Raw genomic sequence first — 72089 nt, 5'->3', positions numbered from 1 at the left:
TGATTAAGTCAGCCCCCTGCACCTCTCTGTTTCAAAGGGGTTGGGTTAAATGCGGATGATGCATTCAGTTGTATGAAATGGTGAAGTGGCTAATTCACTTATCTATTGACCATTTAAACTGTCTCAGCTGAAACACGTCTGTGTGTGGATGACACCTGGGTTCCTTGCAATGATTATGATCCCTGTAAAAACATTTGTTTGAATCAGCAGAACAACATAAACAAATAGTTAACAACAATCACACTTTGATATTGATGAGAAATGTGTATGATAGTTTGGGTAGTGTGTATGATAGTTTGGGTAGTGTGTATGATAGTTTGGGTAGTGTGTATGATAGTTTGGGTAGTGTGTACGATAGTTTGGGTAGTGTGTACGATAGTTTGGGTAGTGTGTACGATAGTTTGGGTAGTGTGTACGATAGTTTGGGTAGTGTGTATTTTTATTTTTATTTTTTATTTATTTCACCTTTAATTAACCAGGTAGGCTAGTTGAGAACAAGTTCTCATTTGCAACTGCGACCTGGCCAAGATAAAGCATAGCGGTGTAAACAGACAACACAGAGTTACACATGGAGTAAACAATTAACAAGTCAATAACACAGTAGAAAAAAAGGGAGTCTATATACATTGTGTGCAAAAGGCATGAGGAGGTAGGCGTATAATTACAATTTTGCAGATTAACACTGGAGTGATAAATGATCAGATGGTCATGTACAGGTAGAGATATTGGTGTGCAAAAGAGCAGAAAATTAAATAAAAACAGTATGGGGATGAGGTAGGTAAAATTGGGTGGGCTATTTACTGATAGGCTATGTACAGCTGCAGCGATCGGTTAGCTGCTCAGACAGCAGATGTTTGAAGTTGGTGAGGGAGATAAAAGTCTCCAACTTCAGCGATTTTTGCAATTCGTTCCAGTCACAGGCAGCAGAGAACTGGAACGAAAGGCGGCCAAATGAGGTGTTGGCTTTAGGGATGATCAGTGAGATACACCTGCTGGAGCGCGTGCTACGGGTGGGTGTTGCCATCGTGACCAATGAACTGAGATAAGGCTGAGCTCTACCTAGCATGGACTTGTAGATGACCTGGAGCCAGTGGGTCTGGCGACGAATATGTAGCGAGGGCCAGCCGACTAGAGCATACAGGTCGCAGTGGTGGGTGGTATAAGGTGCTTTAGTGACAAAACGGATGGAGCTGTGATAAACTGCATCCAGTTTGCTGAGTAGAGTGTTGGAAGCAATTTTGTAGATGACATCGCCGAAGTCGAGGATCGGTAGGATAGTCAGTTTTACTAGGGTAAGTTTGGCGGCGTGAGTGAAGGAGGCTTTGTTGCGGAATAGAAAGCCGACTCTAGATTTGATTTTCGATTGGAGATGTTTGATATGAGTCTGGAAGGAGAGTTTACAGTCTAGCCAGACACCTAGGTACTTATAGATGTCCACATATTCAAGGTCGGAACCATCCAAGGTGGTGATGCTAGTCAGGCGTGCGGGTGCAGGCAGCGAATGGTTGAAAAGCATGCATTTGGTTTTACTAGCGTTTAAGAGCAGTTGGAGGCCACGGAAGGAGTGTTGTATGGCATTGAAGCTTGTTTGGAGGTTAGATAGCACAGTGTCCAAGGACGGGCCGGAAGTATATAGAATGGTGTCATCTGCATAGAGGTGGATCAGGGAATCGCCCGCAGCAAGAGCAACATCATTGATATATACAGAGAAAAGAGTCGGCCCGAGAATTGAACCCTGTGGCACCCCCATAGAGACTGCCAGAGGACCGGACAGCATGCCCTCCAATTTGACACACTGAACTCTGTCTGCAAAGTAGTTGGTGAACCAGGCAAGGCAGTCATCAGAAAAACCGAGGCTACTGAGTCTACCGATAAGAATATGGTGATTGACAGAGTCGAAAGCCTTGGCCAGGTCGATGAAGACGGCTGCACAGTACTATCTTTTATCGATGGCGGTTATGACATCGTTTAGTACCTTGAGCGTGGCTGAGGTGCACCCGTGACCGGCTCGGAAACCAGATTGCACAGCGGAGAAGGTACGGTGGAATTCGAGATGGTCAGTGACCTGTTTGTTGACTTGGCTTTCAAAGACCTTAGATAGGCAGGGCAGGATGGATATAGGTCTGTAGCAGTTTGGGTCCAGGGTGTCTCCCCCTTTGAAGAGGGGGATGACTGCGGCAGCTTTCCAATCCTTGGGGATCTCAGACGATATGAAAGAGAGGTTGAACAGGCTGGTAATAGGGGTTGCGACAATGGCGGCGGATAGTTTCAGAAATAGAGGGTCCAGATTGTCAAGCCCAGCTGATTTGTACGGGTCCAGGTTTTGCAGCTCTTTCAGAACATCTGCTATCTGGATTTGGGTAAAGGAGAACCTGGAGAGGCTTGGGCGAGTAGCTGCGGGGGGGGGGGCGGAGCTGTTGGCCGAGGTTGGAGTAGCCAGGCGGAAGGCATGACCAGCCGTTGAGAAATGCTTGTTGAAGTTTTCGATAATCATGGATTTATCGGTGGTGACCGTGTTACCTAGCCTCAGTGCAGTGGGCAGCTGGGAGGAGGTGCTCTTGTTCTCCATGGACTTCACAGTGTCCCAGAACTTTTTGGAGTTGGAGCTACAGGATGCAAATTTCTGCCTGAAGAAGCTGGCCTTAGCTTTCCTGACTGACTGCGTGTATTGGTTCCTGACTTCCCTGAACAGTTGCATATCGCGGGGACTATTCGATGCTATGGCAGTCCGCCACAGGATGTTTTTGTGCTGGTCGAGGGCAGTCAGGTCTGGAGTGAACCAAGGGCTATATCTGTTCTTAGTTCTGCATTTTTTGAACAGAGCATGCTTATCTAAAATGGTGAGGAAGTTACTTTTAAAGAATGACCAGGCATCCTCAACTGACGGGATGAGGTCAATGTCCTTCCAGGATACCCGGGCCAGGTCGATTAGAAAGGCCTGCTCACAGAAGGGTTTTAGGGAGCGTTTGACAGTGATGAGGGGTGGTCGTTTGACTGCGGCTCTGTAGCGGATACAGGCAATGAGGCAGTGATTGCTGAGATCCTGGTTGAAGACAGCGGAGGTGTATTTGGATGGCCAGTTGGTCAGGATGACGTCTATGAGGGTGCCCTTGTTTACAGATTTAGGGTTGTACCTGGGGGGTTCCTTGATGATTTGTGTGAGATTGAGGGCATCTAGCTTAGATTGTAGGACTGCCGGGGTGTTAAGCATATCCCAGTTTAGGTCACCTAACAGAACAAACTCTGAAGCTAGATGGGGGGCGATCAATTCACAAATGGTGTCCAAGGCACAGCTGGGAGCTGAGGGGGGTCGGTAGCAGGCGGCAACAGTGAGACACTTATTTCTGGAGAGAGTAATTTTCAAGATTAGTAGTTTGAACTGTTTGGGTATGGACCTGGAAAGTATGACATTACTTTGCAGGCTATCTCTGCAGTAGACTGCAACTCCTCCCCCTTTGGCAGTTCTATCTTGACGGAAAATGTTATAGTTGGGTATGGAAATCTCCGAATATTTGGTGGCCTTCCTGAGCCAGGATTCAGACACGGCAAGGACATCAGGGTTAGCAGAGTGTGCTAAAGCAGTGAGTAAAACAAACTTGGGGAGGAGGCTTCTGATGTTGACATGCATGAAACCAAGGCTTTTTCGATCACAGAAGTCAACAAATGAGGGTGCCTGGGGACAATCAGGGCCTGGGTTTACCTCCACATCACCCGCGGAACAGAGGAGTAGTATTATGATAGTTTGTGTTGTGTGTACGATAGTTTGGGTAATGTGTATGATAGTTTGGGTAGTGTGTATGATAGTTTGGGTAGTGTGTATGATAGTTTGGGTAGTGTGTATGATAGTTTGGGTAGTGTGTATGATAGTTTGTGTTGTGTGTACGATAGTTTGGGTAGTGTGTATGATAGTTTGGGTAGTGTGTATGATAGTTTGTGTTGTGTGTGAGTATGTTACGTTAGGATTCAGAACAAAGAGGATATGAAACCCAGACTGTATCTGTCATGTTAGACCATAGTAAATGGACAGGTGGGTAAACAGCAAGGCCAAGGTCTTTAGTGATCTCAGCGCTTGCTGACTAACTGTCTGTCAACGACCCTGAGATTTACACAGAACACTGATTTAGTTCCACTTCACCAGCTGTATATCGCTCATTGATAGCCTACCTACCTGTCTCTATCTCACCTGTGTTCAATACTCACCTACCTGTCTCTATGTTACCTGTGTTCAATACTCACCTACCTGTCTCTATGTTACCTGTGTTCAATACTCACCTACCTGTCTCTATCTCACCTGTGTTCAATACTCACCTACATGTCTCTTTATTACCTGTGTACAACAGTAATGGTGTTCATAGACTCTGTATGACAAAGACCCCCTAATTACACTGAAGGTTCTGTCAGAAAAATGCCTATTTGGATGGGAAATGTGCGTGTGCGTGTTTTTGTGTGTGTGTGTGTGTGTTTATCGCGTGAGAGCATACTACCTACAGTACTGGTGTACGTTTCAGTGCGTGATGTTGTGTGACTGGTTATTCCAACGCTGCCACAGCCACAGAAGGAAGCTGGTGTAGAATACGATCTTGTTTATTTGTACACGTTATCACTCAACCACACGTTGGTATCACTCGGACAGGCCACTCCACCATGGACAGGCTAATCATGAATTAGCCGCGATAAGATAACATTATTAAATCAAAACTTTCAATCGCACAATCAGTTAAAGCACACCTGATTGCTCATATTATCAAATAAAGTGTTTGTTCAGTCAAATAGGAAAATAGTTTAGACCAAGGCTTGTCAATAGACTTCTGAAGAGTAGAAGACTTGTATTAGAGGCTGTTACAGTGTATGAACTGGTTTCCCAGACCAAAAGCTTTGTCCTGGACTGAAAAGATATTTCAATGGAGATTCTCGTTAGTCCAATGACTAGGCTTAATCTGTGTGCAGGAAACAGGCCCTGTAAATGATTGTTTTACTTTGAATCAATAGTAAAGTGAATTGCTGTTACCTTTGACTAGGCTTATGCATGAATAACAGAATTCTACAACCCAAACAATTTACTAGATGTGCAATGCAGGCTTTTGTTCCTGCCAAGCACCAACACACCTGATTTAATTATTATGTTATATTATATGAATATATTATAATTAAGGTCCATATAGAGGACCATGATTTGTTGGTTATCTGGTACAAAGTGCATACCAAGAAATTTTTTCTATGCTTCTTCCCATAGAAGGACTGTACCAAAGAAAGCAAAGGGAACTGAATTAGATGACTATTGCCCTGTAGCACTCACCTCTGTCATCAAGTGCTTTGAGAGACTAGTCAAGGATGATGTCACCTCCACCTTACCTGCCACCCTAGACTCTCTTCAATTGGTGCCATCGCCACCACACTGCACACTGCCATGTCCAATTTGGACAAGAGGCATACCTATGTAAGAATGCTGTTCATTGACTACAGCTCAGCATTCAACACCATAGTTCTCTCCATGCTCGTCATCAATCTTGAGGCCCTGGGTCTGAACCCCGACCTGTGCAATTTCGTCCTGGACTTCCTGACGGGTTTCCCCCAGGTGGTGAAGGTAGGTAACAACACCTCCTCTTTGCTGGTCCTCAACACTGGGGCCCCACAAGGGTGGGTGCTCAGCCCTCTCCTGTACTCCCTGTTCACCCATGACTGCGTGGCCATGCACACCTCCAACTCAATCATCAAGTTTGCAGACGACACAATAGTAGTAGGCCCGATTACCAACAACCATGAGACAGCCTACAGCGAGGAGGTGGGGGCTCTGGGAGTGTGGTGCCAGGAAAATAACCTCTGGCTCAACGTCAGCAAAACTAAAGAATGATCGTGGACTTCAGGAAACAGCAGAGGGAGCACCCCCCCCCTATCCCCTATCCACATCGATGGGACCGCAGTGGAGAAGGTGGAAAGCTTCAAGTGCCTTGGCATACACATCACTGACAAACTGAAAAGGACCACACAGCGCATATTCAACCCTAAGGAGGCTAAAGACATTTGGCTTAACACCTAAAACCCTCACAAATTTGTACAGATGCACAATTGAGAGCATCCTGTCGGGCTGTATTACCACCTGGTACGGCAACTGCGCCGCCCACAACCGCAAAGCTCTCTAGAGGGTGGTGCGGTCTGCCCATTACCGTGGGTAAACTTTCCGCCCTCCTGGAAACCTACAGCACCCGATGCTGTAGGAAGGCCAAAAAGATCATCAAGGACATTTTTATTTATTTTACTAGGCAAGTCAGTTAAAACAAACTCTTATTTTCAATGACAGCCTAGGAACAGTGGGTTGACTGCCTTGTTCAGGTGCAGAACAACAGATTTTTACCTTATTAGCTCAGGGATTCGATCTAGCAACCTTTCAGTTACTCGTCCAACAGTCTAACCACTAGGGTACCCTGCTGCCCCATCAACTACCTGAGCCACTGCCTGTTTACCCTGCTATCATCCAGAAGTTGAGGTCAGTACAGGTGCATCAAAGCTGGGACCGAGAGACTGAAAAACAGCTTCTATCTCAAGGCCCTCAGACTGTTCAACAGCCATCACTAGCACATCCAGGGCGGCTGCCTATAGAAATAGATGAGGAATCTCTGGCCACTTTTAGAAATGAAACAGTAGCCACTAATAATGTCTCTGTATCTTGCATTACTCATCTCATATGTATATACTGTACTCTATACTATTATACAGTATCTTAGTCACTTTAATTATATGTAAATATTGCATCACCCATCTCATATGTAAATACTGTACTCTGTACTATTATACAGTATCTTAGTCACTTTAATTATATGTAAATATTGCAACACCCATCTCATGTGTACACTGTACTCTATACTATTATACAGTATCTTAGTCACTTTAATTATATGTAAATATTGCATCACCCATCTAATATGTAAATACTGTACTCTGTACTATGCCACCGTGTCTCAGTCCAATGCCGAATTGACATTTAATATATGTATATATATATTCTTAATCCATTCCTTAGTTAGATTTACATGTATTCTGGGTTATGTTGTGAAACTGTTAGATATTACTTGTTAGATATTACTGTACTGTTGGAGCTAGAAGCACAAGCATTTCTCTACATTCGCAATAACATCTGCTAAACACGCGTATGCGACCGATTTGATTTGATTTGAATTAAATTGTGAAGGTAATGACCCATTCCTCCTAATAGGGGTGGCAGGGAGCCTAGGGGTTCGAGCGTTGGGCCAGTGAACCGAAAGGTTGCTAGATTGAATCCCTGTCCTGACAAGGTAAACATGTGTTGTTCTGTCCCTGAACAAGCACTCCATCATTGTAAATATGAATTTGTTCTTAACTGACTTGCCTAGTTAAATAAAGATAAATAAAATACCCAGTAACGATCTGTGTTAGGAGACATGGGATCTGTTTGAAAGCTGACACTAATGAAACACAGTCAACCTGTCTGAAGGTTGACACTATTGAAACACAGCCAAACTGTCTGAAAGTTGACACTAATGAAACACAGTCAACCTGTCTGAAGGTTGACACAGCCAAACTGTCTGAAAGCTGACACTATTGAAGCACAGCCAACTGTGTCATGCTACTACTGCCCTCCCCTTCCCGAGGAGACATTACAGGGAGTTTCAGTTAGCCACAGATTTCTCTCGCTATGCTACTACTGCCCTCCCCTTCCCGAGGAGACATTACAGGGAGTTTCAGTTAGCCACAGATTTCTCTCGCTATGCTACTACTGCCCTCCCCTTCCCGAGGAGACATTACAGGGAGTTTCAGTTAGCCACAGATTTCTCTCGCTCTCCCTCTCTCACACACAGAAGAGTTTCAGTTGGCAGAGGGATAATCATGACTCTGTCTGTGTTCTGCTTGTTTGCTCGTGAGCTTCCCCAGACCTGAGAGAGAGTAAAGGTCATCCTTTGTTCAGGCGGGAGTGAGCAGGCAAATAGGAAGCTAATTCCAGCTAACCAAACTGTGTGGTTCTACTCCCACAGGCATGCACTATGACATGATTTCAAACTGTGACTACTTGTTAGAGGCAGCACTCCTTTTCAAAATACCCTCTCTCCACATCTCATTGTTGTGTGTGTGAGAGAGAGTGTAGCTGTGTGTGTCTGTTTGTGTGTGTGTGTGTGTGTGAGAGTGTAGCTGTGTGTGTCTGTGAGCACGTGTGCATGTTTGTGTTTGTGTATGTGTGTGCATGTGTGTACATACTGTCATGTATACTAGCAGGTTGCTAGTCCATAACTGTAGTCTCTACATCAGGTCACTAGTCCATGACTGTAGTCTCTACATCAGGTCACTAGTCCATGACAGTAGTCTCTACATCAAGTCACTAGTCCATGACAGTAGTCTCTACAGAGAGAGAGAGAGAGAGAGAGAGAGAGAGAGAGAGAGAGAGAGAGAGAGAGAGAGAGAGAATGAGGGCAAGGTTGAGAGAAAGAGAGAGACTGAGGGAGAAGTAGAGGGAGAGAGAGACCTAGAGACTGAGGGAGAGGTAGATAGAGAGAGATTGAGGGAGAGGTAAAGGGAGAGAGAGACCTAGAGACTGAGGGAGAGGTAGATAGAGAGAGAAACTGATGGAGAGGTAGAGAGAGATAGTTGGCCTGAGGCCAAACCACACGACCAACAACATTGGACACTTTATCGAACACAAAGCCTTCACCATCTCATCCTGGAATATCCAAGGCCTGAGTTCATCTGCCTATGGCCTAAAGAAAACGAGACTTAGACATCAAAGAAATCAGAAATACAGACATTGTCATCCTACAAGAAACCTGGTAAAGAGGAGATGGACTCACTGGTTGCCCTCTAGGTTACAGAGAGCTGGTAATCCCATCCACCAAACTACCTGGTGTAAAACAGGAAAGGGACTCAGGAGGTATGCTAATTTGGTATAGAGCAGACCTAACTCACTCCTTTAATTAATCAAAATGGGATCATTTTATATTTGGCTAGAAATTCAAAAGGAAATTATCTTAACAGAGAAAAATGCCCGCCTGTGTGCTACTTATATCCCCCACACTAGAATCCCCATACTTTAATGAAGACAGCTTCTCCTTCCTGGAGGAGGAAATCAATCATTTCCGGGCCCAGGGAACATGTAGTAGTCTGTGGCGGTCTAAATGCCAGAACCGGACAAGAACCTGACACCTTCAGCACACAAGGGGACAAACACCTGCCTGGAGGTGACAGCATTCCCTCCCACATATGCCCCCCTAGGCACAACTATGACAACATAACCAACAAAAACGGGTCACAACTCCTGCAGCTCTGTCGCACGCTGAGTATGTACATAGTCAATGGTATGCTTCGAGGGGACTCCTATGGTAAGCACACCTATAGCTCATCTCTTGGCAGTAGTAGTGCAGACTACTTTATCACTGACCTCAACCCAGAGTCTCTCAGAGCGTTCACAGTCAGCCCACTGACACCCCTATCAGACCACAGCAAAATCACAGTCTACTTGAACAGAGCAATAGTCAATCATGAGGCATCAAAGTCAAAGGTTCTGAGTAATATTAAGAAATGCTATAGATGGAAGGAATGTAGTTTGGAAACCTACCAAAAAACAATTAGGCAACAAGAAATTCAATCCCTTTTAGACAATTTCCTGGATAAAATGTTTCACAACTCATAGTGAAGGTGTAAACTTGGCAGTAGAAAATCTTAAGAGTATATAACAGTATATTTGACCGATTTGATAGCTTCCCTATCAAACCTAAATATCTCAAATAGAAAACCGAAGAAATTTAACAACAATGACAAATGGTTTGATGAAGAATGAAAAAATCTAAGAAAGAAATTGAGAAACCTGTCCAACCAAAAACATAGAGACCCGGACAACCTGAGTCGACTCCTTCACTATGGTGAATCACTAAAACAATACAGAAACACACTACGGAAAAAGAAGGAGCAGCACGTCAGAAATCAGCTCAATGTAATTGAAGAATCCATAGACTCTCACCACTTCTGGGAAAATTGGAAAACACTAAACAAACAACAATACGAAGAATTATCTTTCCGAAACAGAGATGTCTGGGTAAACCACTTCTCCAATCTTTATGTCCCTATAACAAAGAACAAACAGCAAAAACATATACATGATCAAATACAAATCTTAGAATCAACTATTAAAGACTACCAGAACCCACTGGATTCTCCAACTATCTTGAATGAGCTACAGGACAAAATAAAAACCATCCAACCAAAAAAGGCCTGTGGTGTTGATGGCATCCTCAATGAAATGATCAAATATACAGACAACAAATTCCAATTGGCTATACTAAAACTCTTTAACATCATCCTTAGCTCTGAAATCTTCCCCAATATTTGGAACCAAGGACTGATCACCCCAATCCACAAAAGTGGAGACAAATTTGACCCCAATGACTACCGTGGGATATGTGTCAGCAGCAACCTTGGGAAAAATCCTCTGCATTATCCTTAACAGCAGACTCGTACATTTCCTCAGTGAAAACAATGTACTGAGCAAATATCAAATTGGCTTTTTACCAAATTAACGTACAACAGACCACATATTCACCCTGCACACCCTAATTTACAAACAAACAAACCCAAACAAAGGCAAAGTCTTCTCATGCTTCGTTGATTTCAAAAAAGTCTCCGACTCAATTTGGCATAAGGGTCTGCTGTACAAATAGATGGAAAGTGGTGTTGGAGGAAAAACATACGACATTATAAAGTCCATGTACACAAACAACAATTGTGCGGTTAAAATATGCAAAACAACACACACATTTCTACCCACAGAGCCGTAAGGTTAGACAGGGATGCAGCTTAAGCCCCAACCTCTTCAACATATATATCAATGAATTGGCGCGGGCACTAGAACAGTCTGCAGCACCCGGCCTCACCCTACTAGAATCTGATTTTAAATGTCTACTGTTTGCTGATGATCTGGTGCTTCTGTCACCAACCAAGGAGGGCCTACAGCAGCACCTAGATATTCTGCACAGATTCTGCCAGACCTCGGCCCTGACAGTAAATCTCAGTAAGACCAAAATAATGGTGTTCCAAAAAAGGTCCAGTCGCCAGGACCACAAATACAAATTCCATCTAGATACTGTTGCCCTAGATCACACAAAAAACTATACATATCTTGGCATAAACATCAGTGCCACAGGTAACTTCACAGGTAACTTCCACAAAGCTGTGAACAATCTGAGAGACAATGTAAGAAGGGCATTCTATGCCATCAAAAGGAATGTAAAATTCAACATACCAATTAGGATCTGGCTAGAAATATTTGAATCAGTTATAGAACCCATTGCCCTTTATGGTTGTGAGGTCTGGGGTCCGCTAACCAACCAAGACTTCACAAAATGGGACAAACACCAAATTGAGACTCTGCATGCAGAATTCTGCAAACATATCCTCAGTGTACAAATAATGCATGCAGAGCAGAATTAGGCTGATAAAAAATACAGAGAGATGGACTTGGAGAAGATGTAGAGACTACTGTCATGGTTGGGTCTAATTGTGTTGCTGTCCTGGGGCTCTGTGGGGTGTGTTCGTGTTTGTAAACAGAGTCCCACTACCAGCTTGCTTAGAGACCTCTTCTCCAAGTCCATCTCTCTGTAGATTAGGGTTAGCCTTGTGGTTAGAGTAGATAGATAATTACTAACCCATTGGAAGGAATTAACAAAAAACAGAGCAAACTATAATGCTATTTGTCCCTAAACAGAGAGTACACAGTGGCAAAATACCTGAGCACTGTGACTGACCCAAACTTAAGGAAAGCTTTGATTATGTACAGACTCAGTGAGCATAGCCTTGTTATTGAGAAAAGCCGCCGTAGATAGACCTGGCACTCAAGAGAAGACAGGCTATGTGCACACTGCCCACAAAATGAGGTGGAAACTGAGCTGTACTTCCTAACTTCCTGCCCAATGTATGACCATATTAGAGACACATATTTCACTCTGATTACACAGATCCACAAAGAATTTGAAAACAAACCTTATTTTGATAAACTCCCATATCTACTGGGTGAAATACCAAAGTGTGCTATCACATCAGATAGATTTGTGACCTGTTGCCACAAGGTCAACCAGGGAAGAACAATAAACATTGTAAATACAATCCATATTTATGCTTATTTATCTCCCCTTTTGTACTTTAAGCACTTGTATATCGTTACAACACTGTATATACTGTATACATATATATATACATAGTATGACATTTGTAATGTCTTTACTCTTTTGGAACTTCTGTGAGTGTAATGTTTACTGTTCACTTTTGTTGTTTATTTCACGTTTGTTTATTATCTACCACACTTGCTTTGGCAATGTTAAATCCTTTTATATCTAGGGGGCAGTATTTTCATTTTTGGATAAAAAACGTTCCCGTTTTGAACGAGATATTTTGTCATGACAAGATGCTCGACTATGCATATAAAAAAATATATATATACAGGGTGCCGGTACAGAGTCAATGTGTGGGGGCATGGGTTAGTTGAGGTAGTATGACATTTAGGTAGAGTTATTAAAGTGACTATGCATAGATGACAACGGAGAGTGGCAGTGGTGTGGAGAGGGCAATGCAAATAGTCTGGGTAGCCATTTGACTAGATGTTCAGGAGTCTTATGGCTTGAGGTAGAAGCTGTTTAGAAGCCTCTTGGACCTAGACTTGGCGCTCCGGTACCTCTACTACCGCTTGCCGTGCGGTAGCTGAGAGAACAGTCTTTTGACACCTATGACTAGGGTGGCTGGAGTCTTTGACAATTTTTAGGGCCTTCCTCTGACACTGCCTAGTATCGAGGTCCTGGATGGCAGGAAGCTTGGCCCAGTGATGCACTCTGCCTTTTGCACTACCCTCTGTAGTGCCTTGTGGTCTGAGTCTGAGCAGTTGCCATACCAGGCAGTGATGCAACCAGTCTGAATGCTCCTGATGGTGCAGCTGTAGAACCTTTTGTGGATCTGAGGACTCATGCCAAATCTTTTCAGTTTCCTGAGGTGGAATAGGTTGTCGGGCCTGCTTCACAACTGTCTTAGTGAGCTTAGACCATGCTAGTTTGTTGATGATGTGGACACCAAGGAACTTGAAGCTTCAGCCTGCTTCACTGAAGCCACGTGATTAGAATGGGGCCGTGCTCTGTAGCCACGTCGATGAGAATGGGGCCGTGCTCTGTAGCCACGTCGATGAGAATGGGGCCGTGCTCTGTAGCCACGTCGATGAGAATGGGGCCGTGCTCTGTAGCCACGTCGATGAGAATGGGGCCGTGCTCTGTAGCCACGTCGATGAGAATGGGGCCGTGCTCTGTAGCCACGTCGATGAGAATGGGGCCGTGCTCTGTCCTCTTTTTCAGGAAGTCCACAATCATCTCCTTTGTCTTGATCATGTTGAGGGAGAGATGTTGTCCTGGCACTACATGACCAGATCTCTGACCTCCTCCCTATAGGCTGTCTCGTTGTTGTAGGTGATCAGGCCTACCACTGTTGTGTCATCGGCCAACTTAATGATGGTTTTGGAGTCGTGAGTGAACAGGGAGTACAGGAGGTGGCTGAGCACGCACCCCTGAGGTGCCCCTGTGTTGAGGATCAGCGTGGCAGATGTGCTGTTACCTGCTCTTACCACCTGGGGCCGGCTCGTCAGGAAGACCAGGTTCCAGTTGCAGAGGGAGGTGTTTAGTCCCAGGGTCCTTAGCTTATTGATGAGATTTGAAGGCATTATGGTGTTGAACACTGAGCTGTAGTCAATAAATCACATTCTCACATTGGTGTTCCATTTTTCCAGGTGGGAAAGGGCAGTGCGGAGAGCAATAGAGATTGCATCATCTGTGGATCTGTTGGGGTGGTATGCAAATTGGAGTGGGTCAACGGTTTCTGGGATGATAGTGTTGATGTGAGCCATGACAAGCCTTTCAAAGCACTTCATGGCTACGTGCTCCGGGTCGGTAGTCATTTAGGCAGGTTACGTTAGTGACATCGTTCAGCGTTGGATTGGCTTTTTCTTCACTGTATTTGTGTCTTTATACATCTCACAAGACTGTTGAGAGGAAAGACATTGTCTGTGTCCCAAAGAGCACCAAATTCCATACATACAGTAGCGCGCGGCTTTTGACAAGAGACCTAGTAGTACATTTAGGACTTATCCATCCAATCTGCTGGTATTTACCAAGCAGCTCTCTGACTATGAGTTCTGAAGTCTACTCTCACAGAGAAGCAGTGCCACCTAGTGACCTGCTGTAGAGACTACTGTCATGGACTGTTAACTCACCTGCTGTAGAGACAACTGTCATGGACCAATGACCTGTAGAGACTACAGTCATGGACTACTGACCTGACGTAGAGACTACAGTCATGGACTAGTGATCTGATGTAGAGACTACTGTCATGGACCAATGACCTGTAGAGACTACAGTCATGGACTACTGACCTGACGAAGAGACTACTGTCATGGACCAATGACCTGTAGAGAATACAGTCATGGACTAATGACCTGATGTAGAGAATACTGTCATGGACTAGTGACCCGCTGTAGAGACTACTGTCATGAACTAATGACCTGATGTATAGACTACAGTCATGGACTAATGACCTGTAGAGATGACAGTCATGGACTAATGATCTGCTGTAGAGACTACTGTCATGGACTAATGACCTGCATAGAGACTACAGTCATGGACAAGTGATCTGATGTTTAGACTACTGTCATGGACTAGTGACCTGATGTTTAGACTACTGTCATGGACTAGTGACCTGCTGTAGAGACTACTGTCATGGACTAATGACCTGATGTCGAGACTACAGTCCTGGACTAATGACCTGCTGTAGAGACTACTGTCATGGACTAATGACCTGATGTAGCGACTATTGTCATGTACTAGTGACCTGATGTAGAGACTACAGTCATGGACTAATGACCTGATGTAGAGACAACAGTCATGGACTAATGACCTGATGTAGAGACTCAAGTCATGGACTAATGACCTGATGTAGAGACTACAGTCATGGACTAATGACCTGATGTAGAGACTACTGTCATGGACTAATGACCTGATGTAGAGACTACTGTCATGTACTAATGACCTGATGTAGAGACTACAGTCATGGACTAATGGCCTGATGTAGAGACTACAGTCATGGACTAATGACCTGATGTAGAGACTACTGTCATGTACTAGTGACCTGATGTAGAGACTACAGTCATGGACTAATGACCTGATGTAGAGACTACTGTCATGGACTAATGACCTGATGTAGAGACTACTGTCATGGCCTAGTGACCTGATGTAGAGACTACAGTCATGGACTAGTGACCTGATGTAGAGACTACTGTCATGGACTAATGACCTGATGTAGAGACTACAGTCATGGACTAATGACCTGATGTAGAGACTACAGTCATGGACTAATGACCTGATGTAGAGACAACTGTCATGGACTAGTGACCTGATGTAGAGACTACAGTCATGGACTAGTGACCTGATGTAGAGACAACTGTCATGGACCAATGACCTGTAGACTACAGTCATGGACTAGTGATCTGATGTTTAGACTACAGTCATGGACTAGTGACCTGATGTAGAGACTACTGTCATGGACTAATGACCTGATGTAGAGACTACAGTCATGGACTAATGACCTGATGTAGAGACTACAGTCATGGACTAGTGACCTGATGTAGAGACTACTGTCATGTACTAGTGACCTGATGTAGCGACTACAGTCATGGACTAATGACCTGATGTAGAGACTACAGTCATGGACTAGTGATCTGATGGTTAGACTACTGTCATGGACTAATGACCTGATGTAGAGACTACAGTCATGGACAAGTGACCTGATGTAGAGACTACTGTCATGGACTAGTGACCTGATGTAGAGACAACTGTCATGGACCAATGACCTGTAGAGACTACAGTCATGGACTAGTGACCTGATGTAGAGACAACTGTCATGGACTAGTGACCTGATGTAGAGACAACTGTCATGGACCAATGACCTGTACATTTACATTTAAGCTGTACCTGTAGAGACTACTGTCATGTACTAGTGACCTGATGTAGCGACTACAGTCATGGACTAGTGATATGATGTTTAGACTACAGTCATGGACTAATGACCTGATGTAGAGACTACAGTCATGGACTAGTGATATGATGTTTAGACTACAGTCATGGACTAGTGACCTGATGTAGCGACTACAGTCATGGACTAGTGACTTGATGTAGAGACAACTGTCATGGACTAGTGACCTGATGTAGAGACTACAGTCATGGACTAGTGACCTGATGTAGAGACTACAGTCATGGACTAATGACCTGATGTAGAGACTACAGTCATGGACTAATGACCTGATGTATTGACTACAGTCATGGACTAGTGACCTGATGTAGCGACTACAGTCATGGACTAGTGACCTGCTGTAGAGACTACAGTCATGGACTAGTGACCTGATGTAGAGAATACAGTCATGGACTAATGACCTGATGTATAGACTACAGTCATGGACTAGTGATCTGATGTTTAGACTACTGTCATGGACTAATGACCTGATGTAGAGAATACAGTCATGGACTAATGACCTGCTGTAGAGACTACTGTCATGGACCAATGACCTGTAGAGACTACAGTCATGGACTAGTGACCTGATGTAGAGACAACTGTCATGGACTAGTGACCTGATGTAGAGACAACTGTCATGGACCAATGACCTGATGTAGAGACTACAGTCATGGACTAATGACCTGATGTATAGACTACTGTCATGGACTAGTGACCTGATGTAGAGACTACTGTCATGGACTAGTGACCTGATGTAGCGACTACAGTCATGGACTAATGACCTGATGTAGAGACTACAGTCATGGACTAATGACCTGATGTAGAGACTACAGTCATGGACTAATGACCTGATGTAGAGACTACAGTCATGGACTAATGACCTGATGTAGAGACAACAGTCATGGACTAATGACCTGATGTAGAGACTACTGTCATGGACTAATGACCTGATGTAGAGACTACAGTCATGGACTAATGACCTGATGTAGAGACTACAGTCATGGACTAATGACCTGATGTAGAGACTACAGTCATGGACTAATGACCTGATGTAGAGACTACAGTCATGGACTAATGACCTGATGTAGAGACTACAGTCATGGACTAATGACCTGATGTAGAGACTACAGTCATATACTAATGACCTGATGTAGAGACTACAGTCATGGACTAGTGATCTGATGTAGAGACTACAGCCATGGACTAATGACCTGATGTAGAGACTACTGTCATGGCCTGCTGACCTGATGTAGAGACTACAGTCATGGACTAGTGACCTGATGTAGAGACTACTGTCATGGACTAATGACCTGATGTAGAGACTACAGTCATGGACTAATGACCTGATGTAGAGACTACAGTCATGGACTAATGACCTGATGTAGCAGAACTACAGTCATGGACTAATGACCTGATGTAGAGAACCACACTTTGTCATGGCCTAGTGCAGTGACCTGATGTAGAGACCACACAGTGACCATGTCAGAGCATGCCTGTGGACTAATGACCTGATGTGAAATACAGTCATGGACAATGACCTGATGTAGAGCAGACAACTTTGTCATGGACTAGTGACCTGATGTAGAGACTACAGTCATGGACTAGTGACCTGATGTAGAGACAACAGTCATGGAAATGACCTGTCAGAGTACATGTCATGGACTAGTGATCTGATGTTTGAAATCATGTCATGGACATGACCTGATGTAGAGACTACTTTGTCATGTCTAATGACCTGATGTAGAGACTACAGTCATGGACTATAGTGACCTGATGTAGAGAACCACACAGTTTGAAATCATGTCATAGTGACCTGATGTAGAGACTACACAGTTTGAAATCATGTCATAGTGATGCCTGATGGGAGCAGAACCACACAGTTTGAAATCATGGACTAATGACCTGATGTAGAGACTACAGTCATGGACTAGTGATCTGATGGTTAGACACAGTTTGAAATCATGTCTAATGACCTGTGTAGAGACTACAGTCATGGACTAGTGACCTGATGTAGAGACTACTGTCATGGACTAGTGACCTGATGTAGAGACAACTTTGTCATGGACCAATGACCTGTAGAGACTACAGTCATGGACTAGTGACCTGATGTAGAGACAACTGTCATGGACATAGTGACCTGATGTAGAGACAACTGTCATGGACCAATGACCTGTACATTTACATTTAAGCTGTACCTGTAGAGACTACTGTCATGTCATAGTGACCTGATGTAGCAGAACCACACAGTTTGGAATCATGTCATATGATGTTGTGGGAGAGAACTACAGTCATGGACTAATGACCTGATGTAGCAGAACCACAGTCATGGACTAGTGACCTGATGTAGCAGACTACACATTTGACCAATGACCTGTCAGACTACAGTCATGGACTAGTGATCTGATGTTTAGACTACAGTCATGGACTAATGACCTGATGTAGAGACTACAGTCATGGACTAATGACCTGATGTAGAGACTACAGTCATGGACTAGTGACCTGATGTAGAGACTACAGTCATGGACTAATGACCTGATGTAGAGACAACTGTCATGGACCAATGACCTGATGTAGAGACTACAGTTATGGACTAATGACCTGATGTAGAGACTACAGTCATGGACTAGTGACCTGATGTAGAGAACTACTGTCATGTACTAGTGACCTGATGTAGCGACCACAGTTTGGAATCATGTCATATGTAGATGCCTGTCATGGACAGAATCTGATGGTTTGAAACTGTCATGGACTAATGACCTGATGTAGAGACCACAGTCATGGACTCAGTGACCTGATGTAGATGCCTGTCATGGACTAGTGACCTGATGTTTGAAATCATGTCATGGACCAATGACCTGTAGAGACCACAGTCATGGACTAGTGCATGCCTGATGTAGCAGAACCACACAGTTTGAAATCATGTCATGATGTGAGACAACTGTGCATGGACCAATGACCACACATTTACATTTATAGCTGTACCTGTAGAGAACCACACAGTTTGAAATCATGTCATAGTGATGCCTGTGGGAGAGACTACAGTCATGGACTCAGTGATATGATGTTTAGACTACAGTCATGGACTAGTGACCTGTGGGAGCAGAACCACAGTCATGGACTAGTGACTTGATGTAGAGACAACTGTCATGGACATAGTGACCTGATGTAGAGACTACAGTCATGGACTAGTGATGCCTGATGTAGAGCAGAACCACACAGTCATGGACTAATGACCTGATCATAGAGACCAGTCATGGACTAATGACCTGATGTTTGAAACATGTCATGGACTATGACCTGATGTAGCAGAACCAGTTTGAAATCATGGACTAGTGACCTGCTGTAGAGACTACAGTCATGTCATAGTGACCTGATGTAGAGAACCACAGTCATGGACTAATGACCTGATGTATAGACTACATGCCATGGACTAGTGATCTGATGTTTAGACTACTGTCATGGACAATGACCTGATGTAGAGAATACAGTCATGGAAATGACCTGCTGTAGAGACTACTGTCATGGACCAATGACCTGTAGAATCAGTCATGGACTATGACCTGATGTAGAGACTACTGTCATGGACTAATGACCTGATGTAGCAGAACCACAGTCATGGACTAATGACCTGATGTAGCAGACCACAGTCATGGACTAATGACCTGATGTAGAGACTAGTTTGAAATCAGTCATGGACTAATGACCTGATGTAGAGAACTACAGTCATGGAATCATGTCATAGTGACCTGATGTAGAGACCACAGTCATGGACATGTGATGCCTGATGGGAGCAGACTACAGTCATGGACTGTCAATGACCTGATGTAGAGACTACAGTTTGGACATGTCAATGACCTGATGTAGAGACTACAGTCATGGACTAAACCATGTCATAGACTACAGTCATGGACTAGTGACCTGATGTTTGCGAATCAGTCATGGACATGCCTGATGTAGAGACTACAGTCATGGACTAATGACCTGTGTAGAGAATCACAGTCATGGACTGTCAGTGACCTGATGGGAGAGAACCACAGTCATGGACTTTGATCATGTCATAGTGCATGCCTGGACTAATGACCTGATGTTTGAGATCTGTCATGGCATGCCTGTACATACACACACAAATCAATGAGAAGTGGAGAGCAGAACCACACATTTTGAAATCATGTCAACAGTTGACTTTCCCAGGTAGCCACAGTTTGAAATCATGTCATAGTGCATGCATGTGGGAGCATAACCACACAGTTTGAAATCATGTCATAGTGCATGCCTGTGGGAGCAGAACCACACAGTTTGAAATCATGTCATAGTGCATGCCTGTATGAGCAGAACCACACAGTTTGAAATCATGTCATAGTGCATGCCTGTGGGAGCAGAACCACACAGTTTGAAATCATGTCATAGTGCATGCCTGTGGGAGCAGAACCACACAGTTTGAAATCATGTCATAGTGCATGCCTGTGGGAGCAGAACCACACAGTTTGAAATCATGTCATAGTGCATGCCTGTGGGAGCAGAACCACACAGTTTGAAATCATGTCATAGTGCATGCCTGTATGAGCAGAACCACACAGTTTGAAATCATGTCATAGTGCATGCCTGTGGGAGCAGAACCACACAGTTTGAAATCATGTCATAGTGCATGCCTGTGGGAGCAGAACCACACAGTTTGAAATCATGTCATAGTGCATGCCTGTGGGAGCAGAACCACACAGTTTTGTTAGCTGGAATTAGCTTCCTATTTGCCAGCAAACAAGCGGAACACAGGCAGAGAGTCTGCCAAGTGATACTCTTTATCAACCTCCTGTGTGTGAGAGAGGGAGAGAGATGTAGAGAGAGAGAGAGGAAAAGAGAAAGAGAGAGATATGTGTGGTTAACTGAAACTCCCTATAATGACTTCTGAGGAAAGGGATGGGTGGGGGGGGGGGTGGGAGTGGGAGAAGGAGTGTACTGCCTCTCATCTGCCAGACTCACTAAACACAAATGCTTTGTTTGTTCATTGTTGGAGTGTGCCCCTGGCTATCGGTCAATTTAAAATAATTATAAGTGTGACATCTGGTTTGCTTAATATAAGGAATCTGAAATGGTTTATACTTTTACTTTGACTTTTGATACTTAAGTACATTGCAGCAATTCTATTTACTTTTCATACCTAACTATATTTTATTTACTATATAAATAATTTTAGACTTTTGCTCAAGCAGGATTTTACTGGGTAACTCACCTGTAAGTTATCTTTACTCTTCTTTACTTTTACTCCAGGATGACAATTGAATACGTTTTACACAGCCAACCTCTCTGAACGTTGACACTATTGAAACACAGCCAACCTCTCTGAAAGTTGACACTATTGAATCACAGCCAACCTGTCTGAACGTTGTCACTATTGAATCACAGCCAACCTGTCTGAACGTTGTCACTATTGAATCACAGCCAACCGGTCTGAAAGTTGACACGAATAAAACACAGCCAACCGGTCTGAACGTTGACACTATTGAATCACAGCCAACCTGTCTGAACGTTGTCACTATTGAATCACAGCCAACCTGTCTGAAAGTTGACACTATTGAATCACAGCCAACCGGTCTGAAAGTTGACACGAATAAAACACAGCCAACCGGTCTGAAAGTTGTCATTATTGAATCACAGCCAACCGGTCTGAAAGTTGACACGAATAAAACACAGCCAACCGGTCTGAACGTTGACACTATTGAATCACAGCCAACCTGTCTGAACGTTGTCATTATTGAATCACAGCCAACCTGTCTGAACGTTGTCACTATTGAATCACAGCCAACCTGTCTGAACGTTGACACGATTGAATCACAGCCAACCTGTCTGAACGTTGTCACTATTGAATCACAGCCAACCTGTCTGAAAGTTGACACTATTTGAATCACAGCCAACCTGTCTGAAATGGTTTACTATTGAATCACAGCCAACCTGTCTGAAAGTTGACACTATTGAATCACAGCCAACTATATTTTATCTGAAAGTTGACTTTTAAAACACAGCCAACCTGTCTGAAAGTTGACACGAATAAAACACAGCCAACCGGTCTGAAAGTTGTCACTAATAAAACACAGCCAACCTGTCTGAACGTTGTCACTATTGAATCACAGCCAACCTGTCTGAACGTTGTCACTATTGAATCACAGCCAACCTGTCTGAACGTTGTCATTATTGAATCACAGCCAACCTGTCTGAACGTTGTCACTATTGAATCACAGCCAACCTGTCTGAACGTTGTCACTATTGAATCACAGCCAACCTGTCTGAACGTTGTCACTATTGAATCACAGCCAACCTGTCTGAACGTTGTCACTATTGAATCACAGCCAACCTGTCTGAACGTTGACACTATTGAATCACAGCCAACCTGTCTGAACGTTGTCATTATTGAATCACAGCCAACCTGTCTGAACGTTGTCACTATTGAATCACAGCCAACCTGTCTGAAAGTTGACACTATTGAATCACAGCCAACCTGTCTGAACGTTGTCACTATTGAATCACAGCCAACCTGTCTGAAAGTTGACACTATTGAATCACAGCCAACCTGTCTGAAAGTTGTCACTATTGAATCACAGCCAACCGGTCTGAAAGTTGACACGAATAAAACACAGCCAACCTGTCTGAACGTTGACACTATTGAATCACAGCCAACCTGTCTGAAAGTTGTCATTATTGAATCACAGCCAACCGGTCTGAACGTTGACACGAATAAAACACAGTCAACCTGTCTGAACGTTGACACTATTGAATCACAGCCAACCTGTCTGAACGTTGTCATTATTGAATCACAGCCAACCGGTCTGAACGTTGACACGAATAAAACACAGTCAACCTGTCTGAACGTTGACACTATTGAATCACAGCCAACCTGTCTGAACGTTGTCATTATTGAATCACAGCCAACCTGTCTGAACGTTGTCATTATTGAATCACAGCCAACCGGTCTGAAAGTTGACACTATTGAATCACAGCCAACCTGTCTGAACGTTCTCATTATTGAATCACAGCCAACCTGTCTGAACGTTGACACTACTGAATCACAGCCAACCGGTCTGAACGTTGACACGAATAAAACACAGTCAACCTGTCTGAACGTTGACACTATTGAATCACAGCCAACCGGTCTGAAAGTTGACACCATTGAATCACAGCCAACCGGTCTGAACGTTGACACTACTGAAACACAGCAACTGTTTCATGCTACTACTCCAAGTACTTTTGCCTGTCAGGGAAAATGTGTGGTGTCAATAATAAATTGTTTTCTTGAGGAATGTAGTGAAAATAAAGTAAAACTTGTCAAAAATACTTAAGTAGGACTTTAAAGAAGTACATTACACCACTGGAGATAATCAACTAACCATGGTCCTCTATATGGACCTTGATTCAATAATTCAATCAGGTGTGTTGGTGCTTGGCAGGAACAAAAGCTGCACTGCACATCTAGTACATTTTTTGGGTTGTAGAATTCTGTTATTCATGCATAAGCCTAGTCCAGGGTAACAGCAATTCACTTTACTATTGATTCAAAGTAAAACAATAATTTACAGGGCCGGTTTCCTGCACACAGATTAAGCCTAGTCATTGGACTAACGGGAATCTCCATTGAAATATATTTTCAGTCCAGGAGAAGGCTTTTGGTCTGGGAAACCAGTTCATACACTGTAACAGCCTCTAATACAAGTCTTCTACTCTTCAGAAGTCTATTGACAAGCATTGGTCTAAACTATTTTCCTATTTGACTGAACAAACACTTTATTTGATAATATTAGCAATCAGGTGTGCTTTAACTGATTGTGCGATTGAATCCTTCCTCAGACACAGATAAAATGTTGATTTAATAATGTTATCTTATCGCGGCTAATTCATGATTAGCCTGTCCATGGTGGAGTGGCCTGTCCGAGTGATACCAACGTGTGGTTGAGTGATAACGTGTACAAATAAACAAGATCGTATTCTACACCAGCTTCCTTCTGTGGCTGTGGCAGCATTGGAATAACCAGTCACACAACATCACGCACTGAAACGTACACCAGTACTGTAGGTAGTATGCTCGCACGCGATAACATGCACACACACACGTACACGCACGTTTCACTTCCAATTAGGTCTTTATCTGAAAGATAAAACGGAAGTGTCCTTGTTTTTGAAAGGCACCTTTTCTGTCCGTTAAAATAACATCAAATGATCAGTAATACAGTGTAGACATTGTTAATGTTGTAAATGACTGTTGTAGCTGGAAACGGCAGATTTTTAATGAAATATTCACATATGCCCATTATCAGCCACCATCACTCCTGTGTTCCAATGGCTCTAAGATCTTTCTTCTAAACTCGTCAGTCTATTCTTGTTCTGAGAAATGAAGGCAATTTCAGTTGAGAAATCCATTTTTCATTTTCCATTGGTTTTGTCTTGTCTTCCTTCACACCTGGTTCCAATACCATCAATTACATGTGTATTTAACCCTCTGTTTCCACTCATGTCCTTGTCGGAGATTGTTTGATTGTTTTATCGTATGTATTATGTGTTGGTGCGCGACGGGTTTTGTTCCCACTTTTTATCATTTTTGTAATTTTGGTTTTGAAGTTTTGTGAAGCACTGATTTTAAACAACTCCGTTTATACCATGTTCGATTCTCCTGCGCCTGACTTCCCTGCCTCCAACACGCACCCATTACACACTATGAAAGCTTAACCAAGTTAATTATTCCCAGATGGTCAACACATTAGACAAAATATGTTTCCACCAACACAAGTATATATACTCCAATTTCAATGCACTCCTCCTTCTCTCCAACACTTACATCTTTAATGGTTCGACAGGAAGACGGTATGATGGGGTAATAAATCGTTGCTGCTCCCTTAAGGTGACCTGACCTGATCTCAACCCCCTTGATACCTAATCCATGGCTCTCTCCCCTTATCAATGCCTGCCGCATGTGATCACTTCCCTGCACTCAGTCTTTCAATAGGATCACTGATATAATGTAAACGTTATACATTACCCTCTCTCCCTCATGTTCATGAATAAGTATATTTCATATTCTCAGAACCCAATAATGCCTATGTAGATATTCCATAAAAAATCTGCCATTTCCAGCTTCAATAGTCATTGACAACATTAAACATATTTCAACCAGGCAGGTGCGACACGAAAGTAAATTGCCTTACCTTTGATGGTCTTCTTCTGTTGGCACTCCAAAAGGTCCCAGTTTATATCCATAAAAACTCAGTTTAACTGGCACGCTTCAGTCAATAATCTACAGTTTCCCTCCATCAAAATGCATACAAAATGAATCCCAAACGTTACTAATAAACTTTTCCAAACAAGTCAAACAAACAAAAACTTTTAGAATTTTTTATTTTAACCTCTAGGCAAGTCAGTTAAGAACAAAATCTTATTTTCAATGACAGCCTAGGAACAGTGGGTTAACTCCAGAACAACAGATTTGGACCTTGTCAGCTCAGGGATTTGAACTTGCAACCTTCCAGTTATGAGTCCAATGCTCTCACCACTAGGCTACCCTGCTGCCACCATAAGCAAACCTTAGGTACCCTAATACGTAAATAAATTATAAAATTTAAGACGGAGAATCGTTATTGTCTTTACCGAAGAAAAATACCAAAGAATGCTCTCTCTTCCACGCTCTTGGAAACACTTCAGCCAAAATGGGAGCCATCTAGAAAAACTACAATTTCTGGCTAATTTTTCCAAAAACCAGCCTGAAACTCTTTCTAACATCTAGTGGAAGCCCTAGGAACTGCAACCTGTGAGGACTTTGCATTATAATAAAAGTGACCGCCATTGAAAATGGTGGTAGGCTGAACATTTTTTGGGGGAGAATGTTTTGTCTTCGGGGTTTCGCCTGCCATATAAGTTCTGTTATACTCACATACATTATTTTAACAGTTTTAGAAACTTTAGAGTGTTTCTATCCAAATCTACCAATTATATGCATTTCCTACTCAGGATTCTGGGCCTGAATAACAGGCAGTTTACTTTGGGCACGCTTTTCATCTGGACATGAAAATACTGCCCCCTACCCAAGAGAGGTTAACAATGTCTACAGTGTATTTCTGATCAATTTGATGTTAATTTAATGGAAAAAAATGCGTTTTTCTTTTAAAAAACAAGGACATTTCTAAGTGACCCCAAACTTTTGAATGGTAGTTTAAGTGAGTATTGAACACAGGTAAGATAGAGACAGGTAGGTAGGCTAAGTGTCTATGAGAAATATACAACTGGTGCATTGGCACAAAAGCAGTTCATGGTGTTCTGTGTAAATCTCAGGGTCGTTGACAGACTATGGTATGTTAGTCAGGTAGTCTTTATCCCTAGGGGAGGGTCCTTTATCCCTGAGGGAATGGTGTTTTAATTATCCCTGAGGGAAGGGTCCTATCTCCCTGAGGGAAGACTCCTTGAATTGCCTGTGAAAAAGGATCCTTCCCTTTGGGATATAGGACCCTTCCCTTAGGGATGAAGGACAAGGTGGAGGACAAGTTTTACGTGTTCCTATTGTGTTTTTTGGTTGTTTTTTTGCGTTGGTTGTAACTTATTTTTTAAACTCATTTTGTACATAATGTTGCTGCTACCGTCTCTAATGAGCGAAAATAAGTTCTAGACATCAGAACTGCGATTACTCACCACAAAATGGAAGAATCATTTTTTCCTTTAATGAGTCCGATGAGCCCGAGGTGAATGACATACTGCTTTCCCGGGAACAGGCCCAGATCCCCGTCATTTGCATGAAGAGAAGTCAGATAATTCGTAGATGATCGAATAAACCCCCACTGCTTTCCATTCCGCTAGCAAACATGCAATCTTTGAAAGATAAAGCCCAGCTGATTTGTACGGGTCCAGGTTTTGCAGCTCCTTCAGAATATCTACGATCTGGATTTGGGTGAAGGAAAAGCTGGGGAGGCTCGGGCAAGTAGCTGCGAGGGGTGCGGAGCTATTGGCCGGGGTTGGGGTAGCCAGGAGGAAAGCATGGCCAGCCGTAGAGAAATGCTTATTGAAATTTTTGATTATCTTGGATTTATCGGTGGTGAAGGAAGTGCTCTTGTTCTCCATGGACTTTACAGTGTCCCAAAACTTTTGGAATTAGAGCCACAGGATGCAAATTTCTGTTTGAAAAAGCTAGTCTTTGCTTTCCTGACTGACTGTGTGTATTGGTTCCTGACGTCCCTGAACAGTTGCATATTGAGGGGACTATTCGATGCTATATTACAGTCCGCCACAGGATGTTTTTGTGCTGGTAAAGAGCAGTCCGGTCTGGAGTGAACCAAGGGCTATACCTGTTTTTTTAAAGTTTTTCTTTTAGAGGGTGGATCAGCTTAATATTGTGGAAAGAATGTTACTTCCAATGTAATTGTCTGCATCATTTCCAATCCCCCATATTTTAAATATATATATATCCATACAAGCATGCATATATATACACATATATACCTACACATACCTATATAGACATACATACTTTTTAAAAGAATATACCTTTATTATTATTCCCCGCAAACCCTTCCGCCGATCCCCCAATTGAAGTAAACTAATAAACACTTCTGCTTCTACCTTCAATCCATACATCTCATACACACTCTACAGACACAGTCTACTTTACAATAGTTCTCTCTTGTTTGTTCTTAGTCCTTCCTCTATTTCTGATGTCCATCCAGTTTGATTTCTATTTGTAACTGTGCTATTTCACAAAAGTTCTGAACCTATATACATTGTACAGATCCCATATGCTTTACATTGTTTATCTTGTTATTAGTCCCACCCTTCAGCTCCATTCAACCCCTCCCGTCTGTCTCTCAACATCATCCATTTTGGATTTCTACTTGCCATATATTTTTCAACTGTGCTGTGATGCTTCACAAAAGAATTGAACCTTCCTCTTCTCATAGCTTCTACAGATTGTAAATTAAAAATAAACATTTTTGCTAAAATAATTATTATATTATTGATTGACTGACTGTGGCTTTTCAAATCACCCAGTATTGCACGCCCAATTTTTCAGTTTTTGATTTGTTAAAAAAGTTTGAAATATCCAATAAATGTCTTTCCACTTCATGATTGTGTCCCACTTGTTGTTGATTCTTCACAAAAAAATACAGTTTTATATCTTTATGTTTGAAGCCTGAAATGTGGCAAAAGGTCGCAAAGTTCAAGGGGGCCGAATACTTTCGCAAGGCACTGTATATAACATTCTATTAGATGCAAGAATTTTGTATAGTAATTTATGTTGAAAAATTTGAAGTTTTGAATCCGGCGTTGTTTTGCGTATCAATTCATAAACCATGTGCCATGGGATGGGTACCTCGAAAATCTCTTCCCAACTATTTTGCAATTTATATGGCACAGCTGTCAATTTTTTGGTCCTTAATGAAATTGGTATATGTTTTTATTTATCACACTTTTCTTTAACCATTTATGTTCTTTAATACAGGGCCGACCACACAAGTTCCTTACTTTTTTCCCCTTCTACATGCCTCTTCCATTTTTGTGGTAATGCAGCAATTAATTGGTTGTAATTTTGGGTAGAGCAGACATTTCCATATGTCTGTGTTAGCTGCATGTGTGACATAACTCCACCAGTCCTATTTATGATATCATTCACTAAAATTATACCTTTTTTAAAATTTCTTCGATAAATACATTTTTTTAAATCAATTACTATATTTGAATTTAACCACAATATTTGTTGTACTATTTGTTCCGTCCTTTCAGGTGGATTAAACTGAACTTGTAAACAACTTTCTAAGGCTTGTTTAAAAAATAAAGATATTTTGGAGATGATTTCCTTTTCAAACAACCGAAAGTGAGCAGGTGTAGTCTGAATAAAGGGGAAAAGGCCCTTCCTGAATATAGGATGAGACATTCCTACCAATTGACTAGAGAACCAGTTTGGATTTAAGTATAACTTTTGTATGACTGATGCCTTTAGTGAGAGGTCTAATGCTTTAATATTTAATCATTTCTGCCCACTGAATTCATATTCATTATATAAATAGGCCCTTTTAATTTGATCTGGTTTGCCGTTCCAAATAAAATTTTATATTTTTTGTTCATATAATTTAAAAAGCAAGTCACTAGGTGTAGGTAAAACCATAAGCAAATAAGGTCAACTTTGATATAACTAAGGAGTTAATCAGCATGATTTTTCCACAAATAGACAGGTATTTTCCTTTCCATGGTAGCAAGATCTTATCTATTTTTGCTAAGTTTCTATAACAATTTATTGGAGTGAGATAATTTCTTTCTTTTGGGATTTGTATACCGAGTATGTCCACGTCTCAGTCAGACCATTTAATTGGTAAACTACATGGTAATGTAAAATGTGCATTTTTTAGTATTCCAATACGTAATATGGTACATTTATCATAATTTGGTTTTAATCCAGAGAGGATAGCAAAGTATCTAGATCCTCTAAGAGGCCATGGAGAGACTCCAATTGTGGTTTTAAAAGAAAACATGAATCATCACCTTAGTTTTTAGGCCACGGATTTCTAATCCCTTAATATTATTGTTTGATCTAATCTTTGCAGCTAACATTTCGATGGCAATAATAAATAGATATGCCGATAGTGGACAACCTTGTCTTACTCCTCTAGATAGTTTAACACTTTCTGAGATGTAGCCATTATTTACTATTTTACACCTAGGGTTACTATACATAACCTTAACCTATTATATAAGAGATTCCCCAAAATTGAAATGTTCTAGGCATTTATATATAATCTCCAGTCGTACTTTATCAAAAGCCTTTTCAAAATCAGCTATGAAAACCAGGCCTGGTGTTCCCGATATTTCATAGTGTTCTATTGTTTCCAGTACTTGTCTTATATTATCTCCAATGTATCGTCCATGTAAAAAACCTGTCTGATTAGGATGAATAATATCTGACAATACTTTTTAAATTCTATGTGCCAAGCATTTTGCTAGGATTTTTGCATCACAACAATGAAGTGTAAGAGGCCTCCAATTTTTTAAATGGACTGGATCTTTATATATACCACTTGGGTCCTGTTTCAGTAATAATGATATCAGACCTTCTTGTTGCGTGTCTGATAATCTACCATTTATATAGGAGTGGTTAAAACAAGCCAATAATGGTCATTTGAGCACACCAAAAAAGGTTTTGTATACTTCCACTGGTATGCCATCCAGCCCTGGAGTTTTCCCATCCTTAAAGGCCCCAATTGCCTCAAGCAGTTCCTCCTCTGTAATTTTGCCTTCACATGAGTCTTTCTGTACAGATATTAATTTTACATTATTATTAGGAAAAAAAGCCATACAATTAGTTTCAGTTAGTGGAGATGGAGGAGCCTGAAATGAAAACATATTCTTAAAGTACTTTACTTCCTCTTTCAAAATATCATTTGGTGAATCATGCGTGACTCCATCATTTGTCACAAGTTTTAATACATTTTTTTGGTAGTATTTCTATATTGAAGATTGAAAAATAATTTGGTGCATTTTTCTCCATATTCCACCCCATTCACTTTATTTTTATAATATATTACACTAGATCTTTCTTGAATAAGTTCCTCCATTTCCTTTTGTTTTCCCTCTAACGTATTCTGAGCCTCTATGGTACAGTTTTTATTGCTATCTAACTGTACTGTTAGTCCTTCAATTTCCTTTGTTAATATGGACTCTTTTGCTCTAAATTGCTTTTGTTTTATAGATGAGTACTGAATTGCATTGCCTCTAAAGGCACATTTAAAAGTATCCCATACAATAAGGGGATCTGCTGTACCTATGTTATGTCTGAACAAGTCCGTTATAAATTCTTCTGTCCTAGTTCTAAACAATTTATTAGTAGGCTTTGATTAAATGTCCAATATCCTCATCCATGTGGAAATTCTGTAAGAGTAATATATATGATCCGACCACATTCTGTCCCCTATCAACACTTTTTAAACTTTTGGTGCCAGAGAGAATGGTATAAGAAAGTAGTCAAGGCGACTAGCTTGATTAAGCCTCCACCATGTATAACTCACTAGGTCAGTGTACCTTGAGGATCTGTTTGGACAATTTGCACATTTGGATCAAAATTATTGTTAATTAAAACCATCACCCCTTTTGAATTTCTTTGCCCATGGGAGAAGTATATTTCACTCACAAAACTCCACAAAACTTAATCTAAAACTGTTGAATGGGTTTCCTGTAAACAATATATATTATAATATATTACAATATATATTATATTCCTTCTCTTTTAGCCAGGTAAATACTGATTGTCTTTTCTTATTATCTGCTAGGCCATTACAATTGTAACTGACTATACTTATTTCACCACCTATCCTAATGAGACACAACTTCCAATTCTTTTTATCAAAATATATGTTTGCAATATATGCAAGTAAACCTCCAATTGGTCCCTACTATTCCACCCGCTAAAAGCCCTCCTCATCCCGAGTTGGTTTGTCATCCCAAAATGTATTTCCTCATGATAGGACATTAACAAATCAAATGTATCATCTATTTTAAAACTGTTCCACCATGATAGGACGATAAATAAATAAGACGTATAATTCATTATAAATGTCATTACTCACTCACTCAACTTACAAACATAACAAATAAAAATAAACATACATCTATCTTCACTATGTTGAATTAGTGCTTGTGTGTTCAATTAGTTATATGTGAAGATATATAGAAAGCTATATTTTTTATTTTATTGTTACAATCCATAACCGGGCTAGAATTGTGTTTATTTTCCTCATCTATAAAATAACCATGGAGTAGTCTTTGTGTCTCTGAACAACTGGTTATCAATATATAGTTTATCAACGACGAGAGCTACTCGTTTCGCTTTTAATCTATTTTATTTAAAAATTGGATACAGAACTTTGCGCCGTTCTGCAATTTCCTTCGGAAACTGATCATTCATGTCAATTTAGGTCCCGGCAAGTCTTTTACCCAGGCTTTTAACCATTATTTTATCTTTAAATGAAGCAAATTTGGCAACAATTGGGCGTTCATACCTTTGGCCTCTCTGTCTGACGCGGTACACGTTCAAGTTGGATTTTGTCGATAACTTCGTGTGGGATCTGAAGCGCTGTAAGGAGGAACTCTCTAACTACAGATTCAGGAACTTCCCCTTCTTTCTCCTGGATAACCTGTAAGTACCAGATTCTCCCTCATGGATCTAGTTTGTATGTCCAGTAAAGCTTCTCTCAGAACGGTGTTCTCCTTTTTAATTTCATTCATTTCAGTTTCAATCTTTTTGACTGTCCCCTTTAGCTTGTGTGTTTCCTTCTCCAATGTCGCAGCTTTTTCATCACTCATCTCGAGGCCTTCAACTCTTTTATATCATTACTAACTAATTCAAGTATTCCCAGTTTGTCATTTATTTGTTTATTTTATTGATTTTAACAAATCAGTTTCGACCTTTACCATTCCCGGTGTTGAAATTATTAAATTGTCTGTGTCTGTAGAAGAGTCACATTTCCGATTTGAAATCGGTTCCCCTGTCTTACTCTCCGTCATGTTTGGGTGTTGCTTGTTTTCGTAATATTTGTCGATAAATGTCTCTAGTCTTAAGATTTGTTTTGTTTTGTTGTTTGTTTGTTTTGATTTATTATCCAGATTGAAGTTTATCACCCACCAGATTATGTAGTGCTAATATTTTAGTCTAACTTGCCAATATTGAATATTACGTTTTATCTTGAGATGCCCTACATAACTTTGTTCAGTCCGCCATTACCTTTCTTAGTAGGCCCAAGACTGCCTCAATTTTCTATTTTCTATTTTCTAATAGGTAAATGTTGCACAATCCAGGTGGGGATAGCTTTTAGAGATGTCTAAAATAACAGGGCTATACCTGTTATTAGTTCTACATCTTTTGAAAGGGGCATGCTAATCTAAGATGGTGAGGAAATTACTTTTAAAGAACGACCGGCCGTCCTTGACTGACGGGATGAGGTCAATATCCTTCCAGGATACCTGGGCCAGGTCGATTAGAAAGGACTGCTCGCAGATGTGTTTTAGGGAGCATTTGACAGTGATGAGGGGTGGTCGTTTGACCGCGGACCCATAGCGGATGCAGGCAATGAGGCAGTGATCGCTGAGATCCTGATAGAAAACAGTAGAGGTGTATTTGGAGGGCAAGTTGGTCAGGATAATATCTATGAGGGTGCCCATGTTTATGGATTTAGGGTTGTACCTGGTGGTTTCCTTGATAATTTGTGTGAGATTGAGTTGATAAGAGATGTTGCATCTCTGGACATGCTGGTTATACTGGGGGAGGTCACCGCATGTGTGGGAGGTGGGACAAAGGAGGCATCTAAGGCATGTACAGTGGGGCTCCGCAGTAAACTAAAACAATGATAATTATCCTAAACAACAGTGTCCAAGGCATATTGACATTTGAGAGAGACATATACAGGTGTTGATTGGGAGAGCTAGCTAAGTCAACAACAGGTAAGACAACAACAGCTAATCAGCTAAGTCAACAACAACAGGTAAAGTGGCGATGAATGGGCAGGGAGGGTCGGTTAACTACACACAGGGCCTGAGTTTGGGGCTAGGGCGACAGACAAACAAAGGTAAACAACGTGGAGTATCATGATAAATGAACAGTCCAGCAGGCCTCAGCTATGTAGCCAAGTGATCATAGGGTCCAGTGTACAGCAGTAGATGAAACAGGGAAACCTCTAGGTAGTTGTTACTAAGCTATCACGTGGGAGACACAGCGTTTAAAGTTAGCAGTCCGGGGTAAGTAGAAGCGTCTGCTCCGTCGTCCGGCAAAGGCCGGCTGAAGGCACAGCTGATGGAATTACGTCTGTGGACCAGCCGTGGTGGTACGGCGGGGCGCGTTGTCGACGAAGGGACCGGGCCAGATGGCGAAAGAGGTATTGTAGTTGTGGGAATTTTGTTTTCTCGCCGGGAGATGCTCCTGGCTCGGGGCTAGCTTCGGGGCTGGGTCACTCAGTTGATGATAGCTAGCTGTGATGATCAATGGTCCAGGGGTTTACAGCAGGACTCTGGCGTTGTAGTGGAGAAAAACAGTCCGAGGCTGGCAGGTATTATCCAGGCAAAAAAAATGTCTGCTGCCTGAGCAGAGGGTAAAGGCCGCTAGCAGTGGCTAACAATGACTAAATGGCTAGTAACTTAGCTAATTAGCTGGCTACTTTCTTATATGGCTACTTTTTTGGCTATAGGATCTAAAAAAAAATGAGGATCCGTGTCACATTGAGTGAGGCGGGATACCGGACGCAGGTTACCGGAAGGTATATTTAATTTAAAAAGGAAAAAGAGATTGAAAGATAAATTGGAATATATACAAAAATGAAAAAGAAAATCGAAAATTATGAAAAATACAAAACGTAAATGACAGGACAACAAACCACGTCTGCACTGCTACTCCATATTCGGTACTCAAGATGTCCTGTTACTCTTGATGCAGTTACAGCACTTGGTCCCAAAGACGGACCCCATCAGAGTTCCCGGGATGGAGGAGATGAAGGTGATCGTCATCAGAGCCCATATAACCCCACTGGAGGGTCCATAAGAAACTATTATACAAACAACACTGGGCACAAGGAAGACTATCCATCCAAAAGCTCCCAGAAACATGGTTTAATCTCACTAGGTTCTTGATACAGCTGGTCACTTGGCCCTGACCATGGAGACTCCCAGAACACAGAAGATGATGGTGATTATGGACATGGCTCTGACTGGCTGGTTCTGGGGTAAGGACAGCATAGAGTTGTAGACCTTACACTGCATCAGCCCCGTGCTCTGGACCAAAAAGCTCTTCTAAAGCCCTTACATGAGAGGTGAAGATGTTGGCTCCGATGAAGACAGTCACTCTCCAAACTGTCAAAACACAGACCACTATGGAGATTGCCCATCATTTTAATATCAAAGCAATACCCACCATCTCCTTCCATATTGAAATGTCTTATTTAACATTACACTGAAGTAGAGTTGAAGTCGGAAGTTAGACAGGTTCTTGGTACTATGTTGAAACAGCAGGCCCCTGGAGGATGAAGACGGAGTGAAAGCACACAGCAAACCTTTTTGTTTAACCTCTCTAGAGTAGGGGGCAGCATTCGGAATTTTGGATGAAAAGCATGCCCAAATTTTACGGCCTGCTACTCGGGCCCAGAAGATATGATATGCATATAACTGGTAGGTTTGAATAGAACACACTCTAAAGTTCCCAAACTGAGTTTGAGCCTGTTGATTACTGAAGAAACCACGCTAACAAAACGGAGGTTTTTGGATATAAAGAGACTTCATCGAACAAAAGGAAAATTTATTGAGTAAATGAATGTCTTCTGATTAAAACTATATGAAGATCATCAAAGGTAAGGAATTAATTTTATCTCTATTTCTGAGTTTTGTAATGCTTCTGCTTGGCTGGTTACTGTTTGTAATAATTTGTCAACTGGGCTATGTTCTGGGCTTGGTATGTTCTGGGCTAGGTATGCTTTTGCCGAAACGCATTTTATAAATATGACACTGTGGTTGGTTTAACAAGAACTTCATCTTTAAATCTTTAAACCTATTTAAAATATGTTTTGTTTTCTGAATAATATAATTTATAATGAGCATTTCTGTAATTGAATTTGACGCTCTGCAACCTCACTGGATGTTGGCCAGATGGGACGCTAGCGTCCCACATACCCTAGAGAGGTTAATTTTTACTTGTTTCCACCTACGCACACATACTTTTCCACACTTTTATTACCCCCGAACTCCACATATGTAACATAAATGGGGGGGGGGTGCACAGTGTACATGTTCTTCACAAAAAATGAGCCAAGGCCAATGAGTCTCAGGTTGAAGACATAATTATTCGTATCATTTATCTTTTAGTAAACATTGAAAATGGTTCCCAGAGACTTGAACACCACACAAGGGTCGAATATGTTGTTATGGAAATAACCTATTCATTCAGATGTGGGGCAGTATGTGTTTGGGACACATTTGAGGGAGATACTAGTGACATTCAGTTAGATTGAAACTACATGCTGAAAAACATTTAAGTTTGAAATAAAAAATTGTGAGGTTGGATACATGGACTGAATTAACTATACAATAGACTAAATAGACTAATGATAACAGTTTCATAAACATGTCTTGAAATAATTCTACACTATGATATATGCTTCAGTCAGAAGCGGTCCCAGTCACTGACTGTAGGCTTGTGCTTAACATGGTGAGCATAAACAGGAAATGCGGTCAGATACAATTATTTTACTTGAACATCATTGACAAGGTTAAGCAATCAACCTCTGATTCAATTATTATCTCCTCACAGTCTAAATTAACTGAATATTTGAACACAATATGGCATAAAATCCTCTCTGTGTTTTAAAGACAAGATGGAAAATTAACTATGTTGCTTTCACACCTATCTGGTCCTTTCCGACTTTTTAACATTGAACAGAAAGGATAGTTGTTTTATCATAATATTACTGTTAGGCGTGTGTATCGGAGGTGAAGTCAGGTGCAGGAGAGCAGAGTGTAGTGATCAAGCACACTTTATTCCGGTCAACATGAACGCACAAAAATAACATAAATTGTGAGACATTTGTCTCCATAGCCACCGTCTCCACTTGCGACAGAGGATACACCTGACTCCTGGGAAGTGCAGCGTCTACCAGGAGATTTATCGCACAATCCCCAGGTCGATGGGGTGATAATTGAGTCTTACAGAAGGCAAGAGCCAAATTGGCATATTCTGGGGGAATGCGAACAGTGGAGACCTGATCTGGACTTTCCACCGTCGTAGCACCAACGGAAACCTCTACACACCTCCCCCACGACTCTCACGACCACCCAATGAGAGCCCTCTGTTGCCAGGAAATGATGGGGATATGACGAGCCAACCAGAGAAGGCCTAGTACCACGGAAAACGCAGTAGAGTCAATGAGAAAGAGACTGATTCTCTCATCGTGAACCGCCTGCGTCTCCATGGCCAGGAAGATGGTGGCCTCCCTAAGGGTCGACTATCCAGAGCGTGCACCGGAAAAGGTCTATCCACAGGAATAATGGGGATCCCTAAACTAAGTGCTAACGCTCTGTCAATAAAATTCCCAGCTGCGTCTGAATCGACGAGCGCCTCATGTTGGGAATGCGGGGAGAACTCAGGGAAACAAACAGGTGGACAACAGAGGACTCTGGATGAGAGTGGTACATACACCCCTGGGGTGACGCCAGAGTGCCCTGCCTGCAGCCTTGACTCCCAGAGGAACCAACCCGGCATCGAACGGCAGTATGCCCTCTGCGGCCACAAATGGTGCACGTGAAGGCCTCTCCTCCAGCCTCCCTACGCGCAGCCCCTCCCAACTCCATGGGCTCCGGTGCAGGAATCCTGGGAGATGGAACCAACAGAGCCCCCTCAGGACGTCCACGGATGACCAGCAGGTTATCCAACCGGATGGACATATCCACCAGTTGGTCGAAGGTGGTGGTGGCATTCCTGCAGGCCAACTCCCGTCGGACGTCTTCACGTAAGCTGCATCGATAGTGGTCGATGAGGGCCCTGTCACTCTATCCTGCTCCGGCGGCCAAGGTCCGGAACTCTAGCGCAAAATCCTGTGTGCTCCTCGTACCCTGCCTCAAATGGAAGAGTCGTTCACCCACCGCTCTACCTTCGGGCGGATGGTCAAAGATGGGTAAACTCCTCGAAGTGGTCCAACGCCGAGTCTTCCTCTCCCCACACGGCGTTTGCCCACTCCAGAGCTCTCCCCGAGAGGTATGAGATGAGGGCGGATACGCTCTCCCTTCCTGAGGGAGCTTGGTGAACAGTGGCCAGGTATAAGTCCAGTTGTAAAAGGAACCCCTGGCACTGTGTGGCCGTCCCATCATACTCACTGTGAAGGGAGAGACTTATTCCACTCGAGCTGGATCCGGACGGGACAGGTAGAGATAACCCCAGTTGAGCTGGTCGAGGCGCTGGAGAGACTTCCGGTCTTGCCCAGCGGTCCATTGTCTGGACAACGCGATCCATCATGGCACCGAGATGATGTATCATAGCCGCGTGTTCCTGGATGCGTTCCTCGACTCCTCTGACCGGGGTACCTGCTCCTACTGACTCCATGGTAGGTGTAGGATTCTGTTAGGCATGTGTAGTGAAGGAAAAGTCAGGTGCAGGAGAGCAAAGTGTAGTGAACAAGCGCACTTTATTCCAGTCAACATGAACGCACAAAAATAAAATAAATTGTGCCCAAAAACAGAACATAGACAAAATTATAACGCGTAAAAATATCCACAATATACAAAACACATAACAACAAACAATCCTACACAAGGTCATGATGGGGAACAGAGGAATAAATACTTATGAGTTGATTGGGGAATGAAAACCAGGTATGCAGGGAACAAGACAAAACAAATGGATACATGAGAAATGGCTAGAAAGCCGGTGACGCCGAACCCCGCCCAAACAAGGAGAGGAGCCGACTTCGATGGAAGTCATGACAATTACATATGCAATGCCTTGCAAAAGTATTCACCCCCTTGGCGTTTTTGCTATTTAGTTGCATTACAACCTGTAATTTAAATTGATTTTTATTTGGATTTCATGCAAACACAAAATAGTCCAAATTGGCGACGTGAAATTAAAAAAGAACTGTTCATAGATGACTAGCAGGGTCAAATAATAATAATCACAGTTGTAGAGGGTGCAACAGCACCTCAGGAGTAAATGTCAGTTGGCCCTTCGTTACCGATCAATCAGAGTATCTCTACCTCTCCAGCTGTCTCTACAGAGTTGAAAACAGCAGGTCTGGGACAGGTAGCACGCCCGGTGAACAGGTCAGAGTTCCATAGCCGCAGGCAGAACAGTTGAAACTGGAGCAGCAGCACGGCCAGGTGGATTGGGGACAGCAAAGCTTCATCAGGCCAGGTAGTCCTGAGGCATGGTCCTAGGGCTCAGATCCTCCGAGAGACAGAGAAAGAAAGAAAGTGTAATGGTTGTCCTCCTCTTCTGAGGAGGAACAGGATTGATTGGACAAATATGCAGCGTGGTAAGTGTTCGTCATTTTATTAACCTGAACCGAACACTACAATACAAATTAAACAAAAAGAACAACCTAAACAGTTCCGTCTGGTAACTAATACAAAGACTACCCACAAATCATAGTGGGAAAACAGTATGGTTCTCAATAAGAGACAACAATAAACAGCTGCCTCTGATTCAAATCAAATCAAAGTTTATTTGTCACGTGCGCCGAATACAACAGGTGTAAACCTTACAGTGAAATGCTTACTTACAGGCTCTAACCAATGGTGCCAAAAACAAAGTATGTGTTTGTGTGTGTGTGTGTGTGGGTAAGTAGGGAAATAAAGCGACAGAAATAAATTTTAAAAAGAGTAGCAAGGCTATATACATACAGACACCTGTTAGTTAGGCTTATTGAGGTAGTATGTACATGTAGGTATCGTTAAAGTGACTGTGCATATATGATGAACAGAGAGTAGCAGAAGTGTAAAAAGAGGGGTTGGTGGGTGGTGGGACACAATGCAGATAGCCCGGTTAGCCAATGTGCGGGAACACTGGTTGGTCAGGCCAATTGGGAACCATACCAGGCCAAACACAGAAATACAAACATAGAATACAAAACATAGAATGCAAAAATTAACTAGGGTCAGGACATGACAGAAAGAAAGAGAAAGAGAATTTGAGAGAGCATACTTAAATTCACACAGGACACCGGATAAGACAGGAGAAATAATCCAGATAAAACAGACTGACCTGAGCCCCCCGACACGTAAACTATTGCAGCATAAATATTGGTGGCTGAGACAGGAGGGGTCGGGAGACACTGGCCCACCCACTTTGTCAAAGCGCAGCCCCCACACCACTAGAGGGATATCTTCAACCACTAACTTACCATCCTGAGACAAGATCTCCCCCACGGCACAACCCAAGGTGGGGCGCCAACAAAGACAGGAAGATCACGCCAGTGACTCAACCCACTCAAGTGACGCACCCCTCCTAGAGACGGCATGGAAGAGCACCAGTAAGACAGTGACTCAGCCCCTTTAATAGGGTTTGATGCAGAGAATCCCAGTGGAGAGAGGGGAACCAGCCAGGCAGAGACAGCAAGGGTGGTTAGTTGCTCCAGTGCCTTCCCGCTCATCTTCACACTCCTGGGCCAGACTACACTCAGTCATAGGTCCTACCGAAGAGATGAGTCTTCAATAAAGACTTAAAGGTCGAGACCGAGACTGCGCCTCTCACATGGATAGGCAGACCATTCCATAAAAATGGAGTCCTATTGGAGACAGCCCTGCCTCCAGCTGTTTGCTTAGCAATTCTAGGGACAGTAAGGGGGCCTGCTTCTTGTGACCGTAGCGGACATGTAGGTATGTACATCAGGACCATATCGGAACGAGCAAGCCATGTAATGATTTGTAGTTTAACAGTAAAACCTTGAAATCAGCCCTTGCCTTAACAGGACACCAGTGTAGAGAGGCTAGCACTGGAGTAATATGATCACATTTTTGGTTCTAGTCAAGATTCTAGCAGCCATGTTTAGCACTAACTGAAGTTTATTGAGTGCTTTATTATTCCGGTAGCTGGAAAGTAGAGCATTGCAGTAGTCTAACCTTGTGGCAAAAGCATGGATTAATTTTTCTGCATCATATTTGCAATGTTACATAGATGGAAAAAAGCTTCCTTGAAACAGTCTTGATATGTTCATCAAGAGAGAGATCAGGGTCCAGAGTAATGCCGAGGTCCTTTACAATTTTATTTGAGACGACTGTACAACCATCAAGATGAATTGTCAGATTCAACAGAAGATCTCTTTGTTTCTTGGGATCTAGAACAAGCATCTCTGTTTTGTCCGAGTTTAAAAGTAGACAATATGCCGCCATCCACATCCTTATGTCTGAAATACAGGCTTTCAGGGAGGGCAATTTTGTCATCCGCATAGCAGTGAAAGTTAACATTATGTTTCCGAATGACATCACCAAGAAGTAAAATATATAGTAAAAACAATAGTGGTTCTAAAATGGATCCTTGAGGAACACCGAAATTTACAGTTGATTTGACAAACCATTCACAGAGACAAACTGATTATTTTCCGACAGATAAGATCTAAACCAGGCCAGAACATGTCCGTGTAGACCAATTTGGGTTTCCAATCTCTCCAAAAGAATGTGATGATCGATGGTATCAAAAGCAACACTAAGGTCTAGAAGCACGAGGACAGATGCAGAGCCTCGGTCTAACGCCATTAAAAGGTATTTTACCACCTTCAGTGCAACCTCAGTGCTATGATGGGGTCTAAAACCACACTGAAGTGTTTTGTATACATTGTTTGTCTTCATGAAGGCAATGAGTTGCTGCGCAACAGCTTTTTCTAACATTTTTAAGAGGAATTGGAGATTTTGTATAGGTCGACAGTTTTTATATTTTCTGGTTCAAGATTTGGCTTTATGGTACACATCCGGTGGATAGGGAGGTGTTTATTATGTTCAACATAGGAGGGCCAAGCACAGGAAGCAGCTCTTTCAGTAGTTTAGTTGGAATAGGGTCCAGTACGCAGCTTGAGGGTTTAGAGGTCATAACCGCTTTCATCAATGTGTCAAGAGATATAATATTAAAAAACTTGAGTGTCTCCCTCGATCCTATTTCCTGGCAGTGTTGTGCAGGCTCAGGACTCCTGAGCTTTGGGGAAAAACACAGATTTAAAGAGGAGTCTGTAATTTGCTTTCTAATGATCATGATCTTCAAGGAAGTTAATGAGTTTATCACTGCTGAAGTGAAAGCCATCCTCTCTTGGGGAATTCTGATTGCTTTGCGACAGTATCAAAAATACATTTGAGATTGTTTTTATTTTCCTCAATTAAGTTGGTAAAATGGGATGATAGAGCAGCAGTGAGGGCTCTTCGATACTGCACGGTACTGTCTTTCCAAGCCAGTTGGTAGACTTCCAGTTTGGTGTAATGCCATTTACATTTAGATTTAGACAGTCGACCATTAGAGTCAGGGCTAGTCAGGGAGGCCACAACTCCACTGGGCATGGTAACGCAGGAGGGTCATGAGGAGAGAATTAGTCTCTTCCTCATTGATTCTCCTGCATTTCCAGTGGTGCTGGGGATCCCCTGGTTTGCCTGTTACAACCCCAAGATTTCGTGGCAACAGAGGGCTCTCAAGGGGTGGTCAGAGGAGTGCTCAGGCAGGTGTGTAGGAGTTTCCATCTGTGCAACAACGGTGGAGAGTCCAGACCAAATCTCCACCTTGCACATTTCCTCAGAATATGCCAATTTGGCTATCGCCTTCTGTAAAAAGTAGGCGACCCAATTACCACCTTGGCGATGAGAGTATTGTGCCATAAATCTCCTGGTAGACGCTGCACTTCCCAGGAGTCACGTGTATCCCCTGTCACAGGAGGAGACAGTGGCTACGGAGACATATGTCTCTGAATCTCTGGGGCCCTCCACATCACCTGCTTCCTCGAGTTTCTTTTTTTGTGAAGAAGGAGGAGGGAGGTCTGCGTGGGGTACAGTTGCCCGCTACCTCTCAATGCCACGTGGATTGAATCATTTCACGGGGCACGTTTCTTCACAAAACTGGATCTCAGAGCGTGTATAACTTGGTGTGTATCCGGGAGGGAGATGAGTGGAAGACAGCGTTTAGTACCACATCTGGCCAGTACCTCGTCATGCTGTACGGGTTGAAGAATGCTCCATCAGTCTTCCAATCATTTGTAGACGAGATTCTCGGGGACCTGCACGGGCAAGGTGTGGTGGTTTATATCGATGACATTCTAGTATATTTCGCTACACGCGCCGCACTTGTGTCTCTGGTGTGCAAGGTACTTGGGCGACTGTTGGAGCATGACCTGTACATCAAGGCTGAGAAATGCTTGTTCTTCAAACAGGCCATCTCCTTCCTAGGATTTCCACTTCAGGAGTGGAGATGGAGAGCGACCGCATTGCAGCCGTATGTAATTGGCCGACTCCAACCACGGTAAAGGAGGTGCAGCGGTGTTTTGTGTTTGCCAACTACTACCAGAGGTTTCTCCGGGGTTTTGGACAGGTGGCTGCTCCCATTACTTCACTGCTGAAGGGGGGACCGGTGCGTCTGCAGTGGTCGGCTGAGGAGGCTCTTTTTACCTTGGCTCCTGTGCTGGCTCATCCGAATCCCTCTTCGGCCTTCATAGTAGAGTGCGAGGTGTCTCCAAGGCTGGGATTGTTAGCTGTGCTCTCACAGCGTTCGGGTATGCCACCAAAGCTCCGCCTTTGTGAATAGTAATGCACGCTCAAGTTCAGTTTTTTTCTTATTTCTGTTTGTTTCACAATAAAACATATTTTGCATCTTCAAACTGGTAGACATGTTGTGTAAATCAAATGATACAAACCCCTCAAAAGTCCAGCTTGTAAGGCAACAAAATGCACCAGGCTCTGATCCCAACATAATATGACATAACCTCCTCTATGACCTGTTGAAGACAGAGCTGTTAGCGGGAGGTTGATTGAGTCGTCATTGAGTCTGGCTGGTTCCTCTTGTAGATGCAGCAGCAGAGTATGGTCTAAAGCAGGTTGTATTGGAAAAACTGCAGTTGGACATCCGTTATCAAGTAATGGACAACCACAAATTCAGAGGTGAGTTACAGGATACCAGCCAGGATGAAGAATGTTCCAACAATAAACCTGGCCTTGACCCTGATCCTGTTACTCTTGATGCAGTTACAGCACTTAGTCCCAAAGATGGACCCCATCACTCCTAGAGATCCCAGGATGGTGGAGATAGAACTGATCATCATCAGAACCATCCACATGTCCCAATAGGTATGTAAAATATAATAATTGTATCGCCTCAATAAAGCCAATGTAGAGATACAGCAGGATAATAAGGAGAATATCCATCCAAAGATTCCCATCATCCATCCAAAGACTCCCACAGTGATGCACATTATGACCCCTCCAATCAGGAGCAGGTCAGCGGCCACACAGCCGAAGTCCAGCGAGGTCCCCAAATCAGTCTTTCCTGTGACCCATGCGGAGTTGCTGATAATTGATCTGGCTACCAAATACACAGGGATCAGAATGAGAATTCCAGCAAGGATGAAAAATATTCCAGCGATGAATTATTAACTTGACCTGAGACGTTTTATCTTTGATGCAGTTGGTGCACTTCGACTCAGTACTGGTACCCTGTGTACCAAGTTATTGTTACACATTGTTCATTTGTTCCTTGTGTTATTTTTAAAATGTTCTACTATTTTTCCCGTGTGTAAGCATTTCACTGTTGCTCTACACCTGTTGCTTAATGAAGCGTGTGACTGAATTTGATTTGAATGAGCTGGATGACACCCGGTTTCTTCATTCCCTCTGCTGTTTCCTGAAGTCCACGATCAGCTCCTTCATTTTGTTGACGTTGAGTGAGAGTTTTTTTCCTGACACCACACTCCGAGTGCCCACACCTCCTCCCTGTAGGCTGTCTCATTGTTGTTGGTAATCAGGCCTACTACGTTTGTGCTGTCTGCAAATTTGATGATTGAGTTGGAGGCGTGTGTGGCCACGCAGTCATGGGTGAACAGGGACTACAGGAGGGGGCTGATCACGTACCATTGTGGGGCCTCTGTGTTGAGGATCACCATAATGGAGGTGTTGTTTCCTACCTTCACCACCTGGGGGCAGCCCGTCAGGAAGTCCAGGACCCAATTGTACAGGGCGGGGTGCAGACCATGGTGTTTTATTACTATGGTGTTTTAGGCTGAGCTGTAGTCAATGAACAGCATTCTTACATAGGTATTCCTCTTGTCCAGATTGGACAGTGCAGTGTGCAATGCAAAGGCGATTGCATCATCTATGTCTTTATTGGGGCGGAATGCAAAGTGGGTCTAGGCTATCAGGTAAGGTAGAGGTCATATGATCTTCATGATGACAGAAGTGAGTGCTACGGGATGATGGTCATTTAGTTCAATTAGCTTTGCTTCCTTGGGTACAGGAACAATGGTGGAAATATTGAAGCAAGTTGGGGACAGCAGAATAGGATAAAGAGAGATTGAATATGTCCGTTAACACTCCAGCTCGTTGGCCTGCGCATGCTCTCAGGACGCGGCTAGTGATGCCATATGAGCCGGCAGCCATGTGAGGGTTAACATGCTTAAATATCTTACTCACGTTGGCCACGGAGAATGATAGCCCACAGTCCTTGGGAGCAGGCTGCGTTGGTGGCACTGTGTTATCCTCAAAGCTGGTGAAGAAGGCGTTGAGACGTTGATGTCTGCGACGTGGCTGGTTTTCCCATTGTAATCCGTGATTGTCTGTAGTCCCTGCCACGTAAGTCTTGTGTCTGAGCTGTTGAATTGCGACACCACTTTGTCTCTGTATTGACGTTTGCCTGTTTGATTGCCTTACAGACGACATAAATGCAATGTTTGTATTTAACCATATTCCCAGTCACCTTGCCGTTAAATGCAGTGGTTTTGCTTTCAGTTTTGCACAAATGCTGGCATCTATCCATAGTTTTCTGTTTGGGTAGGTTTTCATAGTCACAGTGTGTACAACATCCCCGATACACTTCCTGATGAACTCAGTCACTGTGTCCGTGTACATGCTAATGCTATTCACCGAGGCTACCCGGAACGTATCCCAGTCAGCGTGATCAAAACTATTTTGAAGTATGGATTCCGATTGGTCACACCTTAGCACGGGTTAATCCAGTTTGAGTTTCTGCCTATGGGAAGGGAGGAGCAGAATGAAGTGGTGATCTGATTTGCTGAAGGGAGGGTGATGGGTTATGAGGTTATTACTCCGCAGGAAGTTCTCATTGTCAGAGTTTTGTGTCAAGTCAAGGGCAACCAAGAAGATCAAGATCAGGTGGATGAGACCAGCCAGGATGAAGAATATTCCTCCAAAGATAATCACTTCAGCTATAGACTTATTCATATTCCTCTGGGTACAGTTGGTGCACTTTGTTCCTGAGATGGAGAATATCATCCCTAGCAACCCTAGAATAATGGAGAAGTAGGTGTTGATCTGAACCAGACTGACCTCTCTGTGCTTTGGAAAGTAGGATGAATTATGTTGCATGCATGAACCTGGCCTTTACCCTGGTCCTGTTACTCTTTATGCAGTTACAGCACTGGTGGGTCCATAAGAAACTACTATATAGACAACACAGGGGGCTAGGGAGACTATCCTTCCTAAGGTTCCCAGAAACATGACTTCAATCTCACTACCCCCTAGTGAGCTGCACAGTGTGACCCCCATAACCAGGAGCCGGGCCGCTGCCTCCCAGCAGATGTATAGCAAGGCCCCCAACTCCCCCAAATGATGCTGGCCGCCCAGGAGACAGGAAAGAGCACCAGGATTACAGCCAGGATGAAGAACATTCTGGCAATGATCATCAATTTGGCCTTGGACATTTTGTTATTGATGAAGTTGGTGCACTTGGCCCTGACGATGGAGACTCCCAGAAACCAGAAGAGAATGGCGATGATGTTCATGGCTCTGACAGCCTGCAGTTAAGGGGTTAAGGCCAGCATGGACTTGTAGACCTTACACTGGATCAGTCCTGTGTTCCCTATAACCCTTCCCAGTTTACATGCAAGGTGACGATGTTGGCTCCGATGAAGGTAGCCACTCTGCCCAATGGCTTACTTAAATTTCATCACTAGTATCTTATATGATCGTATGTTACCATATCCCAGTGTTTCTCAACATAGTAAATACCCAGAACTGAATTAAGCTTCAGTCATGTATTTGGCATCATTAAACTGAAGAGTGAAAAGTTTGTTTCTGTTGGAGAGTTTGTCCGCCTTCTCTCTGTCGTGGTTAGAATGGATAGTTCAGAGTGACATTCATTCATGTCATTATAGGATAGATGTTTTGGCGGTTGTCGGTCTTCACATTCAATAATACTGAATTCCTAGCTGCAGACTAGTAATTAATATCAAAGACTTGTTCTTATTCTGTCGGTATCGATAGTCTAAGAGTTTAACCACGTGGTATGGTTAAAAGATTCAGCGATCTCCTCAAACCTTAGGTTTATGGTCTCCTCTCAAACTTTGGCCCTCTCGTTATCGAGGTAAGCTGGTCTCAACCTTATTCCTCTCGTAATTGAGCGAAACATGGTCTGTTGAGATTTTCTCAAGGTGGGGGTTTTATTCTGAAGAGCAAAAATGGGCCTGTCCCAGGACGCCAGACCATAACTGTGCTCATGGGCGGTCCTCTGATTTAGTTAAACTCCAAAGGGAATTGGAGTTTCCTTCATTAAACAGACCAAAATCACATTACACAATTTCACAAACAGTATCATCCTCACTCATTCATCTTATGCAACAATTAGATTTAAGCCTCATATCTGAGGCTATTGTATAAACAGTGTTATGGTAATATGGCCGTATTGTCTCCCATGAGTTTCACAAAATTTTACCAAACGGACCAGTTCGTAGCTGGATTCTTCACCAATCTTTTATACCTTCTCCAGAACATATATGTTGTTCATACCTCAAGATCTGGAAGAAATTGAGGTGGAAGAAATTCCACCTCAATTTGTTCTCTTTATGAAAACTCACTCTCTCTATATACTGTGGCCATGAGGAGATAATCTTCTCCAGGAATTTACGACCTGAGGTCACAGCAGCCTGAGTGTAGGAGACAGAGAGAGGGGGATGGTAATCGCTGAACCCAAAGAGGGAAACGTCATGACACTTCATAGTCTTCAAAAAGTCTTAGGGGATCTTGTGCATTATTGCCATTTTGCTATCTTCTGACAGGGAAACAACATATTATTTCAGATGTGGGGCAGTATGTGTTTGGGACACACTTGAGGGAGATACTAGTGACATTCAGTTAGATTGAAACTACATGTGGAAAAACATTTACGTTTGAAATAAATAATTGTAAGGTTGGATTCATGGACTGAAATGAACTATACAAAAGACTAAATGGACTAATGATAACAATTTCATGGACTTGGCTTGAAATCATTCTACACTATGATACAGTGGTGAGAACAAGTATTTGATACACTGCTGATTTTGCAGTTTTCTTTAAGAAGCCCTCCTGTTCTCCACTCATTACCTGTATTAACTGCACCTGTTTGAACTTGTTACCAGTATAAAAGGCACCTGTCTACACACTCAATCAAACAGACTCCAACCTCTCCACAATGGCCAAGACCAGAGAGCTGTGTAAGGACATCAGGGATAAAATTGTAGACCTGCACAAGGCTGGGATGGGCTACAGGACAATAGGCAAGCAGCTTAGGGAGAAGGCAACAACTGTTGGTGCAATGATCATCCTGTCTGGGTTGGCGTCCTACCCTCCTTGGGTTGTGCCGTGGCGGAGATCTTTGTGGGCTATACTCAGCCTTGTCTCAGGATGGTAAGTTGGTGGTTGTAGATATCCCTCTAGTGGTGTGGGGGCTGTGCTTTGGCAAAGTGGGTGGGGTTATATCCTTCCTGTTTGGCCCTGTCCGGGGGTGTCCTTGGATGGGGCCACAGTGTATCCTGACCCCTCCTGTCTCAGCCTCCAGTACTTATGCTGCAGTAGTTTGTGTCGGGGGGCTAGGGTCAGAATGTTATATCTGGAGTACTTCTCCTGTCCTATTCGGTGTCCTGTGTGAATTTAAGTGTGCTCACTCTAATTCTCTCTTTCTCTCTCTCGGAGGACCTGAGCCCTAGGACCATGCCTCAGGACTACCTGACATGATGACTCCTTGCTGTCCCCAGTCCACCTGGCCGTGCTGCTGCTCCAGTTTCAACTGTTCTGCCTTTATTATTATTGGACCATGCTGGTCATTTATGAACATTTGAACATCTTGGCCATGTTCTGTTATAATCTCCACCTGGCACAGCCAGAAGAGGACTGGCCACCCCGCATAGCCTGGTTCCTCTCTAGGTTTCTTCCTAGGTTTTGGCCTTTCTAGGGAGTTTTTCCTAGCCACCGTGCTTCTACACCTGCATTGCTTGCTGTTTGGGGTTTTAGGCTGGGTTTCTGTACAGCACTTTGAGATATCAACTGATGTACGAAGGGCTATATGAATAAATTTGATTTGAATTATTAGAAAATGGAAGAAGTTCAAGATGACGGTCAATCACCCTCGGTCTGGGGCTCCATGCAAGATCTCACCTCGTGGGGTATCAATGATCATGAGGAAGGTGAGGGATCAGCCCAGAACTACACGGCAGGACCAGGTCAATGACCTGAAGAGAGCTGAGACCACAGTCTCAAAGAAAACCATTAGCAACACACTACGCTGTCATCGATTAAAATCCTGCAGTACACGCAAGGTCCCCCTGCTCAAGCCAGCGCATTTCCAGGCCCGTCTGATGTTTGCCAATGACCATCTGGATGATCCAGAGGAGGAATGGGAGAAGGTCATGTGGTCTGATGAGACAAAAAGAGCTTTTTGGTCTAAACTCCACTCACCGTGTTTTTAGGAAGAAGAAGAATGAGTACAGCCCCAAGAACACCATCCCAACCGTGAAGCATGGAGGTGGAAACATCATTCTTTGGGGATGCTTTTCTGCAAAGGGGACAGGACGACTGCACCGTATTGAGGGGAGGATGGATGGGGCCATGTATTGCGAGATCTTGGCCAACAACCTCCTTCCCTCAGTAAGAGCATTGAAGATGGGTCGTGGCTGGGTCTTCCAGCATGACAACGACCCGAAACACACAGCCAGGGCAACTAAGGAGTGGCTCCGTAAGAAGCATCTCAAGGTCCTGGAGTGGCGTAGCCAGTCTCCAGACCTGAACCCACTAGAAAATCTTTGGAGGGAGCTGAAAGTGCATATTGCCCAGCGACAGCCTCGAAACGTGAAGGATCTGGAGAAGGTCTGTATGGAGGAGTGTGCCAAAATCCCTGCTGCAGTGTGTGCAAATCTGGTCAAGAACTACAGGAAACGTATGATCTTTGTAATTGCTAATAAAGGTTTCTGTACCAAAGATTAAGTTCTGCTTTTCTGATATATCAAATACCTATGTCATGCAATAAAATGCAAATTAATTAAAGATCATAAATGTGATTTTCTCACAGTCTCTCACAGTTGAAGTGTACCCATGATAAAAATTACAGACCTCTACATGCTTTGAAAGTCGGAAAACCTGCAAAATCGGCAGTGTATCAAATACTTTTTCTCCCCACTGTATATGTTTCAGTCAGAAGGTCCCAGTCACTGACTGTAGGATTGTGGTTAACATGGTGAGCATAATAAACAGGAAATGCACAGCAGCGACCAGGAAATGCTTTGTAGTCAGATACAGTTTTTTTATTTTAACATTTTTAACAGCATTAAACAATCAACTTTTTATTCAAATCTTATTCTACTTAAATTCATCCAATTTTAAAGAAACAGAAAGAGAAGTATCAATACGAGTATAGGAAATCAGAGAAGAAACAGTGAGAATACGTCCCTTCATTGCAGTCTCCTCAGGAACTTCTCCTCACAGTCTAAATTAATTGAATATATGAACACTATGTCAAAGTCCTCTTTGACTGGTTAAAGACAAGGTGGAACACCTAATCTGATCCCTTCCAATATTCTAACACCGAACAGAAGGGATAGAGGAGATTTTTCATAATATAATCAGAATGATTGGATCCCTATGGTTTTTAAAACAAGAAAGTACAGCTTCTGGACAGAGATGTTAGTGGGTGATTGATTTAGTTGTTGTCGAGTCTGGCTTCTTCAAGGTGCTGCAGCAGAGTATGGTTCCTCCTATCAGGAGCATGGAGGTGGCCCATCTACTGTTTTCAGAAAAAGATATCAAAATCCCCCACCAGTATCCTGGAAAGTTATGTGTCAAGTAATAGTTCAAGAAGACAGTGGTGAATTGCAGGATACCAGCCAGGATGAAGAATATTCCAACAATGAACCTGGCCTTGACCCTTGTCCTGTTACTCTTGATGCAGTTACAGCACCTGGTCCCAAGGATGGACCCCATCACTCCTAGAGCTCCCAGGATGGAGGAGATGGAGGTTGTCATCAGAAGCATCCATGCGTCCCTATTGGAGTCCAATATAAACAATACAGAGATACCACAGGGAATGAGGGAGAATATCCATCCAAAGATTCCCATCATCCATCCAAAGACTCCCACATTGATGCACAGTATGAACCCTCCAATGAGGAGCAGGGCGGCCGCCACCCAGCCGAAGTACAGCGAGTTCCCCAACTCAAAGTTTCCTTTGGACTGTATGAAGCAGTTGATTTGGACGGTTATTGTTACCATGAATAAGGTGCTGAGGATGAGAATTCCGGCCAGGATGAAAAGAATTCCAGCGATGATTATCAAATTAGTCTGAGACGTTTCATCTTTGATGCAGTAGGTGCACTTTGCTCCGACCATGGAGATTGTGACCCCCAGAACCCCCAGGATGATGGCAGTGAGTAACATGGCTCTGACAGGCTGTATACACTGTGGAAAATCCCACATGGAGTTGTACACCTCACACTGTGTCTTTCCCGTGCCTTGGGCCACACAGCTCATCCACAGGCCGTACGTTACCACCTCTGTGTTGGCAACATTAGCCTGTATGATGGTTGTCACTATCCAGGTGGGGAGAGCACAGACCACGACGGTCACTATTAATCCTATGACTCCCATGGCTATGCCCACGACCTCCACGGTAAACACGAAATCCATTCCCATCAAAATGCTATCTCCCTGACTGCGTCTCATTCAGCAAATGTGTTTACTCAAGTTCGTTGCTGACTCTTGTAAGAATGCGGCGCTGTTCCACTCAGACGACCTCTATAACTGTTCAATGCTGTGATGTCACTTCAATATGTTGTCATGGAAATGTAAATCCTATTAATAAAGATGTGGGGCAGGATGTGGCAGCGACCCGAATGGGTGAAAAACTTACTCAGTTCAAACTCATAAAACAGCATTGTGTAACAATATGGAATGTTGAGATCCAACCTAGAATAAACCAATTAATACCAAATAGGAATAATTATAATATAATAACTATACAACAATGTTGTTGGGATGTGATGAAAATTAAATTTTCCCAATCTGAGTTTGGGCTGAAGAGGCATTAAAACCTGTTTTAGTCTTCCCTCAACCCAATCCTAACCTTAACCATTAGTGGGGAAAATGCTAAACTGACGCATGATCAGCAACTATGGGAAACTTTACCCGACACCCCAAAGCCTGTTCTGAGGGGCAATGATAAAGGGACTGGGCCTAACAGTACACATCAATAGATTGAAACTACATGCTGAAAAACGCTTGACTGTGAAGTAAACAATTGTGAGTTTGGATTTATGGACTGAAAGGAACAATACAATAGACTAAATACACTGTGGCAGACCAGGGGGTTTGGTCAAGACTTTTACACAGATCAGACATGGACAGAGTATTATTAGCTCGGTTTCAAGGGTCTTTATTAAATAATAAATCCAAAGAAAAGGATAGGTCTCCCCATGAAACCCTCTCCGGGATACCGTCTTTTGGGCTTCGGGTCTTGCTGTATCCTGTCGGGCACATAAACTAAAACACCCTCGTGTTAGCTCGAGCACCGTCTCCAACTACACGGAAGTCACCTTACTTCCTCACCTTACTTCACCAACTCAGCTGACTCAATCAGCCCCAATTAGTCCTGGGCGGAGAGACCGTTGAGACCTGGCATGTCCAGCAGATGGCGCCATCGGCTCGTGATGTGATGACTCCGTCTGTCACCGGGCCTCGACGAGTTTCCCCCTGGTGGATGATCTGCTGTAGGCCACAAGACTAATGATAACACTTTCATAGATAAGGCTTGAAATAATTCTACATTATGATATATGTTTCAGATCAAATCAGTCGAATGAAGCACAACAACTGGACGCAAACCATAGTTTGCAGTGCATCAGTACCACTGTCATGGAGGACGTAAACTCAAGCACCAAAGTAACAACTGAAGTGGAACCAACAACAAGAGTGGAACTCACCCAGCCTCCCAGACCTGCAGTCGAGAGGAGACTACCAGGGCACAGACCGCATGTGAAGTGGCCTGGCGCCAGTGACAAGAAGTTGTGGGAAACAGTGAATACTGACCTTACCTTGACCCTCAAGAAACTTTGAGGCACTGTGGAGAAGAAGTTGGAGAGGATGGGGGACATCATCTATGAATACGGGGCAGAAAGCTTTGGAGTGCAAGAGGCAAAAGGCGGGAGAAAGGTTCCAACCCCACCAGTTTCCAGGAGGCAACAAGAAATCAAGAAGATAATACCCTAAGTGTGGCGTAGGGCAGGCGGGGTCCTGATCCCTAAGGAGAAGGATGCAGTGAACATCAGCCAATTCCGCCCAATCTCCTTACTGAATGTCGGGGGTAAAATCTTCTTTAGGGTCATTGCCCAGAGGATGGCTGAGTACCTGCAAAGGAATGTGTACGTTAATACATCTGTACAGAAGGCAGGAATATCAGGGTTCTCTGGCTGCTTGGAACATTCCAGCATGATCTGGCACCAGATCCAAATGGCCAAGGTGGAGAAAAGGGACCTCCATGTGGTATTCCTCGATCTCGCCAATGCATTTGACTCTGTGCCCCATGAACTCCTGTGGTCTGCCTTCAGATTGTTCCACATACCGGACACCATCACAAACCTGGTGAAGTCGTACTTCCAGGATCTGCAGTTCTGCTTCACCACCTCAGAGTTCACCACCTCATGGCAGTGCCTGAATGTAGGTATAATGGCGGGATGTACCATTTCTCCGATGGCATTCACAATGGCAATGGAGGTTATCATCAGATCCTCAAAATGGGTTGCTGGTGGACAGCGAGTCGACTCTGGTTTCCGCCTCCCTCCACTCAGAGCCTACATGGACGACATTACAACATTGACCACCACTGTCCCATGCACCAGGAGACTGCTCAGAAAACTTGAGGAGAACATCAGCTGGGCCCGTATGAAGATTAAACCATCCAAGTCACGCAGCATCTCGATTGTGAAGGGAGTACTCTCTGACCTGAAATTCTTCATCGGAGATGACCAAATCCCAAGTGTCTGAGGAGCCGGTAAAAAGCCTTGGAAGGTGGTATGATGCAAGTCTGAAGGACAAAGACCAGGTGCAACAGCTACGCAAAGACATCAGTAGTAGCCTACAGTCCATTGACATCACCCAGCTACCTGGAAAGTTAAAGGCCTGGTGTCTGCCATTTGGTCTCCTAGCCTGGGTGTTGTGGCCCCTAGCAGTGTATGAGGTTCTAATCTCAACAGTGGAGAAGATGGAAAGAGGAGTCACAGGCTACTTAAAGAAGTGGCTCGGAGTTCCAAGATGCCTTACCACCATAGGCCTCTATGGAGATGGTGTCCTCAAGCTTCCCCTCACCAGTCTAACAGAGGAATTCAAGTGTGCAAAAACCAGGCTCCAGATGACACTGAATAAATCTCGAGACCCAGTGGTGAGCAACAACGCGCCGACCTTGGCAACTGGGCGCAAATGGAGGCCAGGAAAAGCAGTCCAGGAGGCAACAGCAACCCTCAGACATGCTGACATTGTGGGTCATGTTCAGCAAGGGAGAGGAGGCCTTGGGCTTACTAGCCGTGCTGCTTGGAGTAAGGCCACTGCACCAGAGCGGCGGAAGATGGTAGTGCAGGAAGTACACCATCTGGAGGAGGCTGCAAGGTGGGCCAAGGCAGTCTCTCTTGCCAAACAGGGAAAGTGGACTCGATGGGACAATGTGGAGAAGAGGAAGATCAGCTGGAAGGATCTGTGGGCCATGGAAGCGAGGTGGTTGAGCTTTTCCATCAGAGCAACATATGACGTCCTTCCAACACCAGTTAATCTTCACCAGTGGTATGGTGAAGATCTGGACTGTGCCCTCTGTTCCATGCCAGCCAACCTCAGGCACATTCTCACAGGGTGTAAAACAAGCCTCACCCAAGGACGCTACACTTGGCGTCACAACCAAGTCCTTAAAAACTTTGCGTCCGCCCTGGAGGACAAGCGAGCTGCCACCAACTCCCTACCACCCCAAGCAGCATCACACCCCTTACAGACGACCTTTGTCCGCAAAGAGGCTAAACCACCGAAGAGCGGCTCTACACCATTAGAGCGAGACCAGCTGTGCTTGGCCCGCGACTGGAAAATGCTAGCTGACATTGGCCGGCAACTTGTGTTTCCTCCGTAGATCGCAATCACCACCCTAAGACCTGACATGGTGCTCTGGTCCCATTCGCTCAAGAAGGTCTTCATCATTGAGCTCACAGTGCCCTGGGAGGACTCAGTAGATGAGGCTTATGAGCGAAAACATCTGCGCTATGCCGATCTAGCTGCCGAAGCACGGCATCATGGCTGGAACACAGAAGTCCGACCAGTGGAGGTGAGCTGCAGAGGTTTTGTGACAACATCTACAACCAGACTGCTTAGAGACCTGGGAATTAAATTCACACAGGATACCGGATAAGACTCCCATTTGTAGTCAGTGTCACTTTGAAAGAAAATGTTCAGTTAGAATAGTTTCATATATGAGCCCTGTATCAACAGCTATAATAAACATATATATAGAGAGTACAGGGAACATAAGGTTGAAAATATTATTATGACCTGCTAGATTTACTGTCTCTTTTATATTATGACATTACAGCTAGATCTACTGTCTCTATTATATTATGACAGACCAGCTTGATCTACTGTCTTTATTATATTACAACAGACCAGCTGTATCTACTGTCTCCATTTCACTTTGGCCATTGTTGTGGGCCTGCCCTCCCCTCAACAGCCTCAAATGGGCTATTTCATGTGGGTTGGGGTGGGGCTGCAGACACACGCATCTCACATTTCATGACATTACATGTTTATATATTGCTTCTAAAATGTAAAAAAAAATCACAAATAATATTTTATATTATTAATTTCAAACAAGGGCATTAGCATGATAAGAACTTACCAGTCCAAAACGATGTCCTCGCCCGTTCAAAAAATATTCCTCCACAATCGCTAAATGAATCGTCCTACAACAATCTCTGTCTCACCTTCCCAATCAATTTATTCTGAAATTGTGTGTACATCTGTATATCTAGACTTAGATTTAGCTTTCCCTGACTTAGTCGCCATAATGATTGATATATAAACAGCTGAATCTGCGCGTTTACCAAACAATGCAGTGCGTAATATGTGTTTCTCCTTCCGGTATGAAACTTCAATAGTGAATGACTCACTTTACGCTGGAGCTTACTACATGGGTTGGTCTTGCAACACATAAACATGGCCTATTGCCGTTTACCTCAGCTCATTGGCTATCTACCCAGCTAGATTTCAAGATGATCAGTGGTCAGTCAGTCAATCAACGAAACAGTCAATCAACGAAACAGCGGGCAAATCATTGGTGCACAATGATGTCATAACTTGTCTTCAAATCAATATGTCAATATGTCCCGCGAAATGGCCCATCAGGTTTGATTGTGTTACAAACAAACCAGTTGATTGCAGTGAAACCAAACATGACTGGAAAAGTTATTTACCTGGAATGTGTCGTCGAAAATGGAATGAGACGGAATTCACGACACAAGCGGTTCACAAAATGTTTCGTGTTAGGCTATAAAAACGGATTTTATCAAACAAAAGATCATTTATTGTGTAACAATGAGCATTGGAATTGCAAACAGACGAAGATCGTCAAAGGTAAACGATTTATTTTAATGCAGTTTGTGATTATGCTACGCCTGTGCTGGTTAAAAAAAATTTTTTTTTTATGGGGCTCTATACTCAGATAATCGCATCGTATTCTTTCACAGTAAATCATTTTTTAAATCTGACAACGCAGTTGGATTAGCAAAGATTCTAGGCTTTCGATACATGTGAGACATTTTCATGAATGTTTAATTTGACTATTTATGTTGCGATCACCTTATGTTGGTGGAATTTCAGCCCGCTAGCGGGTTCCGTGCGCAGTGAGGTTAAGAGATTATTCAGAAGATAACAGATCTATAAACATTATTTCATGGTGCTCTGACTTTCTAGTTAATTACATTTACCTGATTAGCTTAATCAGGGAATATTAATTACGGAGAAATTATTTCATAGAATAGCATGTCATTTCACTTAATCCAGCATAGCCAAAGACACGGCAATAGAGAAAAAGTAGAGTCGCAATTCAACGGCTCAGACATGAGAGGAATGTGGCAGGGTCTACAGTCAATCATGGAGTACAAAAAGAAAACCAGCCCCGTCGCGGACCCCATTGTCTTGCTCCCAGACAAACTAAACAACTTCTTTGCTCACTTTGAGGACAATACAGTGCCACCGACACGGCCCGCTACTAAAACCTCCGGTCTCTCCTTCACCGCAGCCAACGTGAGTAAAACATTTAAATGTGTTAACCCTCACAAGGCTGCCGGCCCCGATGACATCCCCAGCCGCGCCCTCAGAGCATGTGCAGACCAGCTGGCTGGATTGTTTACGGACATATTCAATCAATCCCTATCACAGTCTGCTGTTCCCACATGCGTCAAGAGGGCCACCATTGTTCCTGTTCCCAAGAAAGCTAAGGTTACTGAGCTAAACGACTATCACCCCGTAGCAGTCATTTCCATCATCATGAAGTGCTTTGAGAGACTAGTCAAGGATCATATCACCTCCTCCCTACCTGACACCCTAGACCCACTCCAATTTGCTTACCGCCCCAATAGGTCCACCCTGGGTCTCGACCCCGCCCTGTGCAACTGGGTCCTGGACTTTCTGAAGGGTCGCCACCAGGTGGTGAGGGAAGAAACAACATCTCCACCCCGCTGATCCTCAACAATGCGGCCCCACAAGGGTACATTCTCTGCCCTCTCCTACCCTCTCCTGTACCCTCAGAGTGTGGTGTCAGGAAAAGAAACTCACACTCAACGTCAACAAAACAATGGAGATGATCGTGGACTTCAGGAAACAGCAGAGGGAACCCCCCACACCCCTATCCACATCGACGGGACAGTAGTGGAGAAGGTTGACAGTTTTAAGTTCATTGGAGTACACATCACAGAGAAACTGAAATGGTCCAACCACACAGACAGCGTAGTGAAGAAGGCGCAGCAGTGCCTCTTCAACCTCAGGAGGCTGAAAACATTTGGCATGTCACCAAATAAACTCACAAACTTCTATGCAAAATCGAGAGCATCCTGTCGGGATGTATCTCCGCTTGATTCTGCAACTGCTCCGCACACAACCGCAAGATTCTCCATAGGGTAGTGAGGTCTGCACAACGCATCACCGGGGCCAAACTACCTGCCCTCCAAGACACCTACGCCACCCGATCACAGAAGGCCAAAAATATCATCAAGGTCAACAACAATTTACAATGGTGCTTGTTCTTCACTGGTTGCCCTTTTCTTGTGGCAACAGGTCACAAATCTTGCTGCTCTGATGGCACACTGTGGAATTTCACCCAGTAGATATGGGAGTTTTTCAAAATTGGATTTGTTTTCGAATTCTTTGTGGATCTGTGTAATCTGAGGGAAATATGTGTCTCTAATATGGTCATACATTGGGCAGGAGGTTAGGAAGTGCAGCTCAGTTTCCACCTCATTTTGTGGGCAGTGAGCACATAGCCTGTCTTCTCTTGAGAGCCATGTCTGCCTACGGCAGCCTTTCTCAATAGCAAGGCTATGCTCGCTGAGTCTGTACATAGTCAAAGCTTTCCTTAATTTTGGGTCAGTCACAGTGGTCAGGTATTCTGCCGCTGTGTACTCTCTGTGTAGGGCCAAATAGCATTCTAGTTTGCTCTGTTTTTTTTGTTAATTCTTTCCAATGTGTCAAGTAATTATCTTTTTGTTTTCTCATGATTTGGTTGGGTCTAATTGTGCTGCTGTCATGGGGCTCTGTAGGGTGTGTTTGTGAACAGAGCCCCAGGACCAGCTTGCTTAGGGGACTCTTCTCCAGGTTCATCTCTCTGTAGGTGATGGCTTTATTGTGGAAGGTTTGGGAATCGCTTCCTTTTAGGTGGTTATAGAATTTAACGTCTCTTTTCTGGATTTTGATAATTAGTGGTATCGGCCTAATTCTGCTCTGCATGCATTATTTTGTATTCTACGTTGTACACAAAGAATATTTTTGCATAATTCTGCATGCAGTCTCAATTTGGTGTTTGTCCCATTTTGTGAATTATTGGTTGGTGAGTGGACCCAAGGCCTCAGAAACAGAAAGGGCATGTGTTCTACAACTGATTCAAGTATTTTTAGCCAGATCGTAATTGGAATGTTTTGATAGCAAAGAAGGCCAAGTCTCCGCTTTGTGGAAGTAACATGCGGCGCTGATGTTTAGGCCAAGGAATGTAAAAAATGTTGTGTGCTCCAGGGCAACGGTGTCTTGATAGATTTTATATTTGTGGTCCTGGCAACTAGACCTTTTTTGGAACACTATTTTTTTGTCTCTCTGAGATTTACTGTCAGAGCCCAGGTCTGACAGAATCTGTGCAGAAGATCTAGGTGCTGCTGTAGGCACCAGATCATCAGCAAACAGTAGACATTTGACTTCAGATTCGAGGGTGAGGCCAGGTAAAGCAGACTGTTCTAGTGCCCTCACCAATTTGTTGATATACAATTGAAGTCAGAAGTTTACATTCACTTAGGTTGGAGTCATTAAAACTGGTTTTTCAACCACACCAGAAATGCCTTGTTAAATTCATCCCATTTTATAGAAACATAAACAGAAGTATCAAACTTTGGGTCCAAGTGTTGTAACTTCATCAAGAGTAACAAGGGAGGGCTTGGTCGGTAGGGATGTCCTTGTCTCATCGCGCACCAGCGATTCCTGTGGCGGGACGGGCACAGTGCGCGCTAACCAAGGTTGCCAGGTACACAGTGTTTCCTCCGGCACATTGGTGCGGCTGGCTTCCGGGTTGGATGTGCGCTGTGTTAAGAAGCAGTGCGGCTGGTTGGGTTGTGTATCGGAGGACGCATGACTTTCAACCTTCGTATGACCCTCCAATCAGGAGCAGGGCGGCCGCCATCCAGCCGAAGTACAGCGAGGCCCCCAATACTGTCTCTCTTTCAATCTGCGTGGAATGGTCGATGATTGATATTGCTACCAAGAAAACAGGGGTGAGGATGATAATTCCGGCCAAGATTAATTGTATTTCAGCAAAATTTATCAACTTGTCCTGAGACGTTTCGTCTTTGACGCAGTTTGCGCACTTGGCACCGACCATGGAGACCACGACCCCCAGAACCCCCAGGATGATGGCAGTGAGGATCATGGCTCTGGCGGCCTGCAGAACATCGGGCAAATACCACCCAATGGAGTTGTACACCCCACACTGTGTCTCTCCCATGCCTTGTGTCACACAGCTCATCCACAGGCCGTACAAGACCACACCTGTGTTGGTAAAGTTAGTTGCTATGAAGGTTGTCTCTATCCAGGTGGGGAGAGCACAGATCACGACGGCCAGTATTAATCCTAGGACTCTCATGGCGATGCCCACGACCTCCACCATTTACACGACATCCATGCCCATCAAAATGCTATCTCCCTGACTGTCTCGCTCAGCTGATTCGTTCACTCCGAAGTTTGTGATAAAGTAAATTACATGTTTAAAGTAATGACTAAAGAATTCCCCCATGAAACGTATAAGACTATGTGAAATGTATTCTAATTCTAAGACAATGTGAAATGCATTAGAATTATAAGACTATAATCCAATAATGTATGTGTGAGACAAGTTAAAGAAATGGATGGTTGAGACAACAAAGGACAATTGAACTACACATGACCTGGTTGTAACTCTGACAACTGATAACAGGACAGAGGGCCTTAACAAGGCCCCTCTAATCTAGGGAGGACATCCACAGGAGACACTGCCAGGCCGGTGGGGGTAAGAGTTATAAAATTACTGTGTATGCATTGTTTGACTTCAGAGCTCTCTGGATAAACTACAACTAACCTTTTGCAGAATCTTAGTCTTTGCGTAATTATTATCAAACCCAGAGTCTTACAAACTTCGGGAATTGGTCAAAGCTTAAATTATTGTTTAGTTACCATCATTATCATCATTGGGGTGAAAATCTCGTGACAGGTTGTTCTCGTGACAGGTTGTTGATCAGTAACTAGGGGCAACATCCCCCCTAGACCCCGAAGCCTGTTGGGGCAATGATAAAGGGACTGGGCCTCATAGTACACATCAATAGATTGAAACTATATGCTGAAAAACCCTTGATTGTGAAATAAATAATTGTAAGGTTGGATTGATGTACTGAAATTAACTATACAATAGACTAAATAGACTAATGATTACTGTTTCATTGACAAGGCTTGAAATAATTCTACACTATGATATACTGTATGTTTCAGTTAGAATGTCCCGATCACTGACTGTAGGCTTGTTGGTGATGTAGTGAACATAAACAGGAAATGCACAACAGCAACCAGAAAATGTTTTGCAGTCAGATACAATAATTTTATTTAAACATATTTAACAGGGTTAAAAAAAATAAACTACTGACTCAAATCTTTCTTCACTTAAATGAATCTAATTTTTGTCCCATTTTAAAGAAACGTAAAGAGAAGTTGTAATATGGGCATAAGAAACATTGAGAATTTATCCCTTCATTGCAGATTCTCCTCAGGAATTTCTCCTCGCAGTCTAAATTAACTGAATATATGTCATAAACTCCTCTGTGACCTGTTAATGACAATGTAGAAAAATACCAATACCATGATTACTGTAATCAGGTTATAACCTTCGTATGCTTGCAATGTGCAATGATAGAAAAGTACTTGGTATTGGAGATGTACTGCTTTACTTCTCAGGCTGAGAACTGCCTGTATCTATTGATAGTCACGTAGCCTCAAGGCCGAGATGTTCCGAAAGCAGCAAAGCGTCTGAGACGACACAGGTGTGGTTGATGGCTACTAGCAGAGTGAGAAACCACAGTCTAAACATGTTTTTCTCATCTTAGATACTTTGTACCTAATCCAATGTAACAATGTTAAGGTATGATTGACGGTACGTTGTCCACCCCAACTAGTATAAGGAGTGTTGTCTCCTGTTTTGCCACACAGATCTATACTATAGACTACTGAGGTATTCTGGATGTGAATCTCTGTCTGCAATTGCATTTGATTACTAAAGACTTTAATACCAAGATTCCTGTGTCTGTGTCATCTATCTGAAGGAAACTTACATCACCCCTTGCAAAGGACCACCCAACATCCACGACCTCCACCATTTCCACAATATCCACAATATCCATGCCCATCAAAATGCTGTCACTCCGAAATTTGTTCTTGATGTCTGAAATGAACAATATAATACACTACATAGACTAATGATTACTGTTTCATTGACAAGGCTTGAAATAATTCTACACTCTGATGTATTAAATGTTTCAGTCAGAAGGTCCCGGTCACTGACTGTACAGTCGTGGCCAAAAGTTTTGAGAATGAAAATAAATATTTGTGTCACAAAGTCTGCTGCCTCAGTTTGTATGATGGCAATTTGCATATACTCCAGAATGTTATGAAGAGTGATCAGATGAATTGCAACTAATTGCAAAGTCCTTCTTTGCCATGCAAATGAACTGAATCCCCCCAAAACATTTCCACTGCATTTCAGCCCTGCCACAAAAGGACCAGCTGACATCATGTCAGTGATTCTCTCTTTAACATAGGTGTGAGTGTTGACAAGGACAAGGCTGGAGATCACTCTGTCATGCTGATTGAATAACTAATTGGAAGCTTCAAAAGGAGAGTGGTGCTTGGAATCATTGTTCTTCCTCTGTCATCCATTGTTACCGGCAAGGAAACACGTGCCATCATCATTGCTTTGCACAAAAAGGGCTTCACAGGCAAGGATATTGCTGCCAGTAAGATTGCACCTAAATCAACCGTTTATCGGATCATCAAGAACTTCAAGGAGAGCGGTTCAATTGTTGTGAAGAAGGCTTCAGGGCGCCCAAGAAAGTCCAGCAAGCGCCAGGACCGTCTCCTAAAGTTGATTCAGCTGCGGGTTCAGGGCACCACCAGTACAGAGCTTGCCAGGAATGGCAGCAGGCAGGTATGAGTGCATCTGCACGCACAGTGAGGCAAGGACTTTTGGAGGATGGCCTGGTGTCAAGACGTGCAGCAAAGAAGCCACTTCTCTCCAGGAAAAACATCAGGGACAGACTGATATTCTGCAAAAGGTACAGGGATTGGACTGCTGAGGACTGGGATAAAGTAATTTTCTCTGATGAATCCCTTTTCTGATTGTTTGGGGCATCTTGTCCGGAGACGACAAGGTGAGCGCTACCATCAGTCCTGTATCATGCCAACAGTAAAGCATCCTGAGACAATTCATGAGTGGGGTTTTGGACCATGGACCCAAAATATTGATGTTTTCGTCCCCGAGCCACTTAGTTATCACTTTTGCCTTATGGAAAGGTGCTCCATCACGTTGGAAAAGGCATTGTTTGTCACCAAACTGTTCCTGGATATTTTGGATCCATGGCCAGTAAACTCCCCAAACCTGAATCCCATTGACAACTTGTGGTCAATCCTCAAGAGATGGGTGGATAAACAAAACCCCACAAATTCTGACAAGCGCCAAGCATTGATAATGCAAGAATGGGCTGCCATCAGTCAGGATGTGGCTCAGAAGTTAATTGACAGCATGCCAGGGTGGATTGCAGAGGTCTTGAAAAACTGCATATATTGACTCTTTGCATCAACTTCATATAATTGTCAATAAAAGCCTTTGACACTTATGAAATGCTTGTAATTATACTTCAGTATCCCATAGTAACATCTGACAAAAATATCTAAAGACACTGAAGCAGCAAACTTTGTGAAAATGTATATTTGTGTCATTCTCAAAACTTTTGGCCACGACTTTAGGCTTGTTGGTGATGTAGTGAACATAAACAGCAACCAGGAAACGTTTTGCAGTCAGATACAATTGTTTTATCTGAACATAAATCACAGGGTTAAACAATCATCAACTGATTCAATTCTTTCTCTACTTAAATTCATCCCATTTTAAAGAAACATATAGAGAAGTGTCAATGCTGTTATAGGAAATGTCCCTTCATTGCAGTTTCCTCAGGAACTTCTCCTCCCAGTCTAAATTAACTGAATATTTGAACACAATATATCATAAACTATTCTTTGACCTGTTAAACTCTTAAGGATTGGCTCCTTTTAAAAATAAAAAAAAATCACCTAAAATGACATGCCCAAATCTAACTGCCTGAAGCTCAGGCCCTGACGGAAGGATATTTATTTTCTTGGTACCATTTGAAAAGAAACACTTTGAAGTTTATGGAAATGTGAAAGGAATGTACAGTGGTTCCTCCTTTAAAAGTTGCGTCATACCGTGGCACACCCTGAGTGCTGCTGCAGCATTCTATGGCAAGTCATTTCATTCTCAGCCATTTCTTCTTTTACTGAAAGTTATTGCTAGTTTGACCACCAGAGGGCATCTTTGAGAAGGATTTGATAGTATTCTGTATTGGCATTACCAGAGAATATAAAACTTTATTGTAATGACATAGTATATGGGATTGATTTGAAGAAATTTGGCTTAATTCAATTTCTTTTTATGGTGTTTCCATTCAGAAAAAAACAAAACCCTGAGGGTTTCGTTAGGATGGAATGGAAATATGGAACTGTACAACGTGATTTTCGGGAGTAGGCTACAGGATTGGAGGTTTCTAAATTGTTTGCCTTCATTAGACAACTTTGTTCCAATATTTCTTTAAATCAGTCATATTTGTTCCCATAGTAATTTGACTGTAAATGTGCTGCTGGAAACAATTTATTTATGCTTTATTCCCAAAGTTTATTGACACTTGTCATATTCAATGGGTGTTGAGCACTCTCCGCTCTGGTACACTCAGATGAGAGTGCTCTGAAATCCAGGTAGATATTAGGCTGGGCACATTACATTTTTAACAACATTATTTTCTGATAAAAACTAGTTCAATGCATCCGCCTTGGAGCCCAGTTTCAGAATATGACCATATTTCCCAGCTTATTATTATTGAAGTAATCGCAAAAGAACAGGCCTTATTTTAGTGCATTTTTCACCCTGCCAGTTCCTATTAGTTGTATTGAGCACATACTTGCCTTCCAAAGATTCTATTCCCAGCTTATTGTTCAACGTCACAATGCCAGCCTCGCTATTGTTGGCAATGAGACCTGCTCACATTGTTTTATAGTTAAAATGTAAACAACAAAAATAATATTGGAACTCTGCGGTCTTCCCATTGTTTCCTATGGAAGAAATATAGGCATGTCTGTCTATTTCGTCAAATATCTTGCAATGTGTATATTTTGATGTTTTTCAAGTCGGATACCATTTTAATCATGAGAATCTCCTCTTTCTAATTATGTAAGCTTGTGCAGCTAGCTCGGTTGTCATCAAATGCTAGCCCCAAAATACTTTTTGCCCTTGGAACGTTGAGAACCCCCCCATTGTTTTCTGCATGCTGGTCTATTTCGCCAAATATCATACTGTGTATATTTTGTTTTTTTCAAGTCGGGTGTAACCGGTGTGAAATGGCTAGCTAGTTAGCGGGGTGTAACCGGTGTGAAATGGCTAGCTAGTTAGCGGGGTGTAACCGGTGTGAAATGGCTAGTTATTTAGCAGGGTGTAACTGGTGTGAAATGGCTAGCTAGTTAGTGGGGTGTAACCGGTGTGAAATGGCTAGCTAGTTAGTGGGGTGTAACCGGTGTGAAATGGCTAGCTAGTTAGCGGGGTGTAACCAGTGTGAAATGGCTAGCTAATTAGTGGAGTGTAACCGGTGTGAAATGGCTAGCTAGTTAGCGGGGTGCATGGTAATAGCATTTCAATAGGTGACGTCACTAGCTCTGAGACCTTGAAGTAGTTGTTCAACTTGCTCTGCAAAGGCCGTGGCTTTTGTGTAGCGATGGGTAACGATGCTTCGAGGGTGGCTGTTGTCTCTGTGTGCAGAGAGTCCCTGGTTCGAGCCAGGTATGGGCGAGGAGAGGGACGGAAGCAAAACTGTTACACGGACACCATTTTAATCAGGAGACTCTCCTCTTTGTAATTATGTAAGTCTGGGCAGTCCAGAATGTTTTTCATTAAGTAGACATAAGCACAGATGACACCATCGAGGTGCGGATGTTTACTTTCTACACAAGTTGTTTTATTCCAGTTTCGTCCGATAAACAGATTGTAATGGTAAAATAAAAAGGGATAAATTTTTTACGGAATTTTAAGCATCACTCCAGTCAAAACAAGCTCTGCGAACGTTCGATTCCATTAATCTGCATTGGGCTCACACTAGTGTTCCAGTTAACCAGCGTTCTTAAGTTTTAAGCTGATTTTTCAGCCTTTGGTGAATTTTGACTCTCTCTGTGTCCAGCCTACAGATAGCCAGAGTGAATTTACGAAAGCACCCGAATGAATGTCCATTGAGAAAGCACAATGACTATACCATTTTGCTAAGCTAAGAATGATGAGAATAATCAAGTCAATAAACGTTTGATAGTTAAATAGCCTATAGTTAATATACTGGCAAGTTTGATGTATACAGTTGAAGTCAGAAGTTTACATACACCTTAGCCAAATACATTTAAACACAGTTTCACAATTCCTGACATTTAATCCTAGTAAAAATTCCCTGTCTTAGGTCAGTTAGGATCACCACCTTATTTTAAGAATGTGAAATGTCAGAATAGTAGAGAGAATGATTTAATTCAGCTTCTGTTTCTTTCGTCAGATTCCCAGTGGGTCAGGAGTTTACATACACTCAATTAGTATTTGGTAGCATTGCCTTTACATTGTTTAACTTGGGTCAAACTTGGGTTTAACTTGGGTCAAAGCCTTCCACAAGCTTCCCACAATAAGTTGGATGAATTTTGGCCCATTCCTCCTGACAGAGCTGGTGTAACTGAGTTAGGTTTGTAGTTCTATGGGATTGAGGTCAGGGCTTTGTAATGGCCACTCCAATACCTCGACTTTGTTGTCCTTAAGCCATTTTGCCACAACTTTGGAAGTATGCTTGGGGTCATTGTCCATTTGGAAGACCCATTTGTGACCAAACTTTAACTTCCTGACTGATGTTGAGATGTTGCTTCAATGCACTAGTCCCTCCTGCAGCAAAGCACCCCCACAACATGATGCTGCCACCCCCATGCTTCACGGTTGGGATGGTGTTCTTCGGCTTGCAAGCATCCTCCTTTCTCCGTCAAACATAACGATGGTCATTATGGCCAAACAGTTCAATTTTTGTTTCATCAGACCAGAGGACATTCCTCCAAAAAGTACAATCTTTTTCCAGATGTGCAGGTGCAAACCGTTGTCTGGCTTTTTATGGTGGTTTTGGAGCAGTGGCTTCTTCCTTGCTAAAATTTCAGGTTATGTTGATATAGGACTCATTTTTACTGTGGATATGGATACTTTGTGCAGGTTTCCTCCAGCATCTTCACAAGTTCTTCACAAGGTTTTGCTGTTGTTCTGGGATTTATTTGTACTTTTCGCACCAAAGTACGTTCATCTCCAGGACACAGAACATATCTCCTTTCTGAGCAGTAGGATGGCTGCTTGGTCCCATGATGTTTATACTTGTGTACCATTGTTTGTACAGGTGAACGTGGTACCTTCAGGCGTTTGGAAATTTCTCCCAAGGATGAATCAGACTTGTGAAGGTCAACAAATTTTTTTCTGAGGTCTTGGCTGATTTCTTTTGATTTTCCCATGATGACAAGCAAAGAGGCATTGAGTTTGAAGGTAGGCCTTCAATTCATCCACAGGTACACCTCCAAATGACTCAAATTATGTCAATTAGCCTATCAGAAGCTTCTAAAGCCATGACATAATTTTCTGGAATTTTACAAGCTGTTTAAAGGCACAGTCAACTTAATGTATGTAAACTCCTGACCCAATGGACTTGTGATACAATTAATTATAAGTGAAATACAATGGGGCCACAGTGTCTCCTGACCCCTCCTGTCTCAGCCTCCAGTATTTCTGCTGCAGTAGTTTATGTGTCGGGGGGCTTGGGTCAGTCTGTTATATCTGGAGTATTTCTCCTGTCTTATCCGGTGTCCAGTGTGAATTTAAGTATGCTCTCTCTAATTCTCTCTTTCTCTCTCTCTCGGACTAGAGCCCTAGGACCATGCCTCAGGACTACCTGGCATGATAACTCCTTGCTGTCCCCAGGCCACCTGGCCGTGCTGCTGCTCCAGTTTGAACTTTTCTGCCTGCGGCTATGGAATCCTGACCTGTTCACATGCTACCTGTTCCAGACATGCTGTTTTCAACTCTCTAGAGACAGCAGGAGCGGTAGAGATACTCTCAATGATCGGCTATGAAAAGCCAACTGACATTTACTCTTGAGGTGCTGACTTGTTGCACCCTCGACAACTACTGTGATTATTACTATTATTATAATACTATTATTACTATAAATGCTGGTCATTGATGAACATTTGAACATCTTGGCCATGTTTTGTTATAATCTCCACCCGTCACAGCCAGAAGAGGACTGGCCACCCCTCAAAGCTTGGTTCCTCTCTACTTTTCTTCCTAGGTTTTGGCCTTTCTCGGGAGTTTTTCCTAGCCACCGTGCTTCTACATCTGCATTGCTTGTTGTTTGGGGGTTTAGGCTGGGATATCAGCTGATGTAAGAAGGGCTATATAAATATATTTGATTTGATTTGAAATAATCTGTCTGTAAACAATTGTTGGAAATATGACTTGTGTCATGCACAAAGTAGATGTCCTAACCGACTTGCCAAAACTATAGTTTGTTAAAAAGAAATTTGTGGAGTGGTTGAAATACAAGTTTTAATGACTCCAACCAGGTGTATGTAAATTTCAGCTGTAACTAGTAACAGTAAGTAGCTAGCTAACATACCGGTACATACTGCTGTAATAATATGCTATGTGGTTCGTAAGGACAGCGTAGCTAACAAATTGTCAGCCAACATAACGTGTAAGGTTATTTGAAAAGTCATTACTTTATTACATTGTAGCAAGCTACCCCTTGGTCGTTAGGGCAAATCTGGTATGTGATAGGAGGGGGGGGATTCACACCTAGCTCGGCTATTAGAATATTCTTTAGTAAAGGTTGAATGGCCTATTGTTCAGCTATTAGCCCCCCTCCCCAACTTTCCCTCTTCCACGAGTTGTCATTCTGCTCCTGAGTGGCTCGCTTGTGGACGTGCTGGCAGGATGTGGCAGCATCTTCAGTTGTGCATCAATAATTCTGTAGTAGCACATTTGTATGAAGGTGTGGTTATTCACAGGCACATTGTTATATGCCATGGAGGTACATTTGTGTCTTTTTGTCGAGAGCAAAACCTTTTTTATATTCAATCCCCCCAAAAAATTCCGACACAAAGGAAGTCAAAGCGGACACCTACAAAGATGGCATCTCAGGTGTGCAGCAATGGGCTGTGTTGACGTATCCTAAAAATGACATCTGCTACTTTCGATTGAACGGTCATATCTCAGTTATTGTTTTCATATCAATAAACTATAATCTGTTTTCTTTACTTTCAGAGAGCGTGCTGATCAAGTGGTTCAAAAATGTAGATATTGCCAAATGTTCACTCTCTGAGGAACAGGCCGTGGAAGCTTTATTGCTGGCAAAAGTGTCCATAACCAGAGGTAATTAAACTTTTCTGTGTCCTTTTTCTCCATCTCTGCCTGTCTTGTTGTACATGGAAACTGTATTAATTTGAAAACCCTTAAGATGTCAGCTGCTAATTTTCAGATTTAACCCTCATAAACACAGCCATTTTCACTTGACTATCTGTTGCTATATGTTGCTGCCAAGTCATGATTTCCCTGGGGGTTGGCCTTGCAATAACCAAGTGGTGAGACACATAGCTCTCTATATTTAAATGTTTCAGGTACACTTCGATAGGTGTCTGCGTCACATACAGTATCTTCTATTGACATCATCTTCTATTGTTTGTCCTCATGTGTCTGTTTTCATCATAAAGTACTCTGTAGCCACTTAAGTGTGGACACCAGGTGAGACCACACACACACAATAACTGTCACACCCTGACCTTGGTGTTCTTTGTTTTCCTTGTTATTGTGGTTAGGTCAGGGTGTGACATGGGTGATGTATGTGTTTTTTCTTGTCTAGGGGTTTTGTATGTTTATGGGGCAAAACCCTTTCTAGGTAAAGTGTATGTCTATGGTTGCCTAGATTGGTTCTCAATTAGAGGCAGCTGTCTATCGTTGTCTCTGATTGGTAACCATATTTAGGCAGCCATATTCTGTGGGTACTTTGTGGGTGATTGTCTATGTCAGTTGCTTGTGTCAGCACAGTTCTCTTTATAGCTTCACGGTAAAGTTATGTTCTACTCTATCCATAGGCTTCATTAATGCCATTCAGACTTGAAGTTGATACAACAACTATGAAAGCTGAGGTTCATAGGTTGGTATGAATATTAGTTCAGAACCTACATTTTTAGGGTCCATACACAGATCGGCTACATACTGTAGCTAGCTACACATCCGTAGGCAAACAGTTATTTTTGTCTCCCACTACACAATAAGCAAGTAAATAGTTAGCTATCTATGTTACTTCAGCTGCATTGCATGGCAAGCTTACACAATTGTACATTCAATTTGCAGTAAATGCTTTAGCAAGCTAGATTCTTTACATCTACTGTTTCACATGATGACAGCCTGGTTTGCTGGTTCTCTGGAGTCCCTAAAACATTCAACAAAAATTACAAATTAATTCTCCTAACACGAGCTAGCTGGCTAATGTTAATTAGTCATAACTTGCTAAATAAACTTTGACGAAAAAATATGCACAAACGTTTGTCTCTACATTAACATATTCCACTCAATTTTACATGTTTTGCTTGACTCGTTATAACGACTTACATTTGGTTTCACCGTAATGTTTTGTCAGCCATCTTCTTTGAAGAACGCCGCCAGGCAAGGTTGGCTCGCATCAAAATTCGTCATTGGAACCACTCGATATGATTGGTCATATAAAAACCTTGGGAACCAAATGCATAATGAGTGCTCTAACTCCCCTTTGTGGTGTTCTGGAGCAATGAGCAATGAAGCTACGACAGTGGGTAGCTCTAAGTCCCGCAGTGCTCGCAACTTAACGGAGGAGCCACTGTAGGAGAATGTAACACATTAGATCTGGTAAAAGATGGTACAGCTTTTTTTTGTAACATTATCTTTGAAATGCAAGAGAAATGCCATAATGTATTATTCCAGCCCAGGTGCAATTTAGATTCTGGCTACTAGATGGCAGCAGTGTATGTGCAAAGTTCTAGACTGATCCAATTAACAAAATGTGCCTAATTTGTTTATTAATATCTTTTCATGGTCAAACCTGTGCACTCCTCAAACAATAGCATGGAATTCTTTCACTGTAATAGCTACTGTAAATTGGACAGTGCAGATAGATTAACACATTTAAGCTTTTTGTCAATATCAGATATGTCTATGTCCTGGGAAATGTTCTTGTTACTTACAACCTCATGCTAATCTCATTAGCCTATGTTAGCGCAACCGTCCCGCAGGAACCAAGTTTTAAAGACAAGGCGGAACAATAACTATGTTGTTTCCACACCTATTTGGTCCCTTCCAGTATTCTAACATTGAACAGATAGGATAGAGGGCATTTTTCATCCTAGAATTAAATATAGAATCACAATTACCGGATCCCAATGGTTTTTATAACAAGACAGTTCAGCTTCTTGACAGAGATGTTAGCGGGAGGTTGATTTAGACATTGTCGAGTCTTCCCTCAACCAAATCCTAACCGTAAGCGTGAGTGGGGAAAATGCTAAACTGACCCAAGATCAGCAACTAGGGGCAACTTTACCCTCCAACCCAAAGCCTGTTCTGAGGGGCAATGATAGAGGGACTGGGCCTAATAGTACACATCAATAGATTGAACCTACGTTTTGAAAATCTGGTCATTGACCAGGTCCTGCCGTGTAGTTCTGGGCTGATCCCTTACCTTCCTCATGATCAGTGATGCCCCACGAGGTGAGATCTTGCATGGAGCCTCAGACTGAGGGTGATTGACCGTCATCTTGAACTTCTTCCATTTTCTAATAATTGTGTCAACAGTTGTTGCCTTCTCACCAAGCTGCTTGCCTATTGCCCTGTAGCCCATCCCAGCCGTGTGCAGGTCTACAATTGTATCCCTGATGTCCTTACACAGCTGTCTGGTCTTGTCCATTGT

The 72089-nt window shown here is 43.0% G+C and overlaps 2 protein-coding genes across 2 annotated transcripts; both read right to left on the bottom strand.

Annotated features, from left to right (window-relative positions):
- Window positions 1-50291: 50291 nt before the first annotated feature.
- LOC135543855 (claudin-4-like) lies at window positions 50292-51790 on the bottom strand. Its single transcript, XM_064971178.1, has one exon. It carries the CDS (start codon window positions 51679-51681, stop codon window positions 50647-50649), a length of 1035 nt encoding a protein of 344 aa, XP_064827250.1. The 5' UTR covers window positions 51682-51790; the 3' UTR covers window positions 50292-50646.
- An 8085-nt stretch (window positions 51791-59875) lies between these two features.
- LOC135543744 (claudin-4-like) lies at window positions 59876-62165 on the bottom strand. The gene is made up of 2 exons (XM_064971100.1): window positions 62127-62165; window positions 59876-60394 (listed from the first exon to the last, which is right to left on the bottom strand). Exons 1-2 carry the CDS (start codon window positions 62163-62165, stop codon window positions 59876-59878), a joined length of 558 nt encoding a protein of 185 aa, XP_064827172.1.
- Window positions 62166-72089: the final 9924 nt, after the last annotated feature.

Source organism: Oncorhynchus masou, chromosome 8 (genome assembly GCF_036934945.1).
Source record: "Oncorhynchus masou masou isolate Uvic2021 chromosome 8, UVic_Omas_1.1, whole genome shotgun sequence".
NCBI classification, from domain to species: Eukaryota; Metazoa; Chordata; class Actinopteri; order Salmoniformes; family Salmonidae; genus Oncorhynchus; species Oncorhynchus masou.
This window is presented reverse-complemented; position numbering and strand designations above follow the sequence as displayed.

What these genes read in the sequence shown, in the direction of transcription:
- LOC135543744 (XM_064971100.1), bottom strand. Translation starts at nt 62,165, where the DNA reads ATGGGCATGGATATTGTGGATATTGTGGAAATGGTGGAG. An exon ending in ATATTGTGGAAATGGTGGAG is followed by an intron (nt 60,395 to 62,126) that starts GTCGTGGATGTT and finishes TAAATGGTGGAG; the next exon opens with GTCGTGGGCATCGCCATGAG.
- LOC135543855 (XM_064971178.1), bottom strand. Translation starts at nt 51,681, where the DNA reads ATGAGACGCAGTCAGGGAGATAGCATTTTGATGGGAATGGATTTCGTG.